Here is a 72089-nt window from a genome sequence, read left to right on the forward strand (position 1 = left end):
CTTGTAAGACCGCTGCGCAAATACGGTGTGAAAAAAAGTATTGCAATGACCGCCATTTTATTCTCTAGGTAGTTAGAAAAAAACAATATATAATTTTTGGGGGTTCTAAGTAATTTTCTAGCAAAAAAAAAACTGTTTTAAACATGTAAACACCTAAAAATGAGGCTGGTCTTTAAGTGGTTAACCATGTGATCGGCTGTGTCCAATCACAGCCAGTCACATGTAAACAAGAGGGTGCCGTAATCGGTGCTCCTTGTCTCACACTGACAGAGTGTGTGGCGAGGAGAGCCGATCAGCTGCATCTCCACGCAGAGGGACATGTAGGAATGTAATCAGGGCACTGTTCATCAGTGCCCTGATTACAGTATAGTAAAACAGTGTCACACTATACAGTGCCCACCAATGGCAGCAATCAGTGCCCACCAGTGGCAGCAATCAGTGTCAACAAGTGCTACCAATCAGTGCCCATTAGCGATGCCAGTCAGTGCTGGCAATCGGTGCTGCCCATCAATGCTGATCACTGCTGTCGATCAATACCCATCAGTGTTGCCCATCAGTGCCACCCATCAATGCCCATCAGTATCGCATATCCATGCCGCCTATCCGTGCTGCCTATTAGTGCCCACCAGTGCCGCCTATCAGTGCCCATCAGTACCCACCAGTGCCACCTATTAGTGCCCATCAGTGCCACCTAGCAGTGCCCATCAGTGCCGCCTATCAGTGCTCATCAGTGCCACATATCACTGCCACCTATCAGTGCCCATAAGTGAGGCATATTAGTGCCTCCTCATCAGTGCCACCTCGTCAGTGCCCATAAGTGCCGCCTCATCAAAGCACATAATTGCCACCTCATCAATGCCCACCAGTTCAGCCTATCAGTACCCATAAGTGCTGCCTCATCAGTGCACATCAGTGAAGGCGTGAAATTACTTAGTTACAGAATTTACTGACAGAAAAAAAGTACATTTTTTTCAACATTTTTGGTGTTCTTTTTTTTTTTGTAAAAAATAAAAACCCAGCAGTGATTAAATACCACCAAAAGAAAGCTCTATTTGTCTGAAGAAAATGATAAAACATTTGTTTGGGTACAGTGTAGCACGACCACGCAATTGTCATTCAAAGTGCGACAGCGCTGAAAGCTGAAAAATGGTTTGGGCAGGAAGGGGGTGTAAGTGCCTGGTAGGCAAGTGGTTAAAGATAATTCCATAAAATAAGAGACAACTAATGCTGAGAAGTGGTAATATGGCACAATCCCTTTTTGTAACTATGTGCAATGTAACCACCTTCTTTGAGGTGATTAGGACTTATATCCTGATGAGTGGTAAACCAATTAAGATTAAGGGATTTTTATATGTGTGATTCTTCTTTTGTAGTTTATTCTTTAAAATGCCTATGTGGCTTCTTGTATATTAGTCAAACCCTCCCAGGGGCTTTGGGACTGAGTTTCATCTCATTAATCTGAAATTCAAGGTAATCTAACTAAGCAGGCAGTTCCCTTTAAATATTTGAAAAAAGGTAATTTGGTTTTCAAATTAAAATTTTAAGTAATGGATCATGTTCTAATACTGAAAAGGGGGGGAGATAGGAAGTAGTTTCTTATTAAGAAAAAAGTTAGATGAATCAATAAAAATGATATCTTAACACCATGTGGTCAAAGGTGCCACCCACCACGATGACTTGGAAATGGAAATTTAAGTCGATGTCTAGTTCCACTTTGGACTGTATCAGTGGTGGCTGGTGGTTTTTTTTGGGTGGGGGCGGCAAACAACCACCCATCTCCCCCTCTCCCAGTGGCACACAACTAACCCCACTGAGTGGCACACAACTACCCCCCCCCGAGCGGCATGTCCAGCACTTACACCATCGTGGCGGGTGGCGGGTGTCAGGCAGCATCTAGCGGCTTGACTCAGCTCCGAGTCCTGTCCTCCATGGTGGCTTCCAGCTCCTCCCTCCCCCCTCCTAGGCATCCAATAGGATCGCCTGTCCTTTCAGCCAATCAGGTGACCGGTGTCAAAGCCCGCTTCCTGAATGCCCGGGAGGAGAATCAGTGTTATATTCATTCGCTGTTGTATCACACCTGGGTAGGCTCAGAGCGCACGCCTAAATAATAATAAATAATAATAATATTACTTTTTAATTATTATTATTGTTATTTATTATTATGAATTTGTTTTGATACGGCATTCGTTATTACGGATAATTTATAACTTCAGATAAATTCATAACGTTCACTAACAGACAAATTTGAAAGGAAATTTCAATACCTATAATTTAATAGTTAGTAATAGTTAACCACTTCAGCCCCGGAAGGATTTACCCCCTTCCTGACCAGAGCACTTTTTACAATTCGGCACTGCGTCGCTTTAACTGCTAATTGCGCGGTCATGCAATGCTCTACCCAAACGAAATTTGCGTCCTTTTCTTCCCACAAATAGAGCTTTCTTTTGATGGTATTTGATCACCTCTGCCGTTTTTATTTTTTGCGCTATAAACGGAAAAAGACTGAAAATTTTGAAAAAAAATGATATTTTCTACTTTTTGTTATAAAAAAAATCCAATAAACTCAATTTTAGTCATACATTTAGGCCAAAATGTATTCGGCCACATGTCTTTGGTAAAAAAAATGTCAATAAGCGTATATTTATTGGTTTGCGCAAAAGTTATAGCGTCTACAAACTAGGGTACATTTTCTGGAATTTACACAGCTTTTAGTTTATGACTGCCTATGTCATTTCTTGAGGTGCTAAAATGGCAGGGCAGTACAAACCCCCCCAAATGACCCCATTTTGGAAAGTAGACACCCCAAGGAAATTGCTGAGAGGCATGTTGAACCCATTGAATATTTATTTTTTTTGTCCCAAGTGATTGAATAATGACAAAAAAAAAAAAAAAATTTACAAAAAGTTGTCACTAAATGATATATTGCTCACATAGGCCATGGGCATATGTGGAATTGCACCCCAAAATACATTCAGCTGCTTCTCCTGAGTACGGGGATACCACATGTGTGGCACTTTTTGGGAGCCTAGCCGCGTACGGGGCCCCGAAAACCCAGCACCACCTTCAGGATTTCTAAGGGCATACATTTTTGATTTCACTCCTCACTACCTATCACAGTTTTGAAGGCCATAAAATGCCAAGATGGCATAAAACCCCCCCCAAATGACCCCATTTTGGAAAGTAGACACCCCAAGCTATTTGCTGAGAGGCATGGTGAGTATTTTGCAGCTCTCATTTGTTTTTGAAAATGAAGAAAGACCAGAAAAAAATTTTTTTTTTTTCTTTTTTCAATTTTCAAAACCTTGTGACAAAAAGTGAGGTCTGCAAAATACTCACTATACCTCTCAGCAAATAGCTTGGGGTGTCTACTTTCCAAAATGGGGTCATTTGGGGGGGTTTTGTGCCACCTGGGCTTTCCATGGCCTCCGAAACTGTGATAGGCAGTGAAGAGTGAAATCAAAAATTTACGGCCTTAGAAAGCCTGAAGGCGGTTCTTGGTTTTCGGGGTCCCGTACGCGGCTAGGCTCCCAAAAAGTCCCACACATGTGGTATCCCCGTACTCAGGAGAAGCAACAGAATTTATTTTGGGGTGTAATTTCACAAATCCCCATGGCGTGTTTGAGCAATATAACATTTAGTGACAACTTTGTGCAAAAAAAAAAAAAAAAAATTTGTCTCTTTCCCGCAACTTGTGTCACAATATAAAATATTCCATGGACTCGACATGCCTCTCAGCAAATAGCTTGGGGTGTCTACTTTCCAAAATGGGGTCATTTGGGGGGGTTTGAACTGTCCTGGCATTTTATGCACAACATTTAGAAGCTTACGTCACACATCACCCACTCTTCTAACCACTTGAAGACAAAGCCCTTTCTGACACTTTTTGATTACATGAAAAAATTATTTTTTTTTGCAAGAAAATTACTTTGAACCCCCAAACATTATATATTATTTTAAAGCAAATGCCCTACAGATTAAAATGGTGGGTGTTTCATTTTTTTTTTTCACACAGTAATTGCGCAGCGATTTTTCAAACGCATTTTTTGTGGAAAAAACACACTTTTTTAAATTTTAATGCACTAAAACACACTATATTGCCCAAATGTTTGATGAAATAAAAAAGATGATCTTAGGCCGAGTACATGGATACCAAACATGACATGCTTTACAATTGCGCACAAACGTGCAGTGGCAACAAAATTAATACATTTTTAAAAGCCTTTAAAAGCCTTTACAGGTTACCACTTTAGATTTACAGAGGAGGTCTACTGCTAAAATTACTGCCCTCGATCTGACCTTCGCGGTGATACCTCACATGCATGGTGCAATTGCTGTTTACATTTGACGCCAGACCGACGCTTGCGTTCGCCTTAGCGCGAGAGCAGGGGGGACAGGGGTGCTTTTTTTTTTTTTTTTTTTTTTTTTTCTTTATTATTTTTTTGCTTTTTTATCTTATTTTTAAACTGTTCCTTTCATATTTTTTTTAAAATCATTTTTATTGTTATCTCAGGGAATGTAAATATCCCCTATGATAGCAATAGGTAGTGACAGGTACTCTTTTTTGAAAAAATTGGGGTCTATTAGACCCTAGATTTCTCCTCTGCCCTCAAAGCATCTGACCACACCAAGATCGGTGTGATAAAATGCTTTCCCAATTTCCCAATGGCGCTGTTTACATCCGGCGAAATCTAAGTCCTAAAATGCTCGTAGCTTCCGGTTTCTTAGGCCATAGAGATGTTTGGAGCCACTCTGGTCTCTGATCAGCTCTATGGTCAGCTGGCTGAATCACCGGCTGCATTCTCAGGTTCCCTGTTGAGACAGGAGAGCCAGAGAAAAACACGGAAGACGGTGGGGGGGGGGCATTCCCTCCCACTGCTTGTAAAAGCAGTCTAGAGGCTAATTAGCCACTAGGATTGCTTTTACATGAAAGCCGACCGCTGGCTGAAAAGAATGATACCAAGATGATACCTAAACCTGCAGGCATCATTCTGGTATAACCACTCAAAGTCGTGAATGGCGTATCTGAAGACAAAAAAATGGTTAACAATAAAGCACAGTAAACGGTAAAGTATAAAAAATTGCATACCTGAAAAGCAAACATTATAAAACATAATAACAATAAAACATTGCAGAATAGAATACAGTAAAAAAGAGCAGAACACCAGAGAGAGAATAGAGAGAGAGAGAACAATAAAACGACAACTATTTTTTTTTATTTTTGTTTGTGTTTTTTTTTTTTTTTTTACACTTTTTTTTTGTAACTGTAACTTTTATAACTGTAACCGGTTCCAGGTTCGGGTCTCTCAAAATGCGATGGCATCTTGGGAGACCCTGTGAAAGTGTGTCCTAGTCTGTGCAATGCTGTACCCTACGCTAATACTCAACTAGTGAATGGTAGCGTTCAAAACATTCACCAATGCAAAGACCAGGATTATCAGGACAGGAGGGACAATAATAGCGGGTGTCACGTCTATATACGCGCTTGCTGCAGACACATCTTTTTTGGGGGGGTTCGTTGGGTAGGGGTACTCGGGAGGACATATAAATGCCTCTCATGCAGCCGACTGCACTTGGTTGGGGATGTGAATGGGGGAAGTACGGGCGCTGCAGAAGTGGTGGGTTCCCAATTAGGATTGGCGAATGCAGCAGGAAGGGCATTATGGGCACGACGGGCCTGTGTTTGTCTTTTTGGTGGCAGCGGGACACTACTTGTGCTTGCCACCTCACCAGCTTGAACTGCACTTATGGGACTCGCCACGTCACCAAGTGTTACTGCAGTGCTGGTATGACTACGACTGGGGTGTACTAGGCCGCTGGCGCTTGCCAGTTCACCAAAACGCTACAAAAAAAAGTGACAGTGATCGATCGATACTGCACTTGGGTGGGCTGGGCTGGGCCGGGCGGAGGGGCAAAACGCAGGTGCTAGCAGGTATCTGGGCTGATCCCACTAACACTGCGTTTTTGGGAACCCTAAACTGCTGGGGACGCTAGTATAGATCTGATCGGATCAGATATTGATCCGATCAGATACTATACCACTAAGGGAGGTGTACGGTGCGTGCGTGGGTGTTAGTGGTACTGGCGCTAATCTGACGCTGCTTGGGGCTGGTGCTTGCCAGTTCACCAAAATGCTACCAAAAAAACTGTTAGCGATCGCAGGGATCAGGCCTGACTCTGCGAACGCTGCAGTTATGCGTTTAGTGTTTTGTAAGTGACAGTGATCGATCGATACTGCACTTGGGTGGGCTGGGCGGAGGGGCAAAACGCAGGTGCTAGCAGGTATCTGGGCTGATCCCGCTAACACTGCGTTTTTGGGAACCCTAAACTGCTGGGGACGCTAGTATAGATCTGATCGGATCAGATATTGATGTGTTCAGATACTATACCACTAAGGGTGGTGTACGGTGCGTGTACGGTGCGTGCGTAGGTGTTCGCGGTACTGGCGCTAATCTGACGCTGCCTGGGGCGACGCATATCACCGCCGGGCGATCAGGGGGCTAAACCTTTATTCGGTAATAAACGGCGGGTGCCCTGACACTAAAAAAAATAAACGAACTAACCAGCGTCACCCGTAACAGTTATACGGTGATCAGTGGTGAAAGGGTTAACTAGGGGGCAATCAAGGGGTTAAAACATTTATTAGGTAGTATATGGGGGTCCCTGTCGCTATAAAACGCTGACAGCGAACCTAAATATTTACGTTCCTAACTAGCGTCACCAGCGACACTAATACAGCGATCAGAAAAATGATCGCTTAGCGACACTGGTGACAGGGGGTGATCAAGGGGTTAAAACTTTATTAGGGGGGGTTAGGGGGGTACCCTAGACCTACAGGGGGCTAATACTAACTGTCCTACCACTGCTAACTGTCACAAACTGACACCATGCAGTAATCAGGAAAAAAACAAAACAAAACAAAAAAACCTGCTTGCTGTCAGTTTGTGACGGGGGGGGTGATTGGGGGGGGATCGGGGGGCGATCGGGGGGGGATCGGGGGTGTTTAGTGTGCCTGGCATGTTCTACTGTGTTGTGTGTGTGTTGGTGCACTTACATGTCTTCTCTCCTCGGTGCTGGAACGGAAACTGGCCAGCCGAGGAGAGATGACATCACATCCTCTGCCTCTGTGTACTATACAGAGGCAGGGGATGTTTCTCATTGGCTGGGAGCGATCGCGAGGGGGGGGCCACGATCGGATGGTCTCCCCCTCGTCTCTCAACTCTCCCAGCCAAACGCCGACCGCCGATGGCACCGGGGGGGGGTCCGATCGGACCCCCCGCCCGCGGGAAGGCAATCACGTACCAGGTACGTGATTTTGCCTGCCCGTGCCGCTCTGCTCACGTATATATGCGTGAGGCGGTCGGCAAGTGGTTAAGTTATTATTAGTTTGTTATTATTTCAGATTTTCGAATTTTCGGGTTTTTGAATTTCTGATTTTTCGAAATTCGTATTTCTGAATTTTCAAATTTTTGAAATTTCGAATTTTCAGATTTTTGAATTTCCGAATTTCATATTTCCGAATTTTCGAATTTCCGAATTTCTGAATTTTCAAATTTTCGAATATCCGAAATTTCAAATTTTCAGATTTTCGAATTTCTGAAGTTTTAAATTTTCTAATTTCCAAATTTTGTATTTCCGAATTATCAAATTTTCTAATTTCCGAGTGTTCGAATTTTCAAATTTCTGAACTTTCGAATTTTTGAATTTCCAAATTTTCGAATTTTCGAATTTCCGAAATTTCAAATTTCGAATTTGGAACTAAACGGATTGCGCATGTCTACTATTTTTTTCCTTGATTTTTCATCTATATTACTGGGAGTCGGCAATACATTACAGCCGCAAGCAAGTTTGAACTACATTTTTCCTTTAGAAATGTAATTTTACTGCGACACTGTTCTACACATCACACATATGATCCTCTTTACTGGAAGACTAAGGCACGATATTTAACCAAAATTAAATGCAGCAAAACCTAATAGTGTTCACAACTACACAAATAAGTAAAATTAAAATTTCAGTGATCTTGTGCATAACCTACAAACCTCCATATATGAAATCAATCAACAAAAATATTATATTAATACAATAATGTGAAATGAATTGCATTGGATGTACATTCAAACAATAGTGACACAATTAATTAAACATGTGCAGTGAAGTCCATAAGTGAAGACAGTCCAATTGCTCAAAGTAGTGAAGATAGAGCATCAATAAAACTTAGTAATTTGTCCAATGGGTGAAACCGCTGACACCACACCACTGTGCTCACAGAACTCTCACCTCATAGGCATAAGTCATATGCCTTGGAACAAAATCCAATAGAAAGGGCAAATTCCACTTCCAGGATCCAGGATCAACAATAAGCTTTTTGTATCAGAAAATGCCACCCCACATATCCGATGTTGCTTTCCACATGTAAGGTAAATAAACCTCCAATAGTGTATTACCATTAAAAAGGAGTTTATTAAGATAAAAAATACCTGCCTACATCAAAGCAGCAGCAAGTGTGCCAAAGAGAGACAAACATTTGGCGTTTCACACCACCTCGCATGTGACTTGCAGTCCGCGTTATGCTCCAGCCATGCCCTACGCGTTACGTCACTTCACTTGACTTCCTCAGGCGACCCCTGTCAGCGGTTTCACCCTTTGGATAAATTACTAAGTTTTATTGATGCTCCATCTTCACTACTTTGAGCAATTGGACTATCTTCACTTATGGACTTCACTGCACATAATGAATTAATTGCGTCACTATTGTTTGGATGTACATCAAATGCAATTCATTGTATTAATATAATATTTTTGTTGATTAATTTCATATATGGAGGTTTGTAGGTTATGCACAAGATCACTGAAATTTAAATTTTACTTATTTGTGTAATTGTGAACACTATTAGGTTTTGCTGAATTTCCACTTTTATCATTTTTTATTTTATTTACTAGTAGTTGCGCAGAGGACCATTATACTTATCTACGATATTTAACCACTTGCCGACCGGCTCACGCCAATATACGTCGGCAGATTGGCACTCCTGCGCAAAAGCTGTGAATACTTATATACGTGATTTTTTTGTATTTTTATTATTAATAAATTTGCAAAGATTTCAAACAAACTTGTTTCACGTTGTCATTATGGGGTATTGCTTGTAGAACTTTGAGGAAAATAATTAATTTAATCCATTTTGGAATAAGGCGGTAACATAACAAACAAAAAATGTGGAAAAAGTATAGTGCTGTGAATACTTTCCAGGTGCACTGTACAGTTTACTGTATACCACAGTTCACAGGCGCTATACTGTAACTTTCACACAGACCTATTAATATACACTTATTGGGATTTTTTTACCAAACACATGTAGCAGAATATATTTTGGCCTAAATTTATGAAGAAATTAGATTTTATTGGATATGTTTTATACAAGAAAGTAAAAACTATAGTTATTTTTTTCCAAATTTTCGGTCTCTTTTTGTTTATATTGCAAAAAATAAAAAAAACAGTGGTGATCAAATACCACCAAAAGAAAGCTCTATTTGTGTGGAAAAAAAATATAAAAAGTGAATTTGCATACAGTGTTGCATGACTGCGCAATTGCCGGGTAAAGTAGCGTACTGCTGAATAGCAAAAAATGCCCTGGTCATGAAGGGGGTAAAACCTTTCTGAACTGAGGTGGTTAAGCCCTATGTGATGTTACAGAAGCGTAGAATTGTTACAGAACGCATCAGTGACTCCTTATTCTGCCATTACATATTTTGGATGTGTAATTGATTTTTTATGACCCAAAAGACCTGTATCAGGGCTCACTGAAAGGGGTACTAATCCTTGATATCCACCATAGAGGACTAATGCCCCGTACACACGGTCGGATTTTCCGATGGAAAATGCCTGATCGGAGCGTGTTGACGGAAATTCCGACCGTGTGTGGGCTCCATCGAACATTTTCCATCGGATTTTCTGACACACAAAGTTGGAGAGCAGGAGATAAAATTTTCCGACAACAAAATCCGATCGCGTCAATTCCGACCGCGTGTGGCCTGTTCCGACGCACAAAGTGCCACGCATGCTCAGAAGAAATTCCAAGACGGAACAGCTCGGTCTGGTAAACTTAGCGTTCGTAATGGATACAGCACTTTCGTCACGCTGCAATGTTAAAAATGGTTTAATACAGCGCACTCTCTTCTTCTTTATAATGTGACAAGAATTAAGTATTTGTGCTGCTCATATTCATACACACTTCTCACAAAGTTTTATTTTTGTTTTTTTATTGGGATTCCCTGAATATATTGTTATTAGTTGTCACATCTGACAGTATTTTTTTTTTTTATTTAATTTTTTTGGGGATTTTAAGCCTTTTTTTTGGATTTAATGTTTGTATTTTTTCAAAGGCTGATCTTTGTTCAATGTTATTTTTATTTTTACTCCAGAATATTTTTGTGTGTGTTTTGTGTGTCAAGTTACCCCAACACCATTGATATCTTTTATTATTTAATCTCAAGGAGATTGTTTGGTGTTGGTGTCATTTCACATTGTATATTTGAAATGTACCTGAATCCTCACAAACCAACTGTCCTTTTTGAAGTAAAACACATAGGAGAGTATAATTCAAAACAAAAATCCTTTATTAAGGGCTCAGAACCAAACAAAGAGGAAGGCAACACTGGATCAACAAGAGAAATTAGCGAAGCCTGGGACCCCCACGGCAGACATCAATTATTGAACATCAAAATTGGTGGCCTGAGGAGTCCATATGTAAGGGAGGGCAGTCTGGTCCAGAATTCGCAGAGATCCGGATAGCAGCAGATGACATCTGTGTCCCCAGGCTGTGGTACCACAAGAGGCTGCATTTTTTGGCCGACCAGACTGGATCCAGGGTCCTCACTTTCTGGTCTTCCTTTCACGGTTCATTCCCGGCTGTGGCTGTGCAGTTGGAGATGTGGCAGGAGGAGGAGTAGGACCTGGAGGAGGACTGGGAGGACCTGGAGGAGAGGGAGGACGAGGAGGAGGACCTGCAGGAGGAGGAGGAGGACCATCGCAAAGGTGTGTCTGAGCTGTCATTTGGCCCCTCATACCTTTGTTAAGAGCCTCCAATATGAGCGCCTCACACAAGACTTGTTGGCCCTCCTCCATCCTCTGCATTTTATAGGCAATGGTGGCAGCAATGACCTCCTCCATGGTGTGTGGTGCTCCCAGGACCTCTGTAGCCCTCCAAAAGAGTCCTCCGGTAGCCTCCTCTAGGGCACTCCTCCTCCTGCCACTTTCTCTTTCCAGGGGGAGTGGAGGGACCTGCAGATCAGCCAGCCGGCTCGGCCCGGCCACCTCCTGGCTGAGACTTCCCTGTGTATGAAAAAGGGACATGGTTGTAATGTTTTGCTTCATCAATCACAATCCTAAATTAGTACTCCCAACTAACATCTAGTTAACATCATTGATTGGACAAGCAGAAATATTTAGAGGAATGCTATACCTGGCTCAATCTGGGCTCCTCCACATGTTGTTGCCTGGAAGGCCCAGGTTGGGCGTCAGAAGCCTCAGCCGGGGGGGAAGGAAGCGTGGAAGGAAGACTGGAGAGGGATGACCTGGGTTCAGTCTGGCCTGCCAGAAAATGCAGCCTGTCGTAGTACAACATCCTGGGGACATAGATGTCATCTGCTGCTCCGGACCTCTGTGAATCCTGGACTTTCTTGCGCTCCCTCAGATATGTGCTCCTCAGGCCACCAATTAATATCTTTAAATAGGTGATTCTGCCGTGGGGATCACCTGCTTCACAATTTCACACAATTGCACCAGTGCTGCCTTCCTCTTTGTTTGGTTCTTGTAATGGGGGTGTTTAATCTCCCACAGACAGGGCAGCTCCCTTAAGATATCTATGAATACTGACATGAAATCTTTCAGTAAGATATCCATGTTCACTGCAAGACACAACACAAGACAAAGCCTAATGTCAGACAAAACTCTCCTAATCTTGTTACAATATAGGCTTCAATGTAGAAGCAGTATAGGCACAAGTTTGTCTCTTAGCTTCGTTCTTACGATCGGCGCGTCCAATGCTCCTTCCTCCGCTCACAGATCGTACGTAATACGCACGCGTGTTGCGCTTTATACACACTGCGCATGCGTGTAACTCCGCCCGCCCCTGACATTCTTTCTAGTCTATTCCCCGCCCCTTTTCGTTTGGCGCAGTGGGTGAAGAGCACATGGCGGAGTTAGAGCAGGTGCGTGCTAATTATAGCAACGAGGAGGAGGAGGAGGAAAGCCCGGATCCGGACACGTCCCGATCCAGAAGGAGACGTTTTAAGGCCACAAATATGTCCTTTGGGGAGATGTTGGAGATGGTCGACATCATGAAGAAGTCCGACTATGACGGAAAGTATGGGCCTTACCCCAACCCCAACATCAGAAAGGCAAAGATCATGGCGAAAGTGGTCAAAAGCCTTCACAAGAATTTCGGGGTACGAAGATCGAAAGATCAGCTCAGGAAGCGGTGGTCAGACCTGAAGTTAAGAGAGCCAGAGCGGTACCAAAAGATCCGGAGAGTGCTGCACAAAAGTAAGTAGTTGTGCTGTGTTCCTATTCTTTCTGTCTTTATTCCGTTCGTGCTGCTCCATATGCTTTTCTTAATTGTAACGTTTAAAAGGGCAACTTTACTGTTCATGGGCCCATTATTCGTTCGTATCAAACATTTTTCTTTCGGCCTCTAAAACACCATTGTTTAGGCCATATGCATTTTCCCACATTTTTTTTGGGCCTACATAGATGCCAAATATTTGTTTGTGTAAATGGGTTTGTTACTAGAATGAAATTCCAACTAGATTATGTGTAAGGAGAGGACACTGAGCAGCTGTTTTCACATCTGGACACTGGAGCACTAGTGTGGGACACCAGAACACCATTTTTATTAGGGGGCCACACAGGTTCTCCAGTGTATACTATAGGGGGGTCTCCATCTGTGAAGCTTGTACTAAACAGGTAAAGTATTGCAGCTTGACAAAGGCCAATAAAAAAAATACATCTTGGAACTCGGCTAAAATAGACAATTGTACCCCACTTCCAAGCAATGTTTCCTATTTCTAGTTCTGCCATCAAATATCTGTGTGCTAATTATACCATTTTTGTTTTACATAGGGAGAGAAAAGACTCGGAGGACACTCCTCATCCGAGGAGACCAGAGATCCCCCACCTCTGGAAGAAGGTGAAATACCAACAACCCAAGCTGAGCAGGAGGAAGAAGAAGATGTGGTGGAGATGGGCACCACAACAGGTGAGTGTCTGCGACCACAGGCTCAGGTAAACGAGATGGATGGTGGCAGATTTTTGAGACCTGTTTTTGTTTTGTTTCTCTCTTTTTAGGTGATCGTGATGTTGTGGATCCAGAACGTTTCACATCAGAAAGTGCCCAGATCCTGATCGGGGAGATCATGGGGTGTAATGTCGAACTGCAAAACATACAGCAAAAAATCAATGATGTTATTAAAAAAAATAATAACATCATTGATGTTTTGGGGCGAATTTAAAACCCCGCAAAATCACCTTTTTGGATTGTGGTCCAATCTTTTAACTTTTTTTGCAATGTTTAGAAAAGCCAAATTTGGAGGATGCACACAGTGTGTCAACATGTGCTATCTGCCATCACGGGAGATCAATGGACGCGTTTTGGGGGTGCAACCCCTTCCTCAATTATAAAGTAGCGTTGAGGAAGGGCTTGCTCCCCCAAAACACGTCCCTTGATCCCCCCCGATGGCAGCTAGCACATGTTGACATTCGTAAATTGGTGTGCATCTTCCAAATTTGGCTTTTCCAGGGGTGATTTCCCCCCATCTGAACGCTATATCAAACCCAGTTCCTAAATACTGATGTCTGATATAGCCTTCAGGTTTTACCTAATGTGAACTTTGTAAGTTCAAGTTTTTTGGCTTTGTTGTTGGTTTTACACAGGCCTGTTTTATCTGAAATGGACATTTCAATTTTTGATAATGCTACTGCAAAAATTGTTATACAACAAACATGTTGGTTTGTTTTAAAAACCTTTGGTAAATGCACATGTGATTGTGCAGGTATAAAAAAGTTGCTTACTCAAGAATGTGTGGATTATTGTCTCAACACTACAATACAACACTTTTGGGGTGATGTAATTGCTGTTTTCTGCAAAAATGGGTGTTATTTCCTAAGGGCAAATCCTCTTGGCGCTACAAGTGCAGTTTCAGTGCAGTTGCAAGTGCACTTGTAGTGAAATGTGTTTTTGCATTTAGGAAATAACAGCCAACAGTGCTTTGTATAAGGTTACACAATCACGACATTTTCTGGACTCAACACATTTCTGTCAGGGTCAGCTAAAACAAACACAAGCAGTAAATGTCCACCAAGAATTTCTTTTTTTTTTATTATAAAAAAAAAGGCTTCACAGATTTGCTGGCATATTGATAGCCCCCTACCCGCAAAGATTTCCAGGTAGCGTAACTGGACATCACCGGCACTCAGGGAGGGCAAGCCAGGACGGCCACTTTCAAGCGCCGTCAGTGTGGTTTGATGTAGGATTCCGGCCTCAGGCCCAACTGAGCCAGCATAGTTGGCCGAATGTTTCCTTAAAAAGTTATGGAGAACACAGCACGCCAGTATAATATGGTTCAGTTTATACTCCGCCATATGGATGGGTGTCAGAAATAGTCGGAACCGGCTGGCCAGGATTCCAAATGTGTTCTCCACCACTCTTCGGGCTCTGGCCAGCCGGTAATTAAAAAGCCTCTGTTCTGGGGTGAGGGTCCTCATTGGGAATGGCCGCATTAGGTGGTCCCCCAGGTCAAACGCTTCATCAGCAACGAACACAAATGGGAGTCCTTCCACATTGTCCTCTGGAGCTGGCAAGTCCAAGCTGCCATTCTGGAGACGCCTGTAGAACTCCGTCTGGGCGATGACTCTACCATCGGACATCCGGCCATTCTTCCCCACGTCCACATACAAGAAGTCGTAATTAGCCGACACCACCGCCAACATCACTATACTATTAAACCCCTTGTAATTATAATAGTACGACCCCGAGTTGGGTGGTGGGACGATGTGGACGTGTTTCCCATCAATTGCCCCTCCGCAGTTAGGAAAGTCCCACCGCTCGGCAAAGTGGGAGGCCACAGTCTGCCATTCCTGTGGCGTGGAAGGAAACTGTTGATGAAAAAACAATAAACATTACTATTTTTACTCTGAAACATGGCAAGCAGATTATACACATACATTATGGGGCAACCTCCAGATAGCATTTACTAAGGGGAATTTAACAATGCCAAAGTATAAGGTACACCTATCATATTCCCCCTCCCCCCCTCTCATGGGCCATTTCTAACATTATAGGGGGTGTGTGTAAATCTTGGACAGGTAACCCTCTTCACTTCATTGAGAGCTGAATGCCTAAATAATGGGCATTACTTTGAACAGCCCCTCCTTAGTTACACTATTGGCAGACCACTGGACAGGTAAGAAGTGTCTGAATACAAAGATATAAATACACACTGTACACATTTGAGGACATTTGGACATTCTGCTATTACCTATCAAGATAATAATAGGATACAAAAACTTTAAACAGTACCATTGGAAAGTATACAGGCAGGCCCTTGCACTACATGCTTTGGGGAATTCATCCATACATCTGAGCACTAAAGAGATGGGTATAGTGTGTATGGGTTTGGCAAAGTCAGCAGATAGATGATTGAGGATAGATAGAGAATTGGGATCAGCTGACTTAGCAGTTGGGGGAGTGAGGGTTAATAAAAATTATTTGGGGACACCACAAAAAAAAGCCTCTGCCACTCTGCCTGAATTTAAATCAAAAATAACATTTCCAAACATTTTAGGGGGTGTTTGGGGTAAAGCACTACTATGGAGCAGAAAAAATACATTGTTAAGTGACTACATGAGGTGAATATAGGGCAGGAGACACCATGCTGGGGAGGTTAGTGAAGGGCAAATATGTACTAAGGACCTAAAATAATAATTATATAAAAATCCAGCATGCATGAGGACAAAGGGGACATTCACAGCATATTACAATCATGGTAATTAGGGAATGAGGAAAGAAATACAAGATATTAGCAAACATTCAATACAATAAAATGTGATATAAAAGGATAAAAATCTTACCTTCATATACTCCTTCTGTAGGACCTGTATGATGGCAGAACAGGTCTCTGGGATTATGATCCCCAGAGCCTATGGGGAGATGCCTGTCGAGAACTTCAAGTCCTGCAGACTTCTCCCTGTGGCCAAATACCGCAGGGCAGTGACCAACCTCTGCTCCGGAGTGATGGCTTGCCTCCTGCAGGTATCCTGCCTGCTAATATAAGGGGTCAGCGAAGCCAACAGACGGTGAAACACGGGGTCCGTCATCCTGAGAAAGTTCCTGAAATCATCAGGATTATTCTCACGGATCTCATGGAGCAAAGGCATATGAGAGAACTGGTCACGCTGAAGCAACCAATTCTTGGTCCATGAACTCCTCCCCACCCTGTTCATGGACTGGACTTGTGTCAAGGTCAGGACCCCAACACCAAGCCCCCGCACAGCACGAACTCTACGAGGAGTACGCATACGAAACATGGCTATAAAACGGTCGGCTGCTCAGAACTAAGTAACAGAATGCACTGAAGAACAGCAAGGCCTGTGAAGAGCGACCTGAAAAACAGTAACGAACGAACAAGAATACAATGACTACCTAAAGTCACGCGGAACTTGCTGCACGCACTGAAGAGCAGATACAAACCCACAAGCACAAACTGAACGGCAGAAAACGATCTGAAAGCCACGAGTCTGAAAAAGCGCGAATCGTCTCTCACCAAACTTTTACTAACACGAGATTAGCAAAAGGAGCCCAAAGGGTGCCACGCTTGGTTCTGAACCGGCCTTTTTTTCTAGTCTCGTCATACGTGGTGTACGTGACCACGTGGTTGGCGATCGGAAATTCCGACAACTTTGTGCGACCGTGTGTAGACAAAAAAAGTTTGAGCCAACATCCGTCGGAAAAAATCCTAGGATTTTGTTGTCGGAATGTCCGAACAAAGTCCGACCGTGTGTACGCCCTATAAGAATTAAAAAATTTCCCTCATTTGAGGTAGAAGATCTCGACTTCAGGGCACAGTGGGCTAGCATATTAGATGAAGCCTCTAAAGGTCTGATGTGACTCATCAAATTTAAAGAGACACGTATTGAATCCTTAAAGCGGTTGTAAACCCCGCTTGGTCAGTTTTACCTTCAGGTAAGCCTTAGGCTTACCTGAGGGTAAAATTAATATCTCCTAAATCGTTTAGGAGATATTCACTTTGCATGCAGCCAGTGACATCACTTGTGCATGCGCTCTGAAGGTCCAGCATACCTTGCCAGAACTTCAGAGCTTCGTGCCGAAATCGAGAGCTCTCGCGCTCATGCCAATTACATAACCAATCCCGGAGCTTGCAAACCCAGAAGAAAGACAGGGGAAACATGCCAGCCCTCTCAGCAGTGACTTTTCAGCTCTGGAGGGCCTCGTTCCGAAGTGAGTATTTCATAATGTGCTAGTATGCAATGTAAACTAGCACATTATGCCATTGCCTTGCATGTTTTTTTTTTTTGAACATTCGCGGTTTACAACCACTTTAAGAACAGAGATTGTATAAACAAGAACTAGACAGCTTTTGCCACCTACCAGACTTTGAATCAAAAGAAGAACATCTTATGTATACCCTGGACACATTGGAGGATGAAATTACACAAACCAAGAGCTCCAAATTTTTAAGAGACAACTTGGATTACACTTACACGAGGTCGACAGTATACAGATGGAGAACCGACAATCAACATTTTAAGAGGAAAAGACCTGGAGGATCATGACATTCCATCCTCAGGACATCGTCTGCGACTACAAGTACACCTAAGAGGGTGAGTTTCTCTGACACCGAAGGAGAAACCTCCGTCCCCTCAACCTCAACAACCAGCCTTCATGAGAGAAAACAAAAACTCAAGGATACCTTCTCTGATGATAGCAACCCTTGTTTGCCAAAAAAGTTGGCAAAAAACATTACTAATCCAGTTCAACCAATCCCCTTGATACTTCAAATGTCCTGAATTTTTCAAGTTGAACTTTGTCACAAGAAAAACTGAATGTCCTATATCGAGGACTCAACTGTGCAACAACCAATGGTTTTGATTTATTTTCCACTTTAGTTGATGTGAATAATTTTGCCCTGCGACTCAACCTTAAAAAACATTTTTTGAACACTAACTCAGAGTCATCTTTTTTCTCTCATGCTTCTGGATATTCAGGCATTCGTATCAATGATAGAGTTAAACAACCAGATCACTTCATCATCCCCTCCCATTCCAAATCAGATTTCTACCTCATACAAATTAGGGGTAAACAATTGGACATTTTTCAAAAATCAGTAGAATATGACTTGTTGTCTCTGGCTCTATCAGTCCATCAGTACCTCACACAAGCACTGTCAAAATCTTACCAGAAGAGAGAGAGAGAGAGAGAGAGATCCTAAAATCTTTATAAGATGATCCCAATATTATAATCAAACATTCAGACAAGGAAGGGGCAGTGGTCATACTTGACTCCCAGGATTATCTTAAAGAGGCAGTAAGACAACTTTTGGATACAGATACTTGCATACCTTCAGATCCACCCAGCATTTCAAACAATGCCTAGAATGTATTGTGAATGAAGCAGTATCTATTGGGATCCTGAATAACTCTGAAGCCAAAAATCTGATACCTCCTAAAATACACAAAAACAATGTCTTACTTCAGGGCAGACCCACCACGACAAGCATTAATTCCTTGGGAGAACTATTGGGGACTTCGATGGTTATATTATTACAACCGTTAGTTCCTAGAATACCGTCTCATTTGCAGGACACAAAACATACCATACAAGTCCTCAACAGTCTTTCCTGGAGTCAAAAATAAAGTGGATTGTGTGTGATGTAAGATCTCTCTGTTCCTGCATACCCCATAATGAAGGACTGCAATCACTTTATTTTGGAAGAAATCTCCTATGTTTTGCATCATAATTACTTTCTTTTAAATGAAAAGTGGTATTTACAAAAACAGGGAGCCTCCATGGGAGCAAGATTCCTACCTACTTATGCTAACGTGTACATGGGTTGGTGGGAGGAACAACGCATTTACAATGCACATAATCTCCACAGAGATCATATTATATCATATTTTTGTTACATTGATGATCTGATCTTTATCGTTGATTGCAATCTGTCTGCCTATGCGTTAAACCTAAAGTTTACATTAGAAGAACATCAAGTCGAGAGTCGAGACCAATTATCTTGACCTTACTTCGGTTACTTCCAAGAAAAAGTGGTCATTGTGTGTGCTTACAGGAAAGCTACCTCTAAAAATGCTCTCCTACATGCATCTGGTTGCCATCCTTACCACAGTATCAGTGTGATCCCATGGGGGCAGTTCATCCGGATCAAACGCAACTGTTCCAATCTGATGAACTATGACAAAGAAGCCCTCTCATTGGAACAAGTACTTTGTGATCGGGGCTACCAGAGATCATAGGTTAGGCAAGCGCGTCTTTGCGCTAGGAATTTGAATAAGACCAGTTTACTCAATAATCAATCCTCCCAATAAACTAGGTCACTTGATTTACCTGTGTTCTCCCCACACTACAGTTCTCAATTTTAGGACATCAAGCGGATCATAGATAGACATCTTCCCCCTCTATAGTGTGATGGTGGCTACAAGGCAGTATTAGAACAAGGGGTCAGATATGTTGCCAGGAAGGCAGGCACTATAGGAAACATGGTCTTCCTTAGTATGTACACTTCTAACCAATCCACACGTATGTGGTTAAACACCACTGGGATGTGCAACCAGATGTTCAACCTGTAACCATCTGGGCCATTCCTATACCATAACTTCATGTTCCAATGGATTTTCTTCAACCATTGCACAGCTGGTAATTGCCACACTAAGTACATCATATACTGTACATTGTCACCTGCACCGCATGTAATATCCAGTATGTAGGCAGAACAACTAGATGACTCAGCGATAGAATGAGAGATCATTTCTCCGATTTTAGGACCAACAAAAACATTAACTTGGCCAAGCATTCAATCAATGTCACCATCAAAATGTGCAATCCTTTAAAGTTCAGATTGCTGAAAGGGTCGATTGTCCGGCCTGTGGCGGTGACTGATTGTGCCTTCTATGTAGAAAGGAAGTATAATGGATTTTTAGATTAGACCTATCCCCAACAGTCTAAACGGGACATCACTCATTATTATAAATAGCCTTCCATACAGCTCCTTCTTTTCATCCCCCCCTTTATTTTCCCTGGACTTTTATTCATTTCCGTTAAAAAATTGCACACAATATTTTATTTACTCACTTAGACCTGCTTCATTTTTGATCATATTTCTTTATTTATGAATGTATTGAACTTTTCTGGAGATTCTCATAAATATTTTATTTAAAGAGATATACATTAAATATACATTATACTTAAAAATCTTGGTTATTTGTTGCGCTAGATTCTTTTTCCTTTTAAACAAAGCCTTTTTCATATGCCCTCATACGTTGATTTTAAACAGCAATATAATAACCATGATTTATATTGGGCCTTGGGAAGAGAGAGTTCTTTGGTAATTTTTGTTGCTTTCAATATTTTTTATAAGCCTCTGCGGTCTAATTAGGTTGATTACAAACTTGTCTCTTACATAGTTCCATAATAGATCCACACACACCTGACACTCCTTTTTCACTAAACGTGACAACCGATGATGCACAAATATTCCCCCACATGCCTGGGATCTCCATCCCCACGACTAGGCTCCGAGGGGCGGAGCGAAATGTGTTGGGACTTGGCTTTGCCAGAGTACAGGCTGAGGTTGCTGCTTACTATTGTACTTTTGGATGAGATGGATGTGCGATCACAGGGATACCTTCCTTTACAATAAATGTCAAAACAGAGTAAAAAAAAACACTTCAAAACCACAACCCCACATTTCCCGAACCCCTTCCCTGTTTTCCCAATTATTCACGAAATAGTCCAAAATTGGACTTCAGATATGTGTTTGGTAGAAATTGGTAACAATGGGCAGCAAACAGAAGGAGAGATGGCAAGTTTTATCTTGCAAAAAATAAAATAAAACAACCCCACTTTTTTTTTATTAACTTAGAGACATTATCTTAGAGTTAGACATTAACCACAATTATTTATGGGCTGGACGAGGGTATGTAAAACAGCTTGGCTAGACCCCAGTATTAGAGGGAGATACAAAGGAGGATTTAGCCTATAACAAGGAAAGGTAATGAGAGAAATTTATTGAACACAATATACAGGGATATGGGAAGTGGTATAGACATGAACACACACCCACTCACACACACACAGGTTGAACTATAATGACCGGAGTCCTTATTCAACCTTACCAACTATGAAACTATGAAACTAGGATAAGATGAGGCAGGTTTTATTCTGAAAAAAACATTATGCCCCGTACACACTGTCGGATTTTCCGATGGAAAATGTCCGATCGGAGCGTGTTGTCGGAAATTCCAACCGTGTGTGGGCTCCATCGGACATTTTCCATCGGATTTTCCGACACACAAAGTTTGAGAGCAGGCTAAAAAATTTTCTGACAATAAAATCCGATCGCGTCAATTCCGACCGTGTGTGGCCTGTTCCGACGCACAAAGTGCTCAGAAGAAATTCCGACACGGAACAGCTCGGTCTGGTAAACTTAGCGTTAGCAATGGATACAGCACTTTCGTCATGGTGCAATGCAAAAAATGGTTTAATACAGCGCACTCTCTTCTTGTTTATAATGTGAGAAGAATTAAGTAGTTTTGCTGCTCATATTCACACACACTTCTCACAAACTTCTTTATTATTTAGCGGGATTCCCTTAATATATTTTGATTTGTCACATCTGACAACATTATTTTGGTGTTGGATTTTTTTTGGTTTTGGTTTTAAGGCAGATTAGTTATTTTTGGTTTGTATTTTTTTCAAGGCTGATCTTTGTTTTATTGGATTTTTATTTGGACTCCAGAATATTTTTGTGTGTGTTTTGTGTGTCAAGTTACCACAACACCATTGATATCTTATATTATTTAATCTGTAGGAGATTGTTTGGTGTTGTTGTCTCTTGTTATTTTCACATTGTACTTTAGAAATGTACCTGAATCCTCACCAACAAACTGTCCTTTTTGAATGAAAACACACATAGGCAAGTATAATTTTCCTTAAAAAAACATTTATTAGGGGCTCACAACTAAACAAAGAGGGTGGCAACATTGGAGAAACAGCTGAAATGGGTGAAGCCTTGGACGCCCAGGGCAGACATCAACTATTTTGAAGCAAAATTGGTGGCCTGAGGAGTCCTTATCTAAGGGAGTGCAGTCTGGTCCAGAAGTCCCAGAGATCCAGAAAGCAGCAGATGACATCTGTGTCCCCAGGCTGTGGTCATACGAGAGACTGCATCGTTTGTCAGACCAGACTGAACCCAGGGTCATCACTCTCTTGTCTTCCTTCCACACCTCCTTCCACACTGTGGCTCTGGTGGTGGAGTTGTGGCAGCAGGAGGAGGAGGAGGAGGATGGTCCAACTCAATCACGTTGGTCTTGGGTGTTAGTTCCCCACTCACCCCCTTACTTAGGACTTTTTAAAGAAGGTCCTCACATAGCTTGCGTTGACCCTCCTGCATGCCCTGCAGTTTTGTGGCAGCCATGCAGGCAAAGGCCTCTTCAGGAGTGGGTAAGGCTCGGAGGGATGCAGAAGCCTCCTGAATCAACCTGAGTGCAGAATCCTGCATGTGAGTCGCCTTCCTCGCGCCCTTTTGTATGGAAGGCGGAGGGGAGGAACCTGCAATTCAGTCAGGTTGCGACTTGTCCCAGGCTTCTCTTGGCTGACACTTAGCCCCGCCTCCTCCTGGCTGCCACTAATCCCCGCCTCCTCCTGGCTGCCACATTCCACAGCCTCCTCCTGGCTGAGGTCTTCCTGTGTATGAAAAAGGGACATTGTTTTAGTATTTTTTTGATCAATCACACACAATTTTCACCTCCTGACTGTTGCAAATTGAATGTTAACAAATATAACAGACTATCATTCTGAGCCCAGCATTTTTCATTCTTGTCCCAATTTTGGGTGCCCACTACTGTCTATTGATATGTAAAACACTTTTTTTCAATCATCAATTAGTGATCAATAATAACATCTAGTAAACATCATTTATTTATTGACCAGAAATCTGTAGAACAATGCTATACCTGACTCAAGCTGGGCTCCTCCATTTCTTCCTGGCTGGAAGGCCCAGGTTGGACATCGGAAGCCTCAGCTGGGGTGGAAGGAAGAGTGGAGAGGGATTCCCTGACTTCAGTCTGGTCTGACAGAAATTGCAGTCTCTCATAGTACCAGAGCCTGGGGACATAAATGTCATCTGCTCCAGCTCCGGATCTCTGGGAATCCGTGACCTTCTTGCGCTCCCTAAGATAAGTGCTCCTCAGGCCACCAATTTTGGTTTTTAAATAGGGGATGGTTGTTGTGGGGACCACCGGCTTCACCAACTCCAGCAGTTTCTCCAGCGCTGCCTGCCTCTTTTGTTTATGATTATAATGGGGATGTCTCACCTGCCACAGACAGGGCAGCTCCCTGTATTTGTCTATGAACAGGGGGAGGAAGTTGTGGTCATTGAAGCCATCCATTTTCTCTGCAAGACACAACACGAGACAAACCCTAAGGTCAGGGCAAACTCTCCTAATCTTGTTACAATATAGGCTTCAATTTCGAAGCAGTATAGGCCAAAGTTTAGATCTTACCTTCGTTATCACGATCAGTGCCTCCGATGCTCCTTCCTCCGCTCACAGATCGTACGTAATACGCACGCGTGTTACGCTTTATACACACTGCGCATGCGTCTAACTCCGCCCGCCCCTGACGTTCTTTCTAGTCTATTCTCTGCCCCTTTTCGTTCTGCGCAATGGGGGAAGAGCACATGGTGGATACACAGCAGGTGCGTGCTAATTACAGCAACGAGGAGGAGGAGGAAAGCCTGGAGCCTGAAATGTCTGGATCCAGAAGGAGACGATTTAAGGCCTCAAATATGTCCTTTGGGGAGATGTTGGAGATGGTGGACATCCTGAAGAAGGACCTTACCCCAACCCCAATGTCAGAAAGGCCAAGATAATGGCGAAAGTGGTCAGGAGTCTGCACCGGAATTTCAGGGTTCGACGATCGAAAGATCAGCTCAGGAAGCGGTGGTCAGACCTGAAAATACTAGAACACGAGCAGTACAGAAAGATCCGGAGAGTGCTGCAAAAAAGTAACTAGTTGTCCTGTGTTCCTAATCTTTTTCTGTATATTACGTTTGTGCTGCTCCATGTGCTTTTCTTAAAAGTGTACATTTTAAAATGGCAACTTTCATGTTCATGGGCACATTATTCGTTCGTATCAAACATTTTCATTTCGGACTATAAAACACCATTGTTTTGGCCATATGCATTTGGCAACATTTTTGATGCCCTACTTGTATAAAACTAATTTGGTTGTGTAGATGGGTTTGTTACTAGAATGAAATGCAAACTAGATTCTGTGTAAGGAGAGGACACTCAGCAGCTGTTTTCACATTTGGACTCTGGAGCACTAGTGTGGGACCCCAGAACACCATTTTTATTAGGGGGCCACACAGGTGCTCCAGTGTATACTATAGGGGGGTCTCCATCTGTGAAGCTTGTTTAAAACAGGTAAAAAGTATTGAAGCTTGACAAAGGACACTGAAAATGCTACATTTTGGAACTCGGCCAAAATAGACAATTGTACCCCACTTCCAAGCAATGTTTCCTATTTATAGTTCTGCCATCAAATATCTGTGTGCTAAGTATACCATTTTTATTTTACATAGGGGAGAAAAGACTCAGAGGACACCCCTCATCCGAGGAGAACAGAGAGACCCCACCTCGGGAAGAAGGGGAAATACCTCCAACCCAAGAAGAGCAGGAGGAAGAAGATGTGGTGGAAATTGTCACCACAACAGGTGAGTGTCTGCGACCACAGCCTCAGGTAAGAGATGAATGCCGGCATATTTTTGATACCTGTTTTTGTTTGGTTTCTCTCTTTTTAGGTGATCGTGATGTTATGGATCCAGATCCTTTCACATCAGAAAGTGCCCAGATCCTGATCGGGGAGATCATGGGGTGTAATTTAGAATTGGAAAACCTCAAGAAAAACATCAATGATGTTATTCAAAAAACTAAAAGCATCATTGGTGTTTTGGGGGTAGTTTAAAACCCCTCCAAATCCCTTTGTTTTTTTGTGTGCTACAATCTTAAAAATGTTTGAGCGATTTTTAGAAAAGCCAAATTTGGAGGATGCACACAGTGTGTCAACATGTGCTATCTGCCATCACGGGAGATCAATGGACACGTTTTGGGGGTGCAACCCCTTCCTCAATAATAAAGTAGCTGAGAGGAAGGGGTTTCTCCCCCAAAACACGTCCCTTGATCCCCCGTGATGGCAGCTAGCACATGTTGACATTGGCAAAATTGTGTGCATCTTGCAAATTTGGCTTTTCCTGGGGTGACTTCACCCCATCTGAACGCAATATCAAACACAGTTCCTAAATACTCATGTATGATATTGCCTTCAAGTTCTACCAAATGTGAACTTTGTAAGTTCAAGATTTGTGTCTTTCTTGTTGGTTTTACACATGCCTGTTTTATCTTAAATGGATATTTCTATTTTTGATAATGCCACCCCAAAAAAGGTTATACAACAAACATGTTGGTTTGTTTTAAAAACCTTTTCTAAATGCACATGTGATTGTGCAGGTATTAAAAAGATTGTGAATCAAGAATGTGTGGATTATTGTCTAACGCTACAACACTTTTGTGGTGATGTAATTGCTGCTTTCTGTGAAAATGGGGGTTATTTCCTAAGGGCAAATCCTCTTTGCACTACAAGTGCAGTTTCAGTGCAGTTTCAAGTGCACTTGTAGTGCAAAGTGTCTTTGCCTTTAATAAATAACAGCCAACAGTGCTTTGGATAAGGTTACACAATCACGCCATTTTCAGGACTACCCACATTTCAGTCAGGGTCAGCTAAAACAAACACAAGCAGTAAATGTCACCGAAGATTAGCTTTTTTTTGTTTTATTTGATAAAGGCTTCACAAATTGTCTGGCATATTGATGGCCCCCCTACCCGCAAAGAACTCAAGGTATCTTAACCGGAAATCATGGGCACTCAGGAAGGGCAAGCCAGGACGGCCACTTTCAAGCACCGTCAGGGTTGTTTCATTTAGAATTCCGGCCTCAGGCCCAACTGAGCCAGCATAGTTGGCAGAATGTTGGCGTAAAAAGTTATGTAGAACACAGCACGCCAGGATTATATGATTAAGTTTATACTCTGCCATATGGATGGGTGTCAAAAATAGGCGGAACCGGCTGGCCATGATTCCAAATGTGTTCTCCACCACTCTTCTGGCTCTGGCCAGCTGGTAATTAAAAACCCTCTGGTCCGGGGTGAGGGTCCTCATCGGGAATGGCCGCATAAGATGGTCCCCCAGCGCAAAGGCTTCATCCGCAACAAAGACGAATGGGAGTCCTTCCACATTGTCTTCTGGAGGTGGCAAGTCCAAGCTGCCATTCTGGAGACACCTGTAAAACTCCATCTGGGTGACGACTCCACCATTGGACATCCAGCCATTCTTCCCCATGTCCACATACAGGAACTCGTAATTAGCCGACACCACCGCCAACATCACAATACTATTGAACCCCTTGTAATTATAATAGTATGACCCCGAGTTGGGGGGTGGGACGATGTGGACGTGTTTCCCATCAATTGCCCCTCCGCAGTTAGGAAAGCCCCACCGCTGGGCAAAGTGGGAGGCCACAGTCTGCCATTCCTGTGGCGTTGAAGGAAACTGTTGAGGAAAACATTAAAAAATTACTATTTTTGCACATAAACATGGCAAGCAGATTAGACACAAACATCCTTGGCCAACCTCCAGATAACATTTATTAAGGGGAATTTTACAACACCAAAGTATAAGGTACACCTATCATATTCCCCCCCCCCTCTCATGGGCCATTTCTAACATTATAGGGGGGGGGGATCTTGGACAGGTAACCCTCTCCACTTCATTGAGAGATGAATGCCTAAATACAGGGTATTACTTGGAACAGCCCCTCCTTAGTTACACTATTAGCAGCCCACTGGACAGGTAAGAAGTGTCCTAATACAAAGATATATATACACACTGTACACATTTGAGCACATTTGGACATTCTGCTATTACCTATCAAGATAATAATCGGATACCAAAACTTTAAACAGTACCATTTGAAAGTATACAGGCAGGCCCTTGCACTACATGCTTTGGGGAATTCATCCATACATCTGACCACAAAAGAGGTGGGTATAGTGTGTCTGGGTTTGGCAAAGTCAGCAGATAGATGATTGAGGATAGATAGAGAATTTGGATCAGCTGACTTAGCAGTTGGGGAGAGGGAGGGTTACCAAAAATTTGTGGACACCACAAAAAAAGCCTCTGGCACTCTGCCTGAATTTAAAGCTAAAATAACATTAACAAACATTTTAGGGGGTGTTTGGGGTAAAGCACTACTATGGAGCTGATAAAATACATTGTTAAGTGACTACATGAGGTGAATATAGGGGCAGGAGAGCATGCTGGGGAGGTTAGTGAAGGCAAATATGTATGAAGGAGCAAAAGAATAATTACATAAAAATCCAGCATGCATGAGAACAAAGGGGACATTCACAGCATATTACAATCATGGTAATTTGGGAATGAGGAGAGAAATACAATATAATAGCAAACATTCAATACAATAAAATGTCATGTTAAAGGATAAATCTTACCTTCATATACTCCTTCTGCATGACCTGGATGATGGCAGAACAGGTCTCTGGGATAATGATCCCCAGAGCCTGGGGGGGGATTCCTGTCGAGAACTTCAAGTCCTGCAGGCTTCTCCCTGTCACCAAGTACCGCAGGGTAGCGACGAGCCTCTGCTCCGCAGTGATGGCTTGCCTCATGCAGGTATCCTGCCTGCTGATATAGGGGGTCAGCAAAGCCAACAAACGGTGAAATACGGGGTCCGTCATCCTGAGAAAGTTCCTGAAATCATCAGGATTATTCTCACGGATCTCACGGAGCAAAGGCATATGAGAGAACTGGTCACGCTGAAGCAACCAATTCTTGGTCCATGAACACCTCCCCACCCTGTTCATGGACTGGACTTGTGTCAAGGTCAGCACCCCAACACCAAGCCCCTGCACAGCACGAACTCTACGAGGAGTATGTATACGCAACATGGCTAGAAAGCGGTCGGCTGCTCAGAACGAAGTAACAGAATGCACTGAAGAACAGCAAGGCCTGTGAAGAGCGACCTGAAAAACAGTAACGAACGAACAAGAACACAATGACTAAGTCACGCAGAACTTGCTTGCATGCACTGAAGAGCAGATACAAACCCACAAGCACAAACTGAACCGCAGAAAACGATCTGAAAGCCACAAGTCTAAAAAAGCGCGAATCGTCTCTCACCAAACTTTTACTAACACGAGATTAGCAAAAGGAGCCCAAAGGGTGCCGCGCTTGGTTCTGAACTGGCCTTTTCTAGTCTCGTCGTACATGGTGTACGTGACCGTGTGGATGGCGATCGGAAATTCCGACAACTTTGTGCGACCGTGTGTAAGCAAAACAAGTTTGAGCCAACATCCGTCGGAAAAAATCCTAGGATTTTGTTGTCGGAATGTCCGATCAATGTCCGACCGTGTCTACGGGGCATTAGAGTGTATTATTTCAGGGACAATATTGTACAGTGGTTGGATAGTGTGTATTCAATTTGGTTAGGATACAATGTAACAGGGAGATACAGGGCATGTTTTATCTTGAAATAAGCATTAGAATATATTATTTCAGAGACAATATACACAAATATTGCACAGTGGCTGAAGGGTATGTACGTAGCTTGGTTAGGCTGCAGCGTAAGAAACAGAGACAAGGCAAGCATCATCCTGAAATAAACATTAGAGTGTATTATTTCAAAGACAATAGCAATAATTATTGTACAGTGGATGAACAGCATGTAAGCAGCTTGTTGAGAATGCAATGTAAGAGGGAGAGACAAGGCAGGTTTAATCATGAAATACGTTAGAGTTTAATTAAAAAGAAAATAGCCACAAATATTGTACAGTTGTTGGACAATATATAAGCAACTTGGTTATATCCCAGTATAAGAGGAAGATACAAAGCAGGTTTTATCTTGCAATACACATTAGAGTGTATTATCTGAGAGGCAATAGCCACAAGTATTGTACAGTGGCTGGACGGTTTGCATGCAACTTGGTAAGACTGCAATGTATAAGGGAGAAATAAGGCAGGCTTTATCCTGGAATGAATATTATAGTGTATTATTTCAGAGACAATAACCACAAATAAAGTACAGATGCTGTGGAAACATTGTGTGGCCCCTTTACAATGGGAGAACACCAGAATAGGCTGCAGATGTGAGGTGCAATGCAGGGTATACTGTGCAGCAAACATTACAAATTTTGCAGCTGAGCTGCAGCTGCAAAAACATTATGTGCAGTGCATTTACAGTGCAGGTGCACTGGAGTAGGCTGCATATTTGAGGCACAATGCTGGATTTACACTGCAACAAACATTACACATTTTGTAACTAATTTCCAGCTGTGAAAACATTACAGAATGTGTGGAACCTTTACAGTTCAGAGCACTGGAATATGTAGGAAAAGCGGTACCTTTTTTTTTGTGGCCAGATTACCTTAACAAATTGGGTCTGTAGCATCAGTGGCAGGGGTTTTGTACTCCAATGTTAATCCAGGACTGGTTCAAATTTATGAAAGTAGACCAGTGCCAGGGGACAGGCAGATTCACCTCTCTGTAACAAAACCTCCTGCTATGCTGAAGCCCCTTTCACACAGCACACTAGTTGCAGGGCAGTCCAGAAAATTCAGTGCATACTGTGCAAGTTCAGGCCAGTGAACCAGCCTGGTATCACATACCTGGTGCTGGAGGCCAATTGAGAGAGGGCTTAACTCCAGACTCCCCTGAATGTGGAACAGGAGGAGTCAAGCTCGAAGAAGCATGGGTCATCTGCTGGAGTTGCTTGCAGAGGTGCTCTGACTAGAGTGTTGTCAGATGAGGTGTCCAGGTGCTCATACGAGACACCAAGATAGTGCCTGTAGATGGGTAGGGCACATGGAAGTAGCAGGATTCAGACAGAGCAGGAGTCAGGAGAGAAGATAGTTCAAAGCCAGGGTCAGGTACCAGGTGTGGGCAAGAGCAAACATGGTCAGGATGGTAGCCAAGGTTATACACAGAAGAGCAGGATAAGACAGTCCATTTAACAAGCCAAGGTCAGATCAGGAGACAGGTAGAAGACAGGTCCTGGGTCAAGTGGGGAACAGGTATCCACAGATGCAAGGTAACACAGGAACAAACGCACTGAAGAGCCGAAGATCAACCAGCAATCACAGTGAGGAACTGGCTCACTTATAAAGGCCTTTGGCACCAGTTCCTGCTGGCCATGTGTCAGCATGCATTGGTGCATGCACCTGTGCACCAGCGCGCATCAGTGCGTGCCAGCATGTATTAATTTGGCCACATACGATATTGATACAAGATTGCCAGGTCTTAGTGAGCGTCTGCTGTGGACAGCGTCCTGACACCTGGACACTGAAGAGTCCATGGGGTCCTTACTTCTAATGCCCTGTACACACGGTCGGATTTTCTGATGGAAAATGTCCGATCGGAGCGTGTTGTCGGAAATTCCGACCGTGTGTGGGCTCCATCAGACATTTTCCATCGGATTTTCCGACACACAAAGTTGGAGAGCAGGAGATAAAATTTTCCGAAAACAAAATCCGTTGTCGGAAATTCCGATCGTGTGTACACAAATCCGACGGACAAAGTGCCACGCATGCTCAGAATAAATAAAGAGATGAAAGCTATTGGCCACTGCCCCGTTTATAGTTCCGACGTACATGTTTTACGTCACCGCGTTTAAAACGATCGGATTTTCCAACAACTTTGTGTGACCGTGTGTATGCAAGACAAGTTTGAGCCAACATCCGTCGGAAAAAATCCTAGGATTTTGTTGTCGGAATGTCCGAACAAAGTCCGACCGTGTGTACGCCCTATAAGAGTACCTGCGTTGGCTCTGGACCCAAAGTAGTTGAAGCTCAACATTGAGATGTTGAGCTGTGGTTCTGAAGGCCACCACTGCTCCTCCTTTCAGGGGTTAAGGGATCAGAGGCAAGTTGGTTTTGAGAGAAGATCCTGCCACCATCAGGAAATGCAAACAAGAGGTTTTCCTCCTCAAAGTGTCACTATCAGAAACCATGGATCAGACTGAGACAGAAGTACAGTTAATCTCACTTGTTTAATGTAACGACACCCAGAGTATGAAAGGGGTTAAAGTCGTTTAGGACATTCCATACCCAAACACAAAAGCAGCTACCGAACACTTCAATCAGCCGAACAAGGAACCCATACAAATAATTCTCCCCCAAATACGAGACAAGATGCTCTGTCTTGAGGTTCAATCAGGAATGAATCTTTATTCAAAAACATGTTATACAGATCCCACTTCAAAACACTCCCCCTGCCCTTGGAAAACAGGGCGGGTTAACCTGTCCAATGACAATGGACACACAGGTCAGGTGTGGGTAACGTCTCATCAGTAGACAGTCTTATCAGCAGGGAGAGCTGTTGGAGGAATCCCCCCTCCCTCCATAGAGATACACATCCTGTGATATCCAAGGCAGACAGACACAATAGAACATTGGAATACAGCCCCACCCCAAGGGATCACAGCAAATAGTACACAACAGCATGAGACAACACACAATATATACACACAACATTGTGAAGCAGTCACTATCTATAATATGGCACATACGGGGTTCCAAGAGTTTTGTGTTTTGGGGGGACATGGACTTGAATCCAAAGTAACATTACTTACAGGGTCCCCAGGCATACAGCTCACAACGAGCACCATTCCCCCAAATGCCAGGGCCCATAATCGGTCCGCAAGAGGCTGGCATTCAGTCCCCTCCAAAAGCCTCTGTCCTGGCTAGGTCTGTCACATTGTCACAGTGGTGGCAGCAGTGGGACGTCTCCTGCAGTCTGGGACATCCAAACCACCACCAGGATTCAAGATCCGGTCAGCCGCCGAGGAGCGATACGGGAACAGGCCAGCATGAGAGCGGAGTTCAGGAGGAGGCTGCAAGGCATGCGGAAGCAACATCGGGGACCAGCAACAGAGCACATCATGCTCAGCTGGGGGGATGTGATACGCCAGCAACTTTGGCAAGAGACACTAAGCCACGAGCTGCACCATCAGGGGAAGATCCTTCCCTCCTCCAGAGAGATGTACTGGATGCAGTACCATGCACAAGAGGAGTTCCTGAGGGAACGACCGTGAGATGAGTGGTAGACTTAGCTCGGAAGATTGGTCCAGAAGGAGATGAGGCTGGACGGCAGGTACAGAGCCCTGGTTCGTGGCTCAACTGTGGCCAGGTACAGCAGATGGCAGCCCGACAGAAAGCGTTGGCTACGGCAGGGTGGGGCTGCTCCATCAAAAAATGTACGGAGACCCAGACTTTGGGAGCGACGAGGAGTGGCGGCTGGAAGACATCCTGGACTTCCGAGATAAGGTGCTGGACCTCCCCGAAGAGGCGTGTGACCTGGAGGAATTGGAGTTCCTGGTTGAGCAGGAATGGGAGTTCAAGATTGCCTATAAGTGGCTGTTTGACGGTAATCAGCAGCCCGGCATGGCTCCCGTTGCCTGGGACTGTCCGGGAGAAATAGCGGACAGCCGCGAAGATGCTGAGCAAATGGGGCCAGGGGTGCCCCTACATTTTCCCATCCTAACCACAATGGAAGAAGCGGCTACGATACAGAGGGCACTGCGAGTGCTAGAATGCCGGAAAGTCCAGAATTTAAACCAATAAGGTATCAGCACATGATGTGGATACATATGAAGTACCTGGTGCCACGTCCTAGAATCATTGTATATATAGAAGGGTATGTAGGTTTGGTTTGGGCTTTTTGGGCACAATAATCACTATAATATATTAAAAAATTAAATTTGTTCAAAATTGGTTTAAAAAGTGCAAAAAGGACAGATACAGAAATCAGTTCATAGAGACACAGTTACAATTATGCACTCCATACATAGCTCTACATGATAAAGATAAATAATAAGGAAATGGGGTACCAATCCTTTCATCATGAGGTTATTAGATAGTTATAGAAGAGCTATGCAGTTGATAATGATCGATGTCTAGAGCTTGCTCAACATGTTGCACGCCAAAGCGCTTCTTCAGGAGCATAGAACAGATTACTGAAATATATACAAAACATCCAATAAATAAAATTCATATATATTAATAAGCTAAAATGACAGTAGCCAAACAGTAACAAAATATTGCGTATTTGATATCACTGACATGGGAACCCATGGGAAGGTGCCAGTCCAGCAGAGCCCGGGTAGTATTCATACACTATGGGGACGTGTGTAACATGGTGGTAGTGGAAGTAAGCAAAAGTAATTATACTTGAATCAGTAGATAAATGTGACTGCTTATGCGATGGCATTACATTAGATAGATGCAGGAGAAAAAGATCTAATGTAATGGCATCGCATAAGCAGTCACATTTATCTACTGATTCAAGTATAATTACTTTCGCTTACTTCCACTACCACCATGTTACACACGTCCCCATAGTGTATGAATACTACCTGGGCTCTGCTGGACTGGCACCTTCTCATGGGTTCCCATGCCAGTGATATCAAATTTGCAATATTTTGTTACTGTTTGGCTACTGTCATTTTAGCTTATTAATATATCTGAATTTTATTTATTGGATGTTTTGTATATATTTCAGTAATCTGTTCTATGCTCCTGAAGAAGCGTCTTGGTGTGCAACATGTTGAGTAAGCTCTAGACATCGATCATTATCAACTGCATAGCTCTTCTGTAACTATCTAATAACCTCATGATGAAAAGATTGGTACCCCATTTCCTTATTATTTATCATTGTAATGTAGAGCTATGTATGGAGTGCATAATTGTAACTGTGTCTCTATGAACTGATTTCTGTATCTGTCCTTTTTGCACTTTTGCTTTTTAAACCAATTTTGAATAAATTTAATTTTTTAATATATTATAGTGATTATTGTGCCCAAAATGTCCAAAGCCCAAACCTATTTCTATATACGGAAAGTCCAGAATATCGCATCCGGTGCCCCAGCAGAAGCGCTGGCTATGAGGCAGAGCGTCGCTGGCCTCTGCCCACCCTCAGCGTTAGATCCAGGGGATCCGAGGGATGACCTCATTGAGCTGTTTCCCCAGCAGCAGCTATCCCCACTGGGAGTGGAGGAAGCAATTCCCCCTCCCAAGCACTTGGACCCTACCCCAGTGTTTATATCCCCAGCAGAAGCGCTGGCGACGGAGCAGAGTGCCGCTGGCCTCTGCCAACCCTCAGAGTTGGATCCAGAGAGTCCAAGAGATGATCTTCGTGAGATGTTTCCCCAGCAGCAGATATCCCCACCTTGAGTGGAGAAAGCCATTCTCCCTCCCCAGCAATAGGACACTACCCCGATGTTCTTCCCCCCAGCAGAAGCACTGGCAACGGAGCAGAGCACCACTGGCCTCTGCCTATCCTCAGAGTTGGATCCGGAGAGTCCGAGAGATCTCCGTGAGCTGTTTCCACAACAGCAGATATCCCCACCGGGAGTGGAGAAAGCAATTCTCCCTCCCCAGCAATTGGACACTACCCCAATGTTCATCCCCCCAGAAGAAGTGCAGGCTACAGGGCAAAGTGCCGCTGGCCTCTGCCCACCCTCAGAGTTAGATCCAGAGAGTCCAAGAGATGATCTTCATGAGCTGTTTCCCCAACAGCAGATATCCCCACCAGGAGTGGAGAAAGCAATTCTCCCTCCCCAGCAATTGGACACTCCCCCAGTGTTCATCTCCCCAGCAGAAGCGCTGGCTATGGGGCAAAGCACTGTCTGTTGGTCTCTGCCCAGCATCAGAAAAGGAGATGGAGGGTTCGGGAGATGGTCCCTGCAAGATACCTCCCCAGCGGCTGGTAACTACACCAGGAGAAAAGCAAGTACCTTTTCCTCCCAATGGCTTAGCACTACTAGCCTACGCTCCCTACCATCTGAAGCACTGGCATCGGGGCAGAGGACTATTCAACTCCCCCCAATACTTGCAACCAGGCCCCGGATCAGGGGAGTGTGGACAGGTGTTCCCACTCTGCAGTGGCTGATTTTATTCATGGGAGACTGTATGTGCAGTTTTGCTCCCCAGCGCCAGAGTCATACTTTTCCTTTTCCTGTTTGCCTGGGGTGGGAATATGTGACTAACGCAGGTCCAGACCAGTTGTGGGTCAGGGACCTTATTAGTCTGTTTTTAAAAGGGGAGAACTGTGACAGAGCCCTCTGTCACTGTGTGCTTTGGAGGGGGTTGTGGGCTGGCCTCCTACCCACAGACTATGGCCCAGAAGAGAACGTGAGATTTGGAGGGCTATATATACTTTTATTCCACAATATACTTTTAACTGATAAAGACATATACAAGATGGCGGTATTCCCAAAGCGTGGGGCCACAAGACTTGGGGACAAAATGGCATTGAGATAATGTAATGTAATGCTACATCCCTCCCCCACCTTGTTGCTGTGTTTAATTGTGTTGGGTCATGGCATGTAGACAATAGATCTGGACTGAAGACACATCCCAGCAGGGGATGTGTAAGGAGGGGCTGTCTGCTTATAATCCCTTCATGTGTTTAAACTGTAGTTGTTTGAATATACAAGTGTTGAGTTTCAATTGGTTCTTCCTTGTCCCCTACCCCTTTATGACAAGGCTAAGAGGAGTGTCCCTAATTGTGTTTAAAGGTGAATGTTTTGTATTTAATAAACAGTTTTATGCTCTGGATGTTTAACCCTCAACACTTGTGTGGCTTGTCTTGTGATTGAGGGGTTAAGAGCTGGTTATGGCGAGTCTGCAGGCTGCAGGTGCGTTTGGAGGACAGGAGACACAGGTCTGGCGAGGATGCCCAGCAGGGGTATCTGAAATCCGTCACATATAATAATAATAAAAAAAGGTAAACAGAGTAAACGTAGTCAAAACATAGCCAGAGTTAAGGAACTGGAACGGATAGCCAGACAAGCCAAAATGTCAGGGAGCCAGAGATGAGCGTAGTAGAACAGCAAGCAGCATCTGGAGCCAGAAGGAATGTCAGCCAAGCAAGTCTTTAACAGGAACCCAGGACAGCATCTCTAGAGATGTGAACAAGGCGAAGGCAGAGATCATCTGGGCTGGACGGCTTAAGTAGGCAGGACGAGCAGGATATCATCAACAGGTGAATCACTGTGGAGTGATAGGAGCTGGCAATTAGCAGACAGCTGAGGGGCCAGCCCAGAGAAGGAAGGGCTGAGCCCAGCCCTGACAGTACCCCCTCCTCAATGACCCCTCCCCCCTCGGAGGACCACCAGGCTTGAGGGGAAAATGGAAATGACGGAGGAGGACAGGGGCATGTATGTCCAAGGATGAGATTTAAGAGTGTTCCTCCGAACCGTACCCCTTCCAATGCACCAGGAACTGTATGCACGCACGGAACTTATGGGAGTCAAGAATGGACCGCGCTTTATACTCCTCATGGTTCTTAACCTGTACAGGGTGAGGACGAGGCACCAAGGTGGTAAAGCGGCTGCAGACCAAAGGTTTTAATAAGGAGACATGAAATACATTTGAGATACGCATATTAGAAGGAAGGTCTAATGCGTAAGCCACTAGGTTAATCAGGAGAATAAGAAAACACTGCGCTCTAATAGCAAAATTAAAATATATGTGAGCCAGCAGCTGCATACATTGTGACAAACAATAACTGGTAAATGGGAAAAAAAATGCAGCGCTAAGAAGTAATAGGAAGTTAGGGTGTAGTGAAACAATTAAGTAAGAGATGCTGTACTGAACAGTAAAGCATATGTGCAAAAACCATAAGTGAAATGAAATGAACAAACACAGTATAAAGTGTCCACATATGGTAAATGGATGATTCCAAACTCAAATTATTAAGAGGAACTGGTATGGACCAAAAAATGATGTGAAACTAGAAAATAAAGTCAATGGTGCACGGTGTGGATCTGTGACTGAGTCAACAACGGGGTACAGAACTTCCGTAGCTGTAAACCAACATCTCGATATGGGGCATCAGAATGAAAACATCAGGAAGTAAGATAAGATGGGTACTCTTACCAGATGACGTGGACTCCACTGTCATATGACATGGAGTCAATGGTGCATGGAGCCAAACCTAGGCTGGAAAACGATATCTGGAACGGTGGAACCTCTGTCTCCCTTCTTGACTTCTCTGGTGGGGTGAAGAAACATCAGGAAGGGCCGCCAACTGGATATCAGCCAATAGACCTCAAGGATGTGTTCCAAGGAGAAGCCGGGGACAGATTTGATCCAGACCCCGTGATGGAAGTAGGGCTACTGGAAGGCAGTTTCTTGCATCGGGATAATATGCAAATAAAAAATAAAAAGCTTCTGCATAGTGCAGGTAAACCAGGGATTTTTATTTCTAAAAATACCATACAAAAAATGGATAAAAGTGATCACAATTAAAATAAAATCTAAGCAGCGTAAGGAAGGGGAGATCGACTCAAATTATTAAGAGGAACTGGTATGGACCAAAAAATGATGTGAAACTAGAAAATAAAGTCAATGGTGCACGGTGTGGATCTGTGACTGAGTCAACAACGGGGTACAGAACTTCCGTAGCTGTAAACCAACATCTCGATATGGGGCATCAGAATGAAAACATCAGGAAGTAAGATAAGATGGGTACTCTTACCAGATGACGTGGACTCCACTGTCATATGACATGGAGTCAATGGTGCATGGAGCCAAACCTAGGCTGGAAAACGCTTCTGCATAGTGCAGGTAAACCAGGGATTTTTATTTCTAAAAATACCATACAAAAAATGGATAAAAGTGATCACAATTAAAATAAAATCTAAGCAGCGTAAGGAAGGGGAGATCGCCCCTTCCTTACGCTGCTTAGATTTTATTTTAATTGTGATCACTTTTATCCATTTTTTGTATGGTATTTTTAGAAATAAAAATCCCTGGTTTACCTGCACTATGCAGAAGCTTTTTATTTTTTATTTGCATATTATCCCGATGCAAGAAACTGCCTTCCAGTAGCCCTACTTCCATCACGGGGTCTGGATCAAATCTGTCCCCGGCTTCTCCTTGGAACACATCCTTGAGGTCTATTGGCTGATATCCAGTTGGCTGCCCTTCCTGATGTTTCTTCACCCCACCAGAGAAGTCAAGAAGGGAGACAGAGGTTCCACCGTTCCGGATATCGTTTTCCAGCCTAGGTTTGGCTCCATGCACCATTGACTCCATGTCATATGACAGTGGAGTCCACGTCATCTGGTAAGAGTACCCATCTTATCTTACTTCCTGATGTTTTCATTCTGATGCCCCATATCGAGATGTTGGTTTACAGCTACGGAAGTTCTGTACCCCGTTGTTGACTCAGTCACAGATCCACACCGTGCACCATTGACTTTATTTTCTAGTTTCACATCATTTTTTGGTCCATACCAGTTCCTCTTAATAATTTGAGTTTGGAATCATCCATTTACCATATGTGGACACTTTATACTGTGTTTGTTCATTTCATTTCACTTATGGTTTTTGCACATATGCTTTACTGTTCAGTACAGCATCTCTTACTTAATTGTTTCACTACACCCTAACTTCCTATTACTTCTTAGCACTAGGTTAATCCTCTGAAGAATATGGAAAGGCCCAATAAACAGAGGTGCAAACTTCAGAGAAGGAACACGAAGTTGGAGGTTGCGAGATGACAGCCAGACCCTGTCCCCAACCTGGTAGGAAGGCGCAGGCAGGTGTCTGTGGTCAGCAAGGAGTCTATACCTATTATTAGCATGTTGCAAAGCCTCCTGGACTTGTGCCCACGTGGAACGAAGACCACGGAGATGCTACTCTAACGCAGGAATACTCTGGGGAACAAATGAGTCAGGCAACATGGAAGGTTGGAAACCATAGTTCGCCATAAGCAGGGACAATCGGGAAGCAGAATTCAAGACACTATTGTGAGCAAACTCCGCCCACGGTAAGAGGTCTGACCGTTGTTAAGATGGTCAGAAATATAGCAACGTAGGAATTGCTCCAAGGACTGATTGGCTCGTTCTGCAGCCCCATTAGTCTTATACTGATACGCAGAAGAGAAAGCAAGCTGAATTCCAAACTGTGCACAAAGGGCTCGCCAGAACCGGTACACAAACTGACTACCCCTTTCCAGGACAATTACCTTGGGTAGCCCATGTAAGTGAAAGATCTCCCGAGCAAAAATGGAAGCCAGTTCCTTAGAAGTGGGCAACTTCTTAAGTGGAATACAATAAGACATTTTCGAGAACTGGTCAACCACCATAAGGATAACTGTGTTGCCCTGGGAGTTGGGTAACTCCACAATGAAATCCATAGACAGGTGGGTCCAGGGCCTCTCTCCATTGGGTATGGGTTGTAGAAGGCCCACTGGAAAGTGTCGTGGAGTCTTACTCTGAGCACACATAGAACAGGCAGCTACGGAGGCAGTTACATTAGCACGTAGACTAGGCCACCAAATTTGTTGGGAAATGGTCCAAAAGAGTTGATTCTTCCTAGGGTGGCCAGCAGCCTTGGGAGAATGGTAAGTCTGGAGCACGTCAGTACAGAGACTCTCTGGGACAAAGCAGCGGTCACAAGGTTTCTCAGGAGGAGCATGAACCTGAGCAGCAAGAATTTTGTCACCCAAATGAGAAGTGAGACTGGTGCAAACTGTAGCCAGAATACAATCAGGAGGAATCACAGGAACCGGAACCGACTCCATCTTGGAAGTGTAGGAAAATTGTCGTGACGAGGCATCAGCCCTTACATTCTTAGTACCGGCTAAGAATGAGACAATGTAATTGAAACTAGACAAGAAAAGAGCCCATCGCGCCCTCCTGGGAGAAAAGTGTTTAGCCTCAGACAAGAATGTGAGATTCTTATGGTTAGTAAGAATGAGAACCGGCACAGTGGTACCTTCAAGGCGATGTCTCTAGTCCTTCAGGGTTAAAATGATCGCTAACAGCTCTCTGTCACCAATCTCATAATTGCACTCCACAGGTGACAATTTCTTGAAAAAGTAGCCACAAGGATGCATAGCGCTCTCAGAGGTAGGACGTTGAGACAGAAGGGCGCCAACTCCAGTCTCAGAAGCATCAACCCCAAGGATAAAAGGTAATGTAGGATCAGGATGTGCCAATACAGGAGCAGAAACAAAGGCAGCCTTGAGGCTCTCAAAGGCTTTAATTTACTCCGGAGACCAACACTGTGGGTTACCATCCTTTCTGGTCATATCAGTCAGGGGCTTGACCAGGGACGAGAAGTTACGAATAAACTTCTGATAATAGTTGGCAAAGCCAAGAAAACACTGCAGAGGACATAAACCCATGGGTCGGGGCCACTGTAGGACTGCTGAAAGTTTCTCTGGGTCCATCGAAAAACCAGCAGTGGAAATGACATTACCCAGGAGTTTCTAACCTGTTCACGATGGAATTCGCACTTCTCCAATTTACAATAGAGATCGCTCTCTCTTAGTTTCTGAAGCACACGACAGACATCTGTGTGGTGGCTCTCCAGGGACTTGGAAAATATGAGGATATCGCTGAGATAAACCACTACACATAACTGAAACAAATCTCGGAGGACATCGTTAATAAATTCCTTGAAAACTGCCGGAGCGTTACAAAGGCCAAAAGGCATTACGAGGTACTCATAATGGCCTGTTCTGGTATTAGGGCTTTTAGGGCTAAAATGATCACTAACAGCTCTCTGTCACCAATCTCATAATTGCACTCCACAGGTGACAATTTCTTGGAAAAGTAGCCACAAGGATGCATAGCACTCTCAGAGGTAGGACGTTGAGACAGAAGGGCGCCAACACCAGTCTCAGAAGCATCAATCCCAAGGATAAAAGGTAACATAGGATCAGGATGTGCCAACACAGGAGCAGAAACAAAGGCAGCCTTGAGGCTCTCAAAGGCTTTAATGGACTTGGAAAATATGAGCATATCGTCGAGATAAACCACCACACATAACTGCAACAAATCTCGGAGGACATCGTAATTAAATTCCTGGAAAACTGCCGGAGCATTACAAAGGCAAAAAGGCATTACGAGGTACTCATAATGGCCTGTTCTGGTAATAAACGCAGTTTTCCACTCGTCGCCCTCTTTAATCCTCACGAGATTGTATGCCCCTCTCAAATCAAGCTTTGTGAAAACCGTTGCTCCCTTGAGGCGGTCAAATAACTCCATAATCTACAGAATCGGATAGGCATTCTTAATCACGAAATGATTGAAACCCTTATAATCAATACAAGGCCTCAGTTCACCACTCTTCTTCTTCACAAAGAAACTAGCACCAGCAGGAGACGAGGATTTGCAGATAAAATCTCGAGAAAGTGCATCTGCAACATACTCCTCCATGGCGTTATCCTCCAAAACCAACAAAGGGTAAACCCTGCCACGAGGGGGTATGACACCAGGTTGAAGGTCAATTGCACAAACATATGACAGGTGTGGAGGCAAACTACTGGCTTGACCTTTGTCAAAGACATTGGTAAAATTGCGGTACTCCTCAGAGAGGAGAGAGAAGAAGTGCACAGGACCTTGGCTACCTTCTGGAAGCATGTTTTACTGCATTGTGGCGACCAGGAGAGAACCTCAGCACAGAGCCAATGAAAAGAGGGGTTATGTCTCTGTAACCAAGGATAACCAATAACCAGTGGAAACTTAGGTGAGGAAATAACTTGGAATTGGATTATCTCGTAGTGAAGAGCCCCTATGGCCATGGACAACGAAACAGTCTCATGAGTCACATGGGCAGGCTTTAGAGGTCTCCCGTCAAGAGCCTCAATGGCAAGTGGAGTGTTACGCAGCTGCAGCGAAATCGAGTGCTTTGCTACAAAGGCAGCATCAATGAACAGGCCTGCAGCCACAGAGTCAATTAGAGTCTGTATCTCGACGGACAACTCAGCCCAAGAAAGGGTAACCGAAACCAGGAACTTATGCTTCTGGATAACTAGGGATGAAACAATGCCACCTAAGGTCTGTCCGTGACAGGACCTCAAGGTTCGGGCGTTCCCTGGATGAGTAGGACAAGACTTCAAAAAGTGACCTGCCTGGCCACAATAAAGGCACAATCTCTCCCTCCTCCTAATGGTTCTCTCATCCGCAGAGAGATGCGTGAAGCCCAAGTGCACGGGTTCATCTTCACTGACCGACTCAGTACCAGGAGGCATGGGAGGTGAGGGAGACAAGGGTGGGACTGCAAAGCTCGGAGACAAATATACAGGAGGCTTCTACAAGCGCTCCTTAAAAGAGTTTTTCTCTGAGTCTGGAGCCAATGAGGATGGCAAATGTGATCAACTTCTACAGCTCAGTGGATATATCCCTGGCTGCTATTTCATCCTTGATGGTATCCGAGAGACCATGAGACAAAGCAGCCACGAGGGCCTCATTATTCCAAGCAACCTCTGCTGCCAGAATATGGAATTCAATGGTGTAATCGGCAACAGTTCTCGTACTCTGTTTGATGGACATGAGGCACTTGGCAGCAGAAGCGGAGCATGCAGGAGCGTCAAATACCCTTTTAAAAGAAGCCACAAACTCAGGGTAACTCAAGGCACCAGGTTTTTGTGTCTCCCATAGAGTGTTTGCCCAGGCCAAGGCTCTCTCAGAAAGCAAAGATATCACGAAACCTACTTTGCTTCTGTCCATGGGAAACGCCTGGGGCAGCATCTCAAAGTATCTCTCAACCTGGTTTAGAGACCCTCTGCATTGGACTGGGTGCCTGCATAAAGACTGGAGCAGCAGCAGGGACGGCCTGCAACACAGGTTGTACCAGAGCAGGCACAGTGGGAGATTCCAGGTGAGCCGTGCGACTCAGGAGCATTTGTAACGCCATGGCAAACTGATGCGGTGATCCTGCTCATCCAATCTGGAAAAAAACATTACCAACAAGTGGATTGATTGCATCTTCTGAATTCATGGCCTTCGCCTACTATCAGAAACCATGAATCAGACTGAGACAGAAGTACAGTTAAATTTCACTTGTTTAATAATAATAAAAAAATGGTAAACAGAGTAACCAAAGCATAGCCAGAGTACAGGAACCGAAACGGATAGTCAGACAAGCCAAAATGTCAGGGAGCCAGAGATCAGCAAAGTAGAACAGCAAGCAGGATCTGGAGCCAGAAGGAATGTCAGCCAAGCAAGTCTTCAACAGGAACACAGGAGAGGGTCTCTAGATATGTGACCAAGGCGAAGGCAGATGATCATCTGGGCTGGACGGCTTAAGTAAGCAGGACTGACGAGCAAGATATCATCAACAGGTGAGTCGATGTGGAGAGATAGGAGCTGGCAATTAGCCGACAGCTGAGTGGCCAGCTCAGAGAAGGAAGGGCTGAGCCCAGCCCTGACAGTCACATCAGGGATCCAATAGAGTGGGAATCCAATAGTAGTCTCTCTCTTGTGTGCACCTAATACTGGTGTACCTGCACAGGCATTTGAGCATAAAAGAGCTCATTTTTCACAGATTTCCTGCAGCAGAGAATGCCGATTCCTCTGTATTCCTGAAGAAACACTGTCTTCAACAACTTCACCCCACCCGCGTACTTCCCTTGGGGTTTTGGAGGGGTGAAATGTCCCCTTGAAACCTACCTTATTTCCTTCAGCACCCCAATCCTCTTCCTCCTCCTCCTCTTCCTCCTCATATCCCTTCTCTGTTTCTTGCTCAATTGCCTCACAGGGATGGAGGCAGTAGGCAAAGGCTCATGCTGTATTTGAGGCAGTAACAAGTCATTGTTTTCCTCCTGCTGCTTTGTCCCCAGTGTCCAGCCTATCAGAGGACAGAGTGTCTGCTCCAAGAGGAAAATAGGAGGGATCGTCATGCTAATCATTGCTGTACCACTGTGCCATTGTCGCCACAACCGTGTCTTGTACAAAATAGTTTGGGGTCAGCCAACTCCTAGGCAGGCTCTGGAGAGCTGTCATAATCTCTGGCCCAGTGTGGTTCCTGTTCTCCAGTCATAGCTACTGCAAAACACTACGGTAACATTTTGCTTGGGAAAACGTATAGGTTCTGGGATACTTGGAGGGCTGTTAGTTCCAAGTTGTGGGAGGATGAGACCAGTGAGAACGAGAAGGTACAGATTAATGGGCAGCTTCAACATTGTGCAATGTCTTTCATCCTTCTAAGCCAAAAGCAAATTGACTCAGTGTGCATTAAGGATATTCAGTGTCCCTGCTTATGTTTGCTGGACTATGTGTCCATGGTCATGTGGACCCTGCTGATAGCACAGTCCAATGACACAGATACATTGGCTTCCACTTGCTAATGGAAAACAGAGGTGGCCTTCTGGGCAAAATAATGGCAGCTGGGTACCTGCCATTGTGGTGTAGTACAGGCTGTATTGTATACATGTTGAAGGGGAATATAAGGGGAATGGAAGCAGCTGCAAAGCCAGCAGTTTTATCAAGCTTACTTTGATACGCCTGGCATTGGGGTGATTTGGAATCATTTTTTTCCCACTCCAGCAGCTAAAGACAAGACATTTGCCTGGTGAAGGACACTGCTAGAGATTGTGGGGTAGGTAATGGAGACTTATGATGAGGTCCAAGCCTTTTCTTGACCGTTCTTTGCATAACCCTATGCTGGCCCTCTCCCCCCACTTAACTTGGCATACCTAAACCTCTAAATCCTCCTCTGAGACTTTCCTCCCTTGCCAATGTTTTAACAGTGAAAACCTTATAAAGGGGGAACTGTGGAAAGCACCGAGGACAAGGAGTGAAGAGGAGTGGGGCTTACTGCTGACTGCTATCATTGAAGTCCTGTTCCAGTTGAGCACTGTTGTGTAGAGCCACATGTCTCGTGATGCATGTGGTAACAAAATTACTGGTAAATTCACCATGGCTAATACATTGCAGACAGAGGGTAGAACTGTGCTGTCGGCAGCAAATATGTTCAAAGAGGACAACACTTAAGAGCTCTGTGGACTAGCCCAGGGGATAGCAGTGGCCTGCTCCTCTTGGGCAATGCCCCTAGATGGAATAGGACAGCTTCTCCCTGCAGTCCTCTGCAAGCTGACCCTGCCCTTAGACAAAATCCTTCCTCTATGCTATTCTGTTTCTCTCTCTACAAACAGTAGCACCCCAAAGAGTAAGGTACAGCTACAGAAACAACCCTGCCTATTGCTGCTCCCATTCTGATGTCCCCTCTCTCTTCGGTCCTAGTGTTCTCTTCATCATGATCAATATCTGGAATGAGGAATTCATGTGCATGACCAAGAACATTCTCCTGCATGACTGATAAAATTAGGAAATAATTCAGCCAACTCCCCCATGCCAATTTGTGATGCTATGGCGGGGGTAGCAGAACAGGAAGAGGGGTAAAACATACACTAGTTGCAGGCAGCCTGTGCCTGTAAGGAGGAAGAGGAAGAAGGCTTTGTTAGGCATTCAACTATTCCTATGCATGCTCTGGTTGTATAGCATAGCTACTCTCAGAGGATAAAGGCAGACATGCCCTGCCTCTAAATGATGTGGCCTGAACACTACTTTGGCAGGAATGCTACTAACAAAGGGCAGCTCTGCCTATGTCAGCAAAATATATATACTCTAAACCACATGATAAACCACTCACTGAGAAATGGCTGCTTGGTACACAGCCTTTTATAGAAAGGGGGCTTGCACACTTGCACACTCTATTGGCTCTTCTAAGCCACCTGACCTAAGGCCAGAAAGTGCATTGTGGTTCGCTGGTTGCTTTGGTGGAAAATTTGCATATTATTTGGATCGGGTCAACAAATGGATTGGGTTTGCCTCAAATTTATGTCAGATCCGAACCCAAATTTAATTTCTGTTAGCAGGTTCTGGTGGAAGGAGCCACAAAGCACAGTGGAAGACCAAGCATCTGACATACCCAGGAGTAGGGATGAGCTTCGTGTTCGAGTCGAACCCATGTTCGACTCGAACATCGGCTGTTCGATCGTTCGTCGAATTGCGAACGATATGGGCCGTTCGCGCCAAATTCGTGTGGCGCGTCACGGCCCATAATTCACTGCGGCATCGCAGTGCATTGCTTGCTGATGATTGGCCAAGCATGCACTATGACCCGCATGCTTGGCCAATCACAGCGCCGCCTTAACAGAGAGCCATAATTGGCCAAAGCCAAGGAGGCTTTGGCCAATTATGGCTCAGGGGATTTAGTACACGCCCCACACTATATAAGGCCGCCTACACGGCGGCCCTCTGCAGTGTGTTCCGGTGTGCTTAGAGAGAGAGAGAGACAGTGTCATTTCATTTGAGTTAGCTAGATTAGGCAGGACAGTCAGTCAGTTAGCTGCACTTAAAGTGTATTGTGTATATATATATGCATCCCAGGTGTTGCATATATATATATATACACTGTATTTCAGTTTAGCTAGATCCATTCCTGTTATCTTCTAGACTATTTACATTTAGTGCAGTGCATCCTGCTCACAGTGTTCAGCTAGATCCGTTCCTGTTATATTCCTACTGACAGGCAGGCTTGTCTTGTTACAGCATTTTGAAGAAAATTACTGGTGTTCTTTTGATCCTATTAGTACCACAGTCAGGCAGCTAGACTATTTACATTTAGTGCAGTGCGTCCTGCTCACAGTGTTCAGCTATCTGTTATCTTCTTACTGACAGGCAGGCTTGTCTTGTTACAGTATTTTAAAGAAAATTACTGGTGTTCTTTTGATCCTATTAGTACCACAGTCAGGCAGCTAGACTATTTACAGTTAGTGCAGTGCGTCCTGCCCACAGTGTTCTGCTAAACCTACAAGTAAGTGGGGTGCGTCCTGCTCACAGTGTTCAGCTAAACCTACAAGTTAGTGGGGTGAGTCCACCTCACAGTGTTCAGCTAAACCTACAAGCTAGTGGGGTGCGTCCTGCTCACAGTGTTCAGCTAGATCCGTTTCTGTTATCTTCTTACTGACAGGCAGGCTTGTCTTGTTACAGTAAATACAGCTACCTGAAGAAAATTGCTGGTGTTCTTTTGATCCTATTAGTACCACAGTCAGGCAGCTAGACTATTAACAGTTAGTGCAGTGCGTCCTGCTCACAGTGTTCTGCTAAACCTACAAGTTAGTGGGGTGCGTCCTGCTCACAGTGTTCAGCTAAACCTACAAGTTAGTGGGGTGCGTCCACCTCACAGTGTTCAGCTAAACCTACAAGCTAGTGGGGTGCGTCCTGCTCACAGTGTTCAGCTAGATCCGTTTCTGTTATCTTCTTACTGACAGGCAGGCTTGTCTTGTTACAGTAAATACAGCTACCTGAAGAAAATTGCTGGTGTTCTTTTGATCCTATTAGTACCACAGTCAGGCAGCTAGACTATTTACAGTTAGTGCAGTGCATCCTGCTCACAGTGTTCTGCTAAACCTACAAGTTAGTGGGGTGCGTTCTGCTCACAGTGTTCAGCTAAACCTACAAGTTAGTGGGGTGCGTCCACCTCACAGTGTTCAGCTAAACCTACAAGCTAGTGGGGTGCGTCCTGCTCACAGTGTTCAGCTAGATCCGTTTCTGTTATCTTCTTACTGACAGGCAGGCTTGTCTTGTTACAGTAAATACAGCTACCTGAAGAAAATTGCTGGTGTTCTTTTGATCCTATTAGTACCACAGTCAGGCAGCTAGACTATTTACAGTTAGTGCAGTGCATCCTGCTCACAGTGTTCTGCTAAACCTATAAGTTAGTGGGGTGCGTTCTGCTCACAGTGTTCAGCTAAACCTACAAGTTAGTGGGGTGCGTCCACCTCACAGTGTTCAGCTAAACCTACAAGCTAGTGGGGTGCGTCCTGCTCACAGTGTTCAGCTAGATCCGTTTCTGTTATCTTCTTACTGACAGGCAGGCTTGTCTTGTTACAGTAAATACAGTTACCTGAAGAAAATTGCTCGTGTTCTTTTGATCCTATTAGTACCACAGTCAGGCAGCTAGACTATTTACAGTTAGTGCAGTGCATCCTGCTCACAGTGTTCTGCTAAAGCTACCTGTAGAAGGTTGGTGGTGTTCTCATACTACAGGCAGGCAGTTGATTTTGCTAGCTGCAGTATCAGTATATATATATATATATATATATATATATATATCCCAGCTTAGTGCAGCTACAGGCCATTAGTATGTCTGGAAGGCCAAGAAGGAGAGGCAGACAGTCACAAGCCAATAAGAGAGGGCAAGCAGGCTCTGTGTCTAGTGCTGGTCGTGGAGACGGTGCATCCTCATCAGCACGTGGCCATGGGACACGCTTGGCCTTTTTTTCGGCAGCTGGCCATGTTGAGCCGCAACATGCGGAAGACTTGGTCGAGTGGATGACCAAGCCGTCCTCATCCTCCTCATCCTCTCTCACCCATGCCCAGGGTACTTTGTCTGGCAAAGCAGCGGCCTCTTCCCTCGGCTCAATGTCATCAGTGACTCCTTCCCTAGCCCCACCATGTCCTCCTGAGGAGTCTTTCGAACTGTTTGACCACAGTGTTGGGTACATGCTCCAGGAGGATGCCCAGCGTTTGGAAGGCTCTGATGATGATACTGAGCTCAATGAAGGCAGTAACACGAGAACGGACAGAGGGGGTGCCCAAGAAGGACAGCAATCTGGCAGTCATGCTCCCCCTGCTGCAGCATACTGCCAGGTTTGCTCCAGTGATGAGGAGGGAGGGGATGATGAGGTCACTGACTCAACGTGGGTGCCTGATAGGAGAGAGGAGGAGGAGGAGGAGGAGGCGGCACATCACGAACGAGGCAGGATGCCCTCCAGGGGCCAGCCTAAGGGCAGCACATTGACTGCATCACACCCCAAAGCTCCACATGTGCAGGGCGCTGCAGTCTCTGCGCGTTATTCAAAAAGTTCTTTGGTGTGGGCCTTTTTTGAAACGAGTGCATCAGATCGCACCGCTGCTATTTGCAACATATGTCTCAAGCGTATCTCACGTGGCCAAAACATCTCCCGCTTGGGTACCACATGCTTGACCAGACATATGTTGACCTGCCATGCAGTTCGTTGGCAAGCGTATCTAAAAGACCCACACCAAAGAACAAAGAGGACCTCTGCTTGCTCCTCATCAGCTGAGATTTCCAACCCCACTAGACCTTCAGTCCTCTCTGAGACCTGCACTGAGAGGAATGAAGGTGTAGAATTAGGTGTGTCACAGCCACGTACTTGTGGGCAATCTGATTTTGGTACACCGACGTCAGATTGTACCAGGCAAATTTCCCTGCCCCAGCTGCTGCACCGCCGAAAGAAGTTTGCTCCCAGCCATCCACATGTCCAACGGTTGAATGCTAGCTTGGCAAAATTGCTAGCACTTCAACTGCTGCCTTTTCAGTTGGTAGACTCTGCCCCCTTCCGTGAGTTTGTGGAATGTGCGGTTCCTCAGTGGCAGGTACCCAAACGCCACTTTTTCTCACGGAAGGCGATTCCGGCTCTCTACCAGCATGTGGAAGGCAATGTCCATGCCTCGCTGGACAGGGCGGTCAGCGGTAAGGTGCATATTACCGCTGACTCATGGTCCAGCAGGCATGGACAGGGACGTTACCTAAGTTTCACGGCGCATTGGGTGACTCTGCTGGCAGCTGGGAAGGATGCAGGACAAGGTGCAGTAGTGTTGGAGGTTGTTCCGCCACCACGCCTCCAAAATGCTAATGATTGTGACACACCTCTCTCCTCCACCCCCTCCTCTTCTTCTTCCTCCATGGCCTCTTCCTCGGAACCAGCGGTGCTCCGTAGTCGTTCAAGGGGCTACGCAAGTACGCAGGCCAAAAGATGCCATGCAGTGCTTGAGCTGGTGTGCTTGGGGGACAGGAGCCACACTGGGGCAGAGGTTCTGTCAGCTCTGCAGGGGCAGGTTCAGAGGTGGTTGAAGCCACGCCAACTTAAGGCAGGAATGGTGGTTTGCGACAATGGCACCAACCTCCTCTCTGCCCTCCGACAGGGACAAATGACCCATGTGCCCTGTTTGGCTCACGTCCTTAACTTGGTGGTGCAGCGGTTCTTGGGCAGGTACCCGGGCTTACAGGATGTTCTGAGGCAGGCCAGGAAAGTCTGTGTGCATTTCCGCCGGTCATATAATGCCAGTGCTCGGCTGACGGACCTCCAAAAGAAGTTTAACCTGCCCAAGAACCGCCTAATCTGTGACATGCCCACCAGGTGGAACTCAACGTTGGCCATGCTGCAGCGGCTGCACACGCAGCAGAGGGCCATCAATGAGTACCTGTGCGACTATGGCACCAGGACAGGGTCAGGGGAGCTTGTTTTTTTTTCCCCACGCCAGTGGGCCATGATCAGGGATGCATGCACTGTCCTGTCACCATTTGAGGAGGCCACGAGGATGGTGAGCAGTGACAGTGCATGCATCAGTGACACTGTCCCCCTTGTCCACCTGTTGGAGCACACGCTGCATGGAATAATGGACAGGGCACTTGAGGCAGAACAGAGGCAGGAAGAGGAGGACTTCCTTAGCTCTCAAGGCCCCCTTTATCCAGACAGTGTTCCTGCGTGCCCGCCGATCACACAGGAAGAGGACGAGGAGGAGGAGGAGGAAGATTGTGTCAGTATGGAGGTGGAGCCTGGCACTCAGCATCAGCAGCAGTCTTTAAGGGATCAGTCCCAAGAAACACATGGACTTGTACGTGGCTGGGAGGAGGTGGCTGCGGACCATGTCGTCCTTAGTGACCCAGAGGACTCCGGACCGAATGCCTCAGCAAACCTACACTGCATGGCCTCCCTGATCCTGCAAAGCCTGCGTAAGGATCCTCGTATTCGTGGTACCAAGGAGAAGGACCAATACTGGCTGGCAACCCTCCTTGATCCACGTTACAAGGGTAAGGTTGCGGACCTTATCTTGCCATCGCAGAGGGAGCAGAGGATGAAACATCTTCGGGAGGCCTTGCAGAAAGGTCTGTGCAACGCGTTCCCAGAGACTGGGAGGTTACAAACTCCTGTTTCTGGACAACGTGTTGCTGAGGCTTCGGTCAGTCAAAGAAGGAGCGGTGGAGAAGGTGGCCGTCTGACCGATGCGTTCAGACAATTTTTTGGTCCGCAGCCCCAAGGTATGATCGGTTCCAGCAACCATCGCCAGCGTCTGTTTTACATGGTGCAGGAATACCTAGGGGCAAGATCAGACTTGGACATCTTTCCCACCGAAAATCCTCTGGGTTACTGGGTCTTGAGGATGGATCACTGGCCAGAGCTTGCACAGTATGCAATTGAGCTACTGGCCTGTCCTGCATCCAGCGTTCTTTCGGAACGCACATTCAGTGCTGCTGGAGGCGTGGTAACCGATCACAGGGTGCGTCTGTCCACTGACTCGGTCGATCGACTGACCTTCATAAAAATGAATGAGTCTTGGATCACCACCAGCTACCAAGCACCTGATGCTGATGTAACCGAATAATTTTTTTAAAAATCTCAGATCCCTTCAAAGACTGCCTATGCTGATGCTGAGTGACTATCCCTGAGTAATTATCCTCTTCCTCCTCAATCATCATGCTGATAGCTTGTAAGAACATTTTTGGTTCTGGGTGCCACCACCAGTGCCTAAGGCACAATTTTTCAGCCCCTGTTTAACAGGGGCATGTAATTACGATTTTTGATGTAATACTTTGCAGCAGGGCTCGTTCCTGCATTCCAACTAGAGTGTCTGTGAGGGGTTGCAGTGTTGTGGCACCAGCACCAGTGCCTAAGGCCCAATTTTTCAGCCCTTGTTTAACAGGGGCGTGTAATTATAATTTTTGATGCAATACTTTGCAGCAGGGCTCATTCCTGCATTCCAACTAGAGTGTCTGTGAGGGGTTGCATTGTTGTGGCACCAGCACCAGTGCCTAAGGCCTAATTTTTCAGCTCCTGTTCAACAGGGGCATGTAATTACAATTCTTGATCTAATATTTCACAGCAGAGCCCTGTGAGGGCTTACAGTGTTGTGGCCACAGCAACACCTAAGGCCCAAATTTCTGCTAAGTATATAGGGCAGGACCCTACTTTCAAACAACTAACTTACAAACAACTCCTACTTGCAAACGGAAGGAGACAACAGGAAGTGAGAATAAATCTACCCCTAGGAAGGGAAATTCTCTCCTGTAAGAGTTAATATGGGAAAAACATTTCTCCTTTCCACTGATGCTTTCCAATCCATTGGGACAAAAAGTGAGGTGAAATCTTCTGAAGAGGAGGAAAGACAGCAAAACAAATGTCACAGGGGTGATAACCCTTCCCTATGTTTTCCAAAAAGCTTAAAAAAGATTTTTTGGCTGGAGCTAAACACGTTAAAAATGTACCCGTTCAAAATTACAAAGAGATTCTACTTAACAACCAGTGGCGGATCCAGGGGGGGGCAACAGGGCAATTGCCCCCCCGAAATAGTCGCACTGACATGTCTCACATGTCATTGTCACACTCACTTGCTGCCTCTGCCCGAGTCTCTCTCTCACATCAGCCGATCAGCGGCGCAGAGAGAGAGACTCGTCTAATGTAGTTACACTGACTGACCAGGATACTAGGAGGAGGGGTGGGTGGAGCCTCTTCCCTGCACTCGTTGCTAACGCCGGGGCCGCCCGGCGTCTAGCAACGAGTGACGTCAGAGAGTCACGTCGGCAGTGGCGTATCTGGGGTATGGCAGCCATGGGCGCCATGGGGGGGCGGCAAAAAGCCACCCAGCACGAAAAAACCTTCACCCGTCCTCCCGCAGCCGCCTCCCGCAACCATGTAGCTCCCAGCGCCGCGGCCGGCCTGCAGGAGCACGGCGCCGGCACAGCAATTGCTTTTTGGCCTGGGGAGGCGAGTGGCAGGCGCCTCCATTATAACAGTGTCCCTCTGCGCGGCATCATCTTCTCCACGGAGGAGCGGGGAATGTGACATGAGGTGAGGAGGAGAAGGAATGGTTGAGGGCACAACGGAAAACCCCCAGCAGCAGCACCAAGGATAGCAGCCAGGTACTACTTCTTGATCGTGATCATATTCATGTGTGTGGGCCAACTGCCAACCAGAAGCAAGCAGCAAAATATAGTGCTCAGTGGATTAAATAGATATGCATAGCCATAGATGTCATAAATAAACTGTAATAAAGGGATTTGTGAACAGTTGTTGCACAGATCACTTTATTACACTTTATTAATTATGTCTATGTCTATGCATATTTATAATTTATTTAATCCATATTGAGCACTATATTTGATTGGCTGCTTGGGCCTGGCACACACGCACAATCGCACGTGATGATGGCTTAAGTCATCATCATGTACAATTGTGCGTGTGTGTCAGGCATCAATTATAGTGCTCAATATGGATTAAATCAATTATAAATATGCATAGACATAGATATCATTAATAAAGTGTAATAAAGTGATTTGTGCAACAAGCTCATTAAACAGTCCACATTCAGTGAAAGTTCATGTACTGCAAACTTTGCAGTGCATGAACTTTCACTGAATGCGGACTGTTCAATGAGCAGGGGCGGACTGACCCATCGGGCACTCGGGCACTGCCCAAGGGCCTGGGGCCATTAGAGGGGGCCCCATAAGAGGCTCTGCAAGACTGCAACACATGCGCTTTCCAAGATAAATTGCCCACAAAGAAAACGGATTTTCTGGCAGTGCCCCTCCCGAGACTAGACTCTGGATCCGCCCCTGTTAACAACAAACCTACAGCCTGTATACTGCTGTTCAGAGTATATAGGGCCTGGTGGCCCCACACCTTTCCTTATTTTAATTTGGGTGCGGGGTTCCCCTTAATATCCATACAAGACCCAAAGGGCCTGGTAATGGACTGGGGGTACCCATGCCGTTTGTCTCACTGATTTTCATCCATATTGCCAGGACCCGGCATTACATTAAACCCGCAAGCAAGTTTAAATGACTTTTATTACTTTAAAAATGTCGTTTTGTGTAGGGACTGTTCTAAGCACAGGAAACACGTGCCACTTTACAGGCATACTATAGACACCCCCCAGGTACGATATTTAAAGGAATATTTCACTTTTTTTTTTTTTACTTTAAGCATCATTAAAATCACTGCTCTCGAAAAAACGTCCGTTTTTAAAAGTTTTTTTTGCATTGATACATGTCCCCTGGGGTAGGACCCGGGTCCCCAAACCCTTTTTAGGACAATACCATGCAAATTAGCCTTTAAAATGAGCACTTTTGATTTCGAACGTTCGAGTCCCATAGACGTCAATGGGGTTCTAACATTCGTGCGAACTTTCGGTCCGTTCGCAGGTTCTGGTGCGAACCGAACCGGGGGGGTGTTCGGCTCATCCCCACCCAGGAGTACTGAATGTAGAACTGTACTGTTCCTTTCCATCAGTCCTTTAGCAAGATTTTCTCTTAAACGCAGCATAGTATGTTTTGTGCTTTAGTACCCTGGCTATAGTAAATAACAATGGTCAGGAAAGTAAAGTAGAAATAAGCACTAACAAACAAGCACCTTCCTTGTATATTGACCAACTGATAATTTGTTCAACAACATATTTAAATGTAAAAGAAAAGTTTTTAACTTTCCGTTAAAACAAGACTCACAGTAATAACTAAAGTAGAACTGTGCCACAAAACTATTAAGATATCATCACTTTTAACTAAACCGTGCAGCTGCGTATCCTAATTGATCTAGTGACCAAACAAATAAAAAAAATATTTATGAAAGCGCTGGCACAACACAACCTAGTATGTGAAACAATATAAATCAATTAGGGGAGAAATATTTCTGCAAAAAGACTACAATAAGCCCAGTGCTACAAATACAAAATTATAATACATACTGTATATGGGCAGTGATATCTTAAACAGTATATAAAGTGCAGAAATTATTTAAAAGGTGCCCAGTGTTGTAAACACAACAATTATCCTCAATAAAGTCTCCAGTCACAGCGTATAACATTTTTGGTGACTTTTCTTCCCTGATATCCACCATCCACTATCTTGCACCTCCACCAGATTATATTGCTGGCACATGAATATACTGGCACAAGCACTTATTGAGATATAATAGAAAGACCCAGTAATCTAGACCAAGCAAATCCTTGTATGGAGCTTGGAGAGCAAGCTGTAAAAGCTCCATACAAGGATTTGCTTGGTCTGGATTACTGGGTCTTTCTACATATAGTGTTTCAGATATTGGGCTGTTTTGTGCTAGTTCAGTCAGAAAGATTTTTTCATAAGATTCACAGTGGCTACAACACTGCAGAGAATGTCTCCCTCAGTGGTTAGCCAATGCAAGCCAATGCAATTTACAACCAGCAGTGTTCAGTTTGCATTCCAAGCTACATTCCCCTGGAGCTGCTCTACCATTCATTTTTGTTTGAGGCAGTATGCTGCTAGCAACTGATTTAACAGGTCAATCTCCTTCTGGCTCCTAGTCCATTCCCTGCCACAGATAATTCCTTCTCATGCCAGTGTCCCTGTCAGTCCTTGATGAAGAGGATCATGGTAAGATTGGGTGATAATAGGTCAGGTTGGGTAGGGCTAGGCCAGTTCAGCACTGTTATGTTTTCACTGAACTTTTATAGGAATATAGAACTGTAGAACACTTGAGAATCTCCAGCTGGATGAGTGACAATGCTAAAGGAATATTCAACAGCCATGTTTCAGCACTGCCACCCAAAGTAGCAGTAAGTATATTACTTTGAAAGACATGATGATATAATGAAGGTCTTGGGAGGGGAAAATTCTTTAGGTCCATGTGCATTTCACACGCGTAGCTATGTTTATTAATATATACAGTTGTGCTCATAAGTTTACATACCCTAGGAGAATTTATGATTTCTTGGCCATTTTTCAGAGAATATGAATAATAACACAAAAACAGTTATTTTACTCATGGTTAGTGTTTGGCCGAAGCCATTTATTATCAATCAACTGTGAATTGAGAATGCCAATCAGCAGTGTTCAAACTATAATCAAGAAGTGGAAAATGAGGGGTTCTGTTGAAACCAAACCACGGTCAGGTAAACCAACTAAAATTTCAGCCATAACTGCCAGGAAAATTGTTTGGGAAAACCAAGAGAAAAACCCACAAATAACTTCAGGTGAAATACAGGACTCTCTGAAAACATGTAGTGTGGCTGTTTGAAGATGCACAATAAGGAGGCACTTGAAGAAAGGTGGGCTGCATGGTCGAGTCGCCAGAAGAAAGCCATAACTACGCAAATGCCACAAAGTATCCTCCTTACAATACGCCAAACAGCACAGAGACAAGCCTCAAATCTTCTGGCACAAAATCATTTAGAGTGATGAGACCAAAATTGAGCTTTTTGGCCACAACCAAAAATACTACATTTGGAGAGGAGTCAACAAGGCCTATGATGAAAGGTACAGAGGTGGATCGCTGATGTTTTGGGGATGTGTGAGCTACAAAGGCACAGGAAATTTGGTCAAAATTGTTGGCAAGATGAATGCAGTATGTTATCAAAAAATACCGAAGGAACATTTGCATTCATCAGCCAGGAAGCTGCGCATGGGACGTACTTGGACATTCCATCATGACAGTGATCCAAAACACAAGGCCAAGCCAACCTGTCATTGGCTACAGCAGAATAAAGTGAAGGTTCTGGAGTGGCCATCTCAGTCTCCTGACCTCAATATCATTGAGCCACTCTGGGGAGATCTCAAACGTGCAATTCATGCAAGACAACCCAAGAATTTACAGGAACTTGAGGCTTTTTGCCAAGAGGAATGGGCAGCTTTACCATCTGAGAAGATAAAGAGCCTCATCCACAAATCCCACAAACGACTTCAAGCTGTCATTGGTGTTAAAGGGGGCAATACACAGTATTAAGAGGTGTATGGGGGTATGGGGTATGTATACTTTTGATCAGGGTCATTTGGGTAGTTTTCGTTGCCATTATGATTTAAAAAGAGTAAACACCATTCATTGATAATAAATGGCTTCAGCCAAACACTAACCATGAGTGTTATCATTCATATTCTCTGAAAAATGGCCAATCATAAATTCTGCTACATTATGTAAACTTATGAGCACAACTGTATACACTGTATTGTAAAAAGGTTTTAGGCAGGTGTAAAGAAATGCTGTAAAGCTGCCTTTTTCAACCAGGATGCTGCCTAAGGTTGTCAGGAGTACTGTGGCATCCTGGTAGGGAAAGACTGTTAAATAAGAGCAGACTCCCAAACTGAAATAATGCCAAGCTCTAAATCGCACTAAGCGAGCTCAGTAATGCATTGAATCAAGAGTCAGCAAAGTGAAAGCAGGGAAGGTGAGGTGTTTTCCGGAATGTGTGTTGTGCTCTCTGCCTCCCCCTACAGCGCAGTACCTGGCTTTGTGAGTGAAGGTACTGTACTGCAATTTTTAAAAGGCTGTTTTTATGTGAGTGTGTGTGTGCGTGTGTTTATATGAATTTGTATGTGTGTGGGTTTGTATATATGTGTATGTGTATGTTTGGATGTGTGTGTGTGTTTTAATGTGTATATGTGTGTTTGTGTGTGTGTGTGTTTTAATTTGAATGTGTCTGTGTGTATGTGTTTTATTTGTATATATGTCTGTGTGTATGCATGTATGTTACTTCTAATCCTGAAATCCTGACCCCTTATTACTGTAAAATCAGAACTGCTTTTTTAGGGCTTGTTCATCCTCTGAAAAGCGATCCATGCTCAGGCTCCTTTTCAGAGGCATTTGACTAGCGGTAAAGAGGCAATATGCAGCCTCCTCACCGCCTGTTATAACCCCTTAAATGCAGCATCACCATGCCACAACTGCATGCAATGTGCACAATTTCAGGGGGGTTGCAGTGCAGCCCAAATTACCTTGGGGTATACCGTCAGCCACGGGTACAGCATGTGTACACCCCCAGTTGCTGTCTCTGCAGCTAAACGGGAAGCTTGTGGGGGTGGAAAAAGCTGTTCAATGACGTGGTTTTACCACCCCCCATCCTCACATGGGAACAAAATCCATTAATTTCAATGAAACACAGGGAACGAAGTCCCAAATCCTTTTTTTTTTTTTCTTTTAAAGCATGCCACATCAAAAACACCACGTTTGCCTATGTATGGTGTACTATTAAAAATGAATGGTACCCCCTGCACATCTGCAAAAGAGCAGCACATTTGTCTGTGTATGAGGAACACAACACAAACAGTAACGTGAACCATGACTTAGACTGGAGTGCCTCAAGACCAAAAATACTTTTCAAGGGCACATTGACTGAAAAAAGGTTGAGAAACACAGTTTGCTTTCAAAAATATATACCGGTATTTTAATTGTTTGCGAACAGAAGAAAAAACAAAATAAAATCAATATTTGGTTTGATTTCAAACCAGCATCCATTCTTACACTTGCACAAAGTCAGGGATTTGTATGATTAGAGTCAGGTGTATGATTAACCAATTATACCAAGCAGGAGTTAATCATCAATTTCATGTCAGTTGAAACACAGTCTTTAACTTAGACAGAAACAGCTGTGTGGGAGGCTTAAAACTGGGTGAGCAACAGCCAAACTCTGCTACTGTGGTGAGGGTGTGGAAGACAGTTTCATGTCACAGGTCATACTCCATGGCAAGACTGAGTGCAAACAAGACACAGGGTAGTTATACTGCATCAGCAAGGTCTCTCCCAGGCAAAGATTTCAAAGCAGACTGGGGTTCAAGATGTGCTGTTCAAGCTCTTTTGGAGAAACACAAATAAAGGGGCAACGTTGAGGACCGTAGACACAGTGGTTGGCCAAGGAAACTTAATGCAGCAGATGAAAGACACATCATGCTTACTTCACTTCAACATCAGAAGATGTCCATCAGCGCCATCAGTACAGAACTGGTGGAAACTAGTGGGACCAAGGTACACCCATCTACTGTCTAGAGAAGTTTGGCTAGAATTGGTCTTCATGGAAGAATTGCGGCCAAAAAAAAACATACCTCTGACATGGAAACAAAGGTAAGCGACTCAACTATGCAGTACTTTTGTACAGTACTGTATTTATATATAGATATGGAAAAAAGGATAAAAGAAACTGCGCTAAGATAAAATTTAGTAAATGGCTGGGGAACTTGTTTCCAACGATTCAATCACTTGGGAGTTGCAATTCTCATGTATAACATTAATACAAAAAAGAAAATGGAAAAAGAATAGAATCGCGCTACCCATATGATTCTAAACTAGAATCAAAAAGTAACATATATGAACCACCTATTGTTCAAATATTGTATAGGAATACTGTGTATAACGTGACAATATATGAAAAAATGTGATAAGGGTCAAAATGGATAGTCCACAAATGAACTAGTCAATGATGACCAAAAGAATCATTATAATGAATCAAAAAAATAAACATCAATATTGGTGAAATAGCACATATAAAGTCCATAGGTGCACAAAGTAGATTGATTCAAAATCCAAAATCAAAACATTATGAACAAATGAGTAACACCAGTGCACTGTGAAATAAAAATCCATAAAAATGTGAAAAAGCCGTCCTCAAATTCTTTGAGCAAGAAACTGTGTTGAATCCATCACCAAACCAGCAGGAATAAACTCTTACCAAATCACCATGATCCCCCATAACAGAGGAACAAGGAATGCATGTGATGGATCACAACTTGGCTCCAAAAGACAGCAGGCGCAGTCACGAATGCTGGGCAACCACCTCACAGACAATCAGACCATCATATGGATAGCGTGATAGATAAAAAATAATAAAAGCGCTCCATATAGTGTAAACCTTGTGAGTATTTATTGTTGAAAAGAAAGTAGTACACTTACAATGTTGCAGTTTAAAAAGAGCCTGAAGTCTGATGCGCCGGCCAGAGCACAAACAGACAACCCATCCTTCTGGGTAAACTAATGGAGCACGAGGTGACGTCAGGTTATGTGGTTATGTACCACGCTATCCATGTGATGGTCTGATTGTCCGTGAGGTGATTGCTTGATTCTTTTGGTCATCATTGACTAGTTCAGTTGTGGACTCATATCCATTTTGACCCTTATTACATTTTTTCATATATTGTCATGTTATACACAGGATTCAAATACAATATTTGAACAATAGGTGGTTCATATACGTTATATATAGATATGCACTATATTACTAAAAGTATTAGGACACCTGCCTTTACACGCACATGAACTTTAATGGCATCCCAGTCTTAGTCCGTAGGGTTCAATATTTAGGTTGGCCCATCCTTTGCTGTTATAATAGCTTCAACTCTTCTGGGAAGGCTGTCCACAAGGTTTAGGAGTGTGTCTATGGAAATGTTTGACCATGTTTGACCATTCTTCCAGAAGCACATTTGTGGCACTGCCATGGACAAGAAGACCTGGCTCGCAGTCTCCGCTCTAATTTATCCCAAAGGTGTTATATCAGCTTGAAGTCAGGACTCTATGCAGGCCAGTCAAGTTCCTCCACCCCAAACTCATTCATCCATGTCTTTATGGACCTTGCTTTGTACGCTGATGTGCAGTCATGTTGGAACAGGAAAGGCCATCCCCAAACTGTTCCCACAAAGTTGGGAGCATGAAACTGTCCAGAATGTTTCGGTGTGTCTCTGACTGGACTTAAAAGTATATGTAAAGCCAAAACATTTTTTTACATTTGGATAGAGTAGGGAATGGTTAAAACCCCATCATTTTTTTCCATCGTGTCCTGTCCAAGAGATAAGAGATGTCACTTCCCTTCCTGTCATGTAGACACAACAGGAAATCAGAGCAAATAATTTCAAAGTGCGTTTAGTCTCCACTTTAAAGTTGTCCCTAGAACAGGTGTCCCCATTAGATGAATTCCACGTTACTTCTATTCTGGTGGCAACTAAAAACAACACATTTTTCTCTCTACTTTCAAGCCCCGTCACATTGGTCACCAAGATAAATAGAGAGGGTGAATCTTTATAATGGGGACACAGACAACAATAAAAACTTAACAAAGTGTGTAATTCTGCAACACTCCGAATCCAAAAAAAAAAAAAAAGTTTAGCCTTTAAATATTCTTTAAGTCGGCTGCTTAAGACAGAAATATTTTTTTCCTCACCACAGTGAGAATTGAATGTCAGCTGTATAGGTGGGTTTTTGTTTTGCCTTCTTCTAGATTAACAGCATTGGAATCATTACAGTCTAAACATGATCGATTTTTACTATTACAGTAACAATTTTGTGCATAATCCTCCATACAACTTGAAATAATGAGGCAGCTCACATCAAAGTCACAAGCATAGCAAACACACCCAAAATTAAGTTAGCAGACTGTGCAGGTTACTAGACTAGACATGGCCTGTAAAAGATGACTTACTGTACAACAGGTTTAAACAGTTTAAAAATGGGCACAGGGTGTGAACATTTATCTGCACGGCAAAATTAATTAAAAACTGTTTTGGTACGAACGGTCATTCACCTACCCTTCCAAAGCATTACAGTAGGTGTCTCTGTGTGTTCAGTAGTTTAATGAACATGTATTCATCAGATGCCAGGGCATGAACAGTTGCCAACCTCCTTTTTTGTTTTTTATATTGGCTTCAGCTCGTGTGGAAGAAAATATGACACAAGTATCCAGCTGTTCCAAAATATCATATTTCCCCACAAGTTCATGAAACACTTTTAGTTGTCCTAAAAGTCTACCTAATGGCAATTAAAAGTGCTGCATGAAACATCCATTATGTTTAAGGGCTAGAATAGTGCAATAAACAGCTATACACATTAATAAAAAAACAAACACAGAATATATGAAACCATTGAAGATGATATTACGGCTAGCTGGTAAAAAAACATTTGTATATACAGTATATATACTGTATGTACAAATAGGTAAAAAGGATGGCTTTAATATGACACACGAAGGCAGATGAGGCATGTACCTTAGGAACAGCAAAGTTGATAGGGTTGTAAACAGCCCAACTGCTTCAAGTGTATGCACAGGCACTACCCAAATTTACCCCTAAACCTAGGCCCGGATCTAGGGGGTTGCTATGGTGGTTATGCCCCCCCCAAGTCTGCATGACCACTGCATCCACTGATCCATGAGGCATTCTGATGGGGGCAATTAATGTAAGGGGACACTCTGATGGAGACCATTGATGCAAGGGGGTATTCTGACGGGAACCATTGATGCAAGGGGGCATTCTTATGGGGACCATTGATGCAAGGGGGCATTCTGATGGGGACTGTTGATGTAAGGGGCATTCTGATGTGGGCAGTTGATATAAAGAGGTACTCTGATTGATGCAAGGGGGCACTCTGATGGAGAAAAGTGATGTAAAGGGGCACTCTAGTGGGGAAAATTAATGTAAGAGATAGTTTGATGGGGACAGGTAATGTAAGGGGGCTTCTTATCGGGCAGTTGATGTAAGAAGGTATTCCGATGCAAGGTGGCATTCTGGTTTCAATAGGTTTTTATTGAGTATTTAGTACAAAGATAGTAAAAAAACAGTCCAGTTGCAACATAAACAGAGGTTCCACCTAGCTTAGGTGAGTCTAGCTCATTCTGAACAAGCAATATATATGATTATGTTGTTAATGTATGTAATAATACATCTGCTTAAATTTTTATATCTAACGTACGAAGCAGGTGGAGGAGGGAATGGGAGATAGGAAGGGCGGGATGGGGGGGGGGGTTAGGGTAGGGAAGGGAAGGGGAGGGGGGGGTAATAGGAGGGGGAGGGGGAACTAGGGAATAGGGTAAGAATGGGTGATAGTAAGGAGGAGAGGATCACCAGCACATCAAGTGAGGAATTTTCAGAACAGTATAGAAAATATGATTCAAAACAGTCTATAACACAACAATTCATGTGTGAACTCTACATTTTGGATGTGTCAACCAATGGGACCATTGTACAGAAAATTTGTTTAGTTGCATATTTTTATTAGCTATTATGTTTTCCAATTCACATTGTTGATTAAGATCTGCAATTATGCTAGATATGGAGGGTGTTTCTGCGGTTTTCCATAACCTAGTGATATTTATCTTGGCTGCTAACAGAAGATGTGTTATGACAGTTCTGGTGTTTGAAGGGCAAGGTGGCATTGTCATGGGGATGCACTACTTGATATAAGGGGGCACAGGTACTGTTTAATCATCCTAATCTAATGACAACGTAATCAGGGCCGCTGTTAGAAATCATGGGGCCCCGTACAGCGTACTTGACAGGGCCCCTTGATCTCGCCCACAACCCCACCCCTGGCTCCGCCCCTGCTGTCACGAAATCTGGGGGAATGGTGGCAGGAGCTGAAACATGTAACGTTCCAAAAGATGAATCTTTAATAACCATTATTATTATAAACGTTTTACAGTATCATAAAGCAACAGAGATGTCTTATTTTAGAACTTTTTTGACAACAACTAATTAGCTGGGATGAGCTCAGGCATGTTCAGACCATAGTCTGAACCCACCTTAGCTTTACCACCAGGAAGCTTTACAGCACCCCACCAATCATAACTGGATATAAATGGGAGAGATGTCAGTGTTTTGACATCTGTGCCCATTCAGTTTGTGTCCTCATACACCACAGACTTGTGTCCATTTACATCAGGCTACCTCTGATCTGTCACATTTAGGTCTGGAAAAATAGAAAAGGATGTTCTTTTCCATTTTTTTTTTGACCTGAATGCCCACAAGTCAATTCATATCTGGACTCCTGTAGACCTACATGGAGCTTTCAATCAGGTCCACGTCAGTGGCGGCTGGTGTTCGAAATTTTTGGGGGGGCGCAAACAAACTGAAAAATTCAGAAAGAAAAAACATCAATTGCTGCCACTGTGCCATCAAACGCAGCTACTGTGCCTATCAATTACCGCCACTGTGCCATCAAACGCAGCCACTGTGCCATCAATTGCCACCACTGTGCCATCATACGCAGCTACTGTACCCATCAATTGCCGCCACTGTGCTCATCAAACCCTTTTTGATAGATAAAAAGTGCATTTTATATACATCTATATAGATCAGACCAAAATGAGGGACAAATAGGGGGAATGAGGGACAGAGGGACATTGCTCCAAATCAGGGACAGTCCATTGAAATCAGGGACAGTTGGGAGCTATGCATATATATATTAAGAAAGTCAGCACTCAACAGCATGTTACACTGACAGAGCCATAGAGCACCTGCTGTGCTCTGATCATCATAATCATAATGACCATGAGCACACAATGGGGAGTCTGGGAACTGAGCCTCAGCCTGTGTGATGTGTCACTGTGTGTGTGTGCAGGGGGATTGCTTGCCTGTGGACCGGCGTCGGGATTACTCTTTCTTTCAGCCTCCTCAGTGATTAGTCTCTCCCTCAGGCTGCAGCACGGCACTTACTGAGGGAAGGGAGCCGCATTACAATTTAATTTATCCGCCGAGGAAAGCATACAGTGAGCACAAAGTACACTGATGCAGAGAAGGGATTGTATGCCTCCACCCGAAAATGGAGAAAAAGTCCCTGTTCTTCTCTCACCTCCTGGGCCCCTCTATTAACCTGATGGGGCCCAGGAAGGTACTATAAACCTTGCCAATCAAGTAAGTGCAGGTTAATAAGTTATTTAGCTAATTATTTTTTTTAGCTAGAAATCTTCTTGGGCCCCCCCTGCTGGCCGGGTCCGGTACAACAGGGTTGGTTGTACTGCCCTATCAGCGGCCCTGAACGTAATACATGCTATTGCTCCCTGTTCCCTCCTGCACCACCTGTCAGCTGTTATTTTTGGGTTGTAGCTCTTGGTACAGAAGCACGCTGAGTGAACAGGGAATATGGGTTCCCTGCATCTCTGTCACACTGTGGACATTATGCCCCCTGACTTTTTATACTGCACCACTAGATCAAATAGGCTGGATCTGGCCCTGCCCAAATCTCCCTCTCCCCATCTAGAGCATGTACTCAACATTATTTTTTTTTGTGTACCCGTAGCGAGAATCAGCTTATATTACTCCTTGTGACACTTTCACCAGGCTTGCAAAATATCTGCAGGGGCAGCTGCTGGAAGCTCAGTTCCTTGACTTGGACACATTCTCCAAAACTACATATCACAAGAGTCCTTTCCCTACAAAAAGTGTGTGAGGCTTTTTGTAGTCAATGCAGTGGAAATGTTTTGCTGGGAAATAAATCAATGTATATTTATGGAGTGGGACAGAGAGAGTCAGAAGATAGGAAGAGCAAAAAGAAAGTTAGGAGCACGTTGGATTTATCGCAGACCAACAGCTATTTTTCTGTAGATGCAGCATTTTTAAAGGGATAAAACATAGAGAAATGTGCATGTATTGCAGAAATGTACTGAGTATAAGATTTTTTATTTTGCCCTGGAATTGTGCCCAGGATTCCAACATTTTTCTAATGGATTCAAATGAAAAATGTGTGACTCTTGGGTGAAAGTTGTGTAAATCACATACAAAAAAAAAAAATATATATATATATATATATATATATATATATATATATATATATATAAATAGACCCCTTTAAGTCCAATTTGGCTGTCCAAACACAGTGCACAGTCAATGATCTTTGAACATATAAAGCTGGCCATACATGGGTAATTTTTTTTTGTTCAACATGCATCGGGGCAGTAGAACAGAAATCAATCAGTAGATTGACTTCTGTTCAACTGCAGTGGCCACACATGAATTAAAATTCAGCAAGTCCCTGCTGCACTGGTTGAATGTTGATCCATGTATGGTCAGCTTTCGTCTTCTTAAAAAAAAAATGTGTTCACATTTATATAAAACCAAGCATTACAGTCACACTACAGATGAAAGAACCATAGAAAGCCACACTAACTGTTTCACAGTAACTCTTCTTAAAGTATAACTAAAGGCAAAAAGTTTTTCCTTTTTTTTGTCATCCATGTCCATAGCCAAAACAGGAAGTCAGAGGAAATCCCTCCAAAGTGAGGGAATCCCTAGCTGTCACCAGGGTCACTGATACTAGTCTGCCAAGTCTCTCAAGATTTCCCCTCCTTTATTATTCTGGGGACAACACAAAATTTAATACTTTCTTTACTTTAACTTTCGGTTAATGGTAAATTGGACCAATAAAGAGGATAAATCTCCCCAATGGGAACACAGACAGCAAAAAACTTGACACCCCTCTCCACTCTATCTAAAACTAAAAAACAAGTTTTCCTTTTAGTTATATTTTAAAGGAAGTCAAATAAATCCCCAAAATGAAGACATAGACAGCAGTAGAAAGCTTAGCATTGTATTATCAAATACAAAGTGCACAGAGTCCCTGGGAAGAGATATCAAGTAGTTCCAAATGTGGTTTGTCCCATGTGGGATATTTGAATCATCACCAACAAATGGCATATATTGATATTGATAGAAATCTTGTGCTGAGAATTGGAATGTCATTACAAGTCAAACATATGTCCAAAAATAGTCCACTTTATTAAAAAAAAAAATAAAATCTAAAGCATAATATAAACCATAAGCATTTTTTGGGTTATTGCATGGGTGCTGTTTACTACTTGAGTATTGTGGATAAGATAATCTTATTATAGCAGTATTATTTTTTGATCCTGTGGATCATTTATAAATTGACACTCTTTTTTTACCTTTGGTCATTGCCTTTTATTATTTTATGATTGTTTATTTATTATTTGTTATTCATTATTTATTTATTTATTTTTTACACATGCATTGTTATATCAATTTAGCCAATGTGTAATGCGGTGATGTGTAGACTGGTCGCTATATTGTTTTTTTGTGATCCTGTCCCCACCATACTTAGTCCTCATCTTTTGTCTATTTAAACTGTTCCTATGGTCTCCACCTCCAGGACTTGACAGCCCCGAAACACAGCGTCCTGGAGACCAAAAGACACTTTCTCACATCCTGTTAATTCTCCAGATAGCCAGTGGCATGTCACTTCCAGTGACGCGACATGGGATGACTCAAATTCCGGTACTCAATTTCCAGTGACGTGGTCCTGGTGAGTTCATCAGAGTTCACATTCTTCCAGCTAGTTTTTTTGGAGCCCCTACTGGTAACTTTGGGTTGGCCAGTGTTCCAACAGGAGTTGCTGCCCTGCAAGGGGGCCATCACTTCTTGCACCCCCCTCAAGGCTTTATCACACATCATTGAGTCCCCAGGGATCATGTAAGCTTGCATCAAGTTCCTATCATACATTAAGCCCTTGGATGAGGAGATGCTTATGGTTTATCATATGCTTTATGTTTCTAAAAGTTTTTTAATAAGGTGGACTATTTTTGGACATACAGTATGATTGTCGTGTGATGGCATGATTGGTGATAATATTATGGATAATAAGATTATATATTGATACAATTGATGTGATATTCTAATTCTCAACTCCAAATTTCTCTCTATATCAATATATGCCATTTGTGGCTGATGATTTAAATAGCCCACACAGGACCAGCCAGTGAAATACATCCACATTTAGAACTACTTGATATCTCTTCCCAGGGACTCTATGCGCTTTGTATTAGACAATACTTTGTTTGGTTTCAACCTACTTGATTGGTTAACATACAGCAGCAGGAACATTGGACTTTTTGTACAACCTTTACAATATGATACATGTGATGATGTGAAGTATATCAACCCTTGGTTCCTTCACTGTTCCAGAATTGGTGTTTTAGGGCCGGACTTTTTGTTTTTTTGTTAGTACGCTTTGCATTGTGTGTCCACATTGTGAGTCCCCATTGCATTGATTTCCCTCACCTTATATTTTGACACTGAGTAAGTAGGCAAGAGATAAACATAAATCTCCATATTGGAGATACAGACAGTAATAAAGAGCTTCAGAAAATTATGAGAAGTCTGAAAATCAGGCTGCCGGCACTTTTAAAATAAATGTAATAAAAGACTCCTTCCCAAAAGCTGGACCAGTTGCTGAGGAATAGGTGAGTATTTCATGTAGCTGGATTTGGATTGGTCATCACATCATATCAGGTGGAAACCTGCAGAATAGAGCTCCCATCTCATCTTGTGAGACCAGCCCTGTAAAGACTGAGGAAACTATAAAAAGCATATACTTAGAGGTCCAGTACTGCATTCTCAATTCAGAGGGCATCTTCTACATACTGTAGATGATCACTACATAACATAACTATAGAAGGTTTTTTTATATATCCCATCATTTTCCTCACAGACGTAGACATTAAAGTCCCAGTCTGCTTTGGTGTCTTTTTGACTGTCAGGATATTTTGGAACTTGTTAAGGCTGAGGTAGAAACTGAAAAGACCATTTGCTGTATCATTGTAACTGGACAAAATGGCACTTCTGGTATCACTTGTATTGCTCAGGACTTTGTAACATTGCACATCTGGTACCACTGGAATAACTCAGTAGTTAATTAGATTACACCTCCCTTATCCATGATATTACTCAGGAGTTGGGTAAACAACACCTTGGTCATCACTGGTATAACTCAGAAGTTGATTAGATGGTACTTCTATTATTACTGATATAAATTGATAGTTGAGTAAATGGTACCTCTGATATAACTGGCATAACTCGAGAGTTGAGTAACTAGCACCTCCATTATCACTGGTATATGTTGGCAATTGGGTAGCATGGCTGTTCAGGTAACAGACTTACCTTTGGCTATTGAAATTTATAACCTTTGATTGTTTCTTTCAACTCATTCCCTGATTGCATATAAGCACTGAGGCACCTACAAGGTGTCAGTTTATTTAAGGAAGCCTTTCACATGAGAAAAAAGGAAGTTGCCTTTGCTGACTTCTTAAAATTCCAAATGCCTGGGTATCATTTTGCCCCTCTTGCTTATATACACTGAGCCATTGACAAAGAACAAATATTGTATACTCTTGGATAATAAATTATGGGTTAGTGACTGATGGTGAAATAAACCCAGAAGTTCAGTATAACGGTCAGGAAGATGCAATGACAGCCTTAGGCATAAGACAGGTTCCCTTTAAATATGACACATTTCAGTTTCAGAAAGAAGACATTCAAGATAATATAATAAAGTAATATAAAGGGCAACACACTATAATAGTTAATCAGAGTTAACTTTACTGATGTCAGATTCAATTTTGTCACATTTGCATTTTGCTATATAAAGGAAACTCAGTTACTTGGGCTGTGCTCTTTCATTAAACATTCAGTTGTGCAGACAATGCAGGTACTTCCAGTACATTTGTCTCTTTGGAACCCTTACTCGTCCTGCACAATATGTCAGGTTTTTAAGGGGGAACTGTGATTTGCTGTGATATCTTTATAATACACGTATTATGAGAAAAATATGCCATTGCTCCCCTTCTTCTGAAAAAGTCACAGACGTGGTACAAATATGAAATAAATGAAACTCTGATATACGTTTGAATTTCTAATATCTATACTTGATCCAGGGCAGTGACTCAGAAGGTATTAAATTCAAGGCATAGGAGATGATGTTCTGCTTGAGTTGCTCACCCATCAACATGCAGGAACAATGGAAAGGTGATATTACTAAGCACTTCACTTTTTTTTGTAGTCTTGCTGTATGAGAAAGAAAGAAGGGCAGTGCCTCAACTAAACCCTACTTGCCACTAGAGCCTTCACTGGACACCATGATATCTGTACAACTGTCAATGCTGATCTAAGTCAGCCGTCACAATAATCGGTCCCAGACACCCAAAGAAGCCATTTTTGCTCACTTTAGCAGAGCACATGTAGAAAAGAGGAATGTACCAGTTAGAGAAAGACATTCAGCACTTCAAAGCCTCCTTTCTTGCTGAAAGCTGCTGGTGACACAGGTGTGAAAATTTTCTGCCACCCACACTCAGTTTACACATGCTCAGGCTCCTATGTGTCGGGTCCATTTGGAAGCTGAATATATTTTCTAGGACACATTTCACATTTTCCAAACCTTTCCAACTTACCAGGATAGAATGTATTATTATTAATTAGCTATATGATTTCAGGGTTGTAACTTGCACAAGTGTAAGAGTTTAATAATCTACAAATCTTAGTTGTAAATATTAACACATCTAAGATTTTCCCAAGTCGATAGTTACATAGATTGGACACTCTATTGCTAGCACCGAAAAAAAATAAAAAATCCTTTTTATATTAAATCCCTTATGCCTCGGCTATGACTTTTCCATGGAAAAAAATGAGCATTTCTATAACATTTAGTGCACGTGATTTTTGAGGGTTTTTTTTTTTTTTAAGCATTGACCAATTCACATACACTATGTCAAAAATATTGTGACAACTGTTTTTACACGCACATGAACTTTAATGGCATCCCAGTCTTAGTCCGTAGGGTTCAATATTGAGTTGGCCCACCCTTTGTAGCTATAACAGTTTCAATTCTTCTGGGAAGGCTGTCCACAAGGTTTAGGCGTGTGTCCATGGGAATGTTTGACCATTCTTCCAGAAGCGCATTTGTGAGGTCATTCACTGATTTGGACGAGAAGGCCTGGCTCGCAGTATCGGCTCTAATTCATCCCAAAGGTGTTCTATTGGGTTGAGGTCAGGACTCTGCGCAGGTCAGTCAATTTCCTCCGCCACAAACTCGCTCATCCATGTCTTTATGGACTTTGATTTGTACACGGGCTCAAATCATTTGGTGGAGGGGGGATTATGGTGCAGGGTTGTTTTTCAGGGGTTGGGCTTGGCCCCTAAGTTCCAGTGAAGGGAACTCTCAAGGTGTCGGTATACCAAGACATTTTGAACAATTTCATGCTCCCAATGTTGTAGGAACAGTTCGGGGATGGCCCCTTCCTGTTCCAACATGACTGCGCACCAATGCACAAAGCAAGGTCCATAAAGACATGGGTGAGCAAGTTTGGGGTGGAGGAACTTGACTGGCCTGCACAGAGTCCTGACCTCAACCCAATAGAACACCTTTGGGATGAATTCGAGTGGAGACTGCGAGCCAGGCCTTCTTGTTCAACATCAATTTCTGACCTCACAAGTGCGCTTCTATAAGAATGGTCAAACATTCCCATAGACACATTCCTAAACCTTGTGGACAGCCTTCCCAGAAGAGTTGAAGCTGTAATAGCTGCAGAGGGTGGGCCAACACAATATTGAGCCCTATGGATTAAGACTGAGATGCTATTCACATGCGTGTAAAGGCAGTTGTCCCAATACAGGCTCTCCTCACTTAACGACCAGGTTCTGTTCCAATGACCAGGTCGTTAAACGAATTGGTCGTTAAATGAGGAGCCACAAGTAATCAATATTTTAAGCATTCTTAACTACTGTACTGTATTGTGAAAAAAAGGTCTAAACGCAAAACTCCAGCTCCATAATGTTGTTTTAATTTGCATAAATACAGAACACAAACGAAAATTCTGTACTGTACAATATAATTATGTCATTGGGGTGGTGAGACCTGGTCATAAGTCCGAATGGTCGTTAAACAGGTAAGTCATTAAACAAAGAGTATCTGTATCGTGTATGTGAATCAGTCAATGCTAAAAAAAAAAAAACTCTCAAAAGTCACATGCACAAAATGTTTTAGAAATGCTAATTTTTTTCCATGGAAAAGTCATAGCCAAGGCGTGAGGGAGTAAATGTGCGTCCCAATACTTTTGGAAATTAAGTGTATATTACAGTGCATTTGTAAGCATATCCACATATAAGTCATAAAACAGCTAGCCAGTGATTACAAGTTAGGACTCACCAGGAAGATTTCAAGGATGCTACTTTATTAATACAGACATCCAAAGAATTGCTAAAGAAGTCCTGTTTAATGGGTTTCTGTACTGTTAGCACTGAAAAGGCAGAGTAAACAGATGAGCTAAAAAAAAAAAAAAAAGTATGTGCAATTGTCTGTGTAGTCCTGTGCCTCGCAGACAGTATACTGTCTAAGGAGATTATACAACAGTGGGAAGTTCATCTAGTTCAGTACAGTCAGCATGAATGTCCATGTCCGACTTGCATGACTAATATGCAAATATCACAATGGATCTTTAATAAGTGACCTTCTGAGGCTTGTCCAAAATTTCCACACACTGCTGTGTAAACTAGCCAGTATAATTACTTTGATGATACGGAGATTAATGCATTCTACAGCCATGAGAGT

Source organism: Aquarana catesbeiana, linkage group LG10, assembly GCF_042186555.1.
Source record: "Aquarana catesbeiana isolate 2022-GZ linkage group LG10, ASM4218655v1, whole genome shotgun sequence".
In the NCBI taxonomy this organism is placed as follows: Eukaryota; Metazoa; Chordata; class Amphibia; order Anura; family Ranidae; genus Aquarana; species Aquarana catesbeiana.